Below are 58,176 nucleotides of genomic sequence, written 5' to 3'. Positions count from 1 at the left end.
TGAATTTGGAGTTACCTATCTACTTCACCGAGACCAGTACGAGGTTTTAAATAAAAAAAAGTAAGAATAGTTAGAGATATCCATTGATTTTTTCTTAAATAAAAACAAAAGAGTACACCTTTTATTTTGAATTGTTTTGATAAGAACTTTATTATATTAAAACAGTGAAAGAAGAGCGCAACTCTATAGCTACGACTAAAGAGTCAACAAAGTGACTTCTGTTAAAAAAAAGTGACTTCCTGAAACAAAGAAAGGAACCCCTTGATTTGACTTTGGTACGAAGACACTTGATTTTTTGGCATCCTCATCCCTCCGAGAAGTTCTGATTTACCTCAACGAGTGAAAATGCTTTTACAGGGAGTTCTCGTGATGATATTGGCATATTACTGGATACTATATGATCCGAAGATTAAAGAGTCATTTCTGAAGTCTTTGTCGCCGTTTAGAATCTTTTCAGGAAAGCTAAAGGACAACCAGGTCGTTGTTTACCCTCCCCGAAAACCGAATTTAGCGTGTGGTCCTCCATGACCAATATGAAATTCGGACCATATAATTTAGTGGCCGTCTTGTTCAATGTAACTACACCCACAAATGTTTAGAGCTAACTACTCCCCCGCCCCCAAATTGTTAAGTGTATTTTGATATGACAAAAGGCATGCATACTTCCTCTGTCCTAAAATATATAGTGTATTGTAACTTCTAAAGTTTGTACTAAAATATAGTGCGACATGGTGTCAATGCCTAGATTTGGAAAAATTATTAAAAAGTAAACCATAATTTGGGGAGTTAATTGAGTTTAATCTATGGGCAAACACGTCATTTGAGGATTCCCTTAAGTCTTAAAATTTTTATAATGCACTATATTTCAGGACAGAGAGGGTATTAGATTTTGAACATCAATTTATCTTGAAACATGTTGTTATTTGCCAAAAAAACAATATAACCTTAGACCTACTTTGACTACAACTATAGATACAAGTTTTTTTAAAAACTTGCATATAATTTAAATAATTATTAGTCAAATTTTATAAAATCTTACTTTTTTCATACGAGAAATATGCTTATCACCCCGATACAAAGATATGTAAAATTGTATTTTTTTCTACTAGATACTACTTCTAATGTAAAATTGTATTTTTCTACTATCTAGGAGGAAAGCTAAAACTTATTATAATTTGAAATATGAGAGTATAATAAATTTTATTTTCTTTTTTTAATAAGTTTGGTCAAATTTTATATTGTTTACCTAATATCATTATTTTAGAATTGTATTTTCTTTAGGATGGAGGGACTAGTAGTAGCCAATTTAGCCCCGGTGACGGAAATAGACATTGACAAGGCGAAGAAAGACATTGGTCACATCTCGTTTTTTCAGCTGAAATGGTATTTTTCTCTCAAAACAAATCAGCCAGAACAGTGTTTCAACTTGTTTTTTCAGCGAAGCAAACGGGCCATTAGATTAGAGATGAAAAAAAAACTCCTGATTGCATCTGTCACGTCACCTTTTAATTGGCGTAGTAGACGTTTCGATGTCATAGAATAAAGGGGATCTTATCCGAGCCCCACGAATGCAAGATCGGTTAAGTAGTTCGTTGGCTTTCACAGTCTCGTGGATCGTGGCTGCTGCTGTGCTGAGTGCGTGGATCGTGGCACGGACTCGCCCCGGTCGGTCACCACTCTCGCATGCGCCGTCGCGGTGCCTCTGCTCTCTTGTTTGCTCTGCTCGCCCGACACCGGCGCGCTCCGTGCCGCCCACGAAACCTCGCTCGCTAATCGGCGTCGTCCTCGTCCGGATAAGCCTTGTAGACTGTAGTGGACTCTTCTTCTCCAAATCATCACATTTCCCCATTCTTAGGCCTTGTTTAGTGGTAGGAATTTGGATTTTGAGACTACTGTAGCACGTTTGTTTTTATTTAGCAAATAATGTTCAAACATGGACTAATTAGGCTCAAAACGTTCGTCTCGCAATTTCCCACAAAACTGTGTAATTAGTTTTTCTTTTCGTCTACATTTAATGCTCCATACACGGGTCGTAAATATTCGATGTGACAGGTACTGTAACAACTTTTTGAAGGTTGGGGTGGAACTAAACGAGGGCTTAATTTAATGTCCACTGCCGCCGCCGTCAACTAAACCCACGCCGACGGTTGACCATGGCATCCTCGCTGCTCTCCTCCCCCGCTAAACCCTTCTGCTCCACCCCCGCTCCAAAAGCCACCCGCTTGCCATCCCAAGTCCTCTCCGCGCCACGCTCCGGCCATGTCCTCTCCGCCGCCCGCTGCCTCCGCCTCCGCGCGGTCTCCCCCCGAGCGTCGCAGCAGCCTCCTCCTCCGCGGCGGCGGCCGGAGTACGTCCCGAACCGCATCGACGACCCAAACTACGTGCGCATCTTCGACACCACGCTGCGCGACGGGGAGCAGTCGCCGGGCGCCACGATGACGAGCGCGCAGAAGCTCGTCGTCGCGCGCCAGCTGGCCCGCCTCGGCGTCGACATCATCGAGGCCGGGTTCCCGGCGTCCTCCCCCGACGACCTCGACGCCGTGCGCTCCATCGCCATCGAGGTCGGCAACCCCACCGCCGGCCCCGCCGCCGCTGCCGGGGAGGACGGCGACGCAGTCCCACACGTGCCGGTCATCTGCGGCCTCTCGCGGTGCAACAGGAAGGACATCGATGCGGCGTGGGAGGCCGTGCGCCACGCGCGCCGGCCCCGGATCCACACCTTCATCGCCACCAGCGACATCCACATGCAGCATAAGCTCAGGAAGACGCCCGAGCAGGTGGTGGCCATTGCCAGGGAGATGGTGGCGTACGCCCGCAGCCTCGGATGTACCGACGTCGAGTTCAGCCCCGAGGACGCCGGCAGGTACGTGCCACTCTTTGCAGTTGTGAAAAATCAGATTTTGGTTGATTTGTTAGCTGCATTCTCCGAATCTGAAAGCCGGTAAGCCTGTAAGTAAGGTCCAATTTTTTTTTGATTTTTTTTTTCGATACGAAGAAAAGTATAAGCTGGTTTAAGATTTCCACCTCATCTAATTGGAAGTTCACAAATCAACCAGTAATCTGGAACACACAAAAACGGTCCCAATTTAGGGCATGTTTGATTCACCCTTCCTAAAGCTTAGTGACTAAACTTTAGTCACTTTTAGTCACTAAAATGCCAAATAACCCCACTAGGGACCACTAAAGTTTAGTGGCTTTTAGTCACTAAGGGATAACTAAAAGTGACTAAAGTGTACATGGGACAACTGCTTTAGTGGTCTTTAGTCATTATAACCAAACATGGGTCACTAAACTTTAGAAAGGTCACTAAACTTTAGGGGCCACTAAACTTTAGGGGTGGAACCAAACAGGCCCTTAGAGCATCTCCAAGAGACTCTCCATATCATTCCTAAATGCTAAGAATAGAGATTTTGGTTGAAAATTACCCTCCAACAGCTTTTCTAAATGGTCATCCAAATATAACCATCTTCTATCCCGGATTTTTCGTTAGCAAAAAATAGAAGACGAGAATGGCTCTCTAGAGTGTGCATAAAATATAGAAAAACTGTTGGAGAGTGAGAAGATATAGAAAACGATTTTTATGCAAGTGGCTCTCCAAATGATAATTTAGAGAGTGAGATTTACAAAGGCTCTTGGAGATGCTCTTAGTCGAACAGGAGTTGATTTCTTGACTTTGAGGCAAAGTGATGCATGCCGTAACAATAGTTGGTGGTTACTGAAAGTTTGCTGCCATGTTTAGCCTTGTAAGCTTACTACATTTTTTTCTTTTTTTGGGCTTGGACAATTTACTCCTGCAAAAGGGATGCTGAACCTTTAGCTCATCCTGGGATACCCTCAAAAGAATTTCGTAGTATTTATTTACAAAAAAAAACGATCCTTTTTTCCTGGTGTCCATATGGCTGTGCCATGATTGGTTTCACTTTTCCATCCAGGTCAAATAGAGAGTTCTTGTATCATATTCTAGGGGAAGTCATAAATGCTGGAGCTACGACTCTCAATATCCCGGACACCGTCGGATACAATCTTCCTTATGAATTTGGGAAGTTAATTGCTGATATAAAGGCAAACACTCCTGGAATTGAAAACGCTATCATTTCCACTCATTGCCAGAATGACCTTGGTCTTGCGACTGCAAACACACTAGCGGTACTACCTTTTCCTTATTTATTTATATTTTTTATATAATTTATTATCATTGGTCTAATCTTAATGGGGCTACTACTTTGACTTAACTTTAGGGTGCTCGTGCAGGAGCACGGCAGTTAGAGGTTACTATTAATGGTATTGGTGAAAGAGCCGGAAATGCTTCTTTGGAGGAGGTGAGCTGATGCCTTAGTCATATTTATCTGCTGACTGTGCCTTACAAAGTAGTCTGATGGGTTTTGGAGAGGAATCTGAATTGGTCTGATTGGGTGTTTGTACATGCCTAATATTTTCTGATCTCCTTTACAGGTTGTCATGGCAATTAAATGCCGCAGAGAACTGTTAAATGGTCTCTATACTGGAATCGATTCTCGACATATCACTTTGACGAGCAAAATGGTACAGTAATCATTTCTTGTCTTGTTTGTTTTCCTTTTGGTCTCTTATACATTTTTCAGATGACTGATTTTCTGGCACAAATGCTCTAACTATTCTAGGTACAAGAGCATAGTGGACTGATCGTACAACCACATAAAGCTATTGTTGGTGCCAATGCATTTGCTCATGAAAGTGGAATTCATCAGGTAAACACATTCGCAGTCTCCTTACTACCATCAACTTATTGCAATTGTAGCAGTGGTGGGTTGGTTGTTTTAAATAAATAAATAAACAGCATTGCTCTTTTTCACTTCCTTGGCAGTTTGTTCTCAACTGCCAATGGAACTTATCTATATATTGTAAATAATTATTTTCACCATTGTGATGGATCAACTGTTGTTTCACCTTGCTTTGTCACTCTGAGCCTCTAAGATATTTAAATTTTGGTAACTGTTGATCTCATAGATATATGATTTAAGACCCCTTTTGGAAATTGGAATGTGTTTTTTTTTTCATGTTTCCTGTGGTTTCCTGTGAAATTGTTGCATTCCAAAGGGGCCCTAACTATTCTCATTAAACTGTGTTTTTTTAGAGTGGACTGATTCTTTATGTTCACTTTTATTCTTTTTTGTTTTGTTTTGTAGGATGGCATGCTTAAAAATAAAGGAACTTATGAAATTATATCGCCTGATGATATTGGTTTAACACGTGCAAATGAATTTGGTATTATTCTTGGGAAACTCAGGTATCATGCAACACACCTTTCCCTATTTAGTTCAGTTTCTCAAATATTCTGTTGTGATGTCTCTCCAGGAGACTTCTCTCATCAACTTCATAGTTTTGCTGATTTAGTGTTCATGCTACAACAAAGGAGCCCCAAATGCTTAAATTTGAATGCTTGTATGTTATGGCTACTAGTTAGGCATTAGTTGTTGGTGACATGTGTACAATTGTGTTACAAAACTAAAAAAGTATTGGTGGTAGTAGGGTATGAGGTAAAGCATTAGACTTCGTCACAACATAAATCCTGTAATTCTATCATTATGCTATATGTACTATATTGTTGAACTGGAAGTTTGATAGTTTTTCTTGGGAGAAATTTCTGATCAAATGCGTAGTCTTTAATTAAACTATTTATCAGGATCATGCTTCTAAAATTCTTGGTTTGCTATAGTTTCATACACTTCTAGATTAGTTGAATTGGATATTTCGTGCTCAATACAATTAGGCATGCATACAACAATAAATTAGATCAAATTTGAGAATCTCATCCATACTGATGTTTTCTGTTCTTTCTTTTCTTTCTTTTTGATCGGTTCTGTTCTTACTTTTCAGTGGAAGGCATGCTGTGAGATCTAAGCTAGTGGAGGTACAGCTTAGATGTTTTCTTTGTTTTCCTACTAACAACTAGGGCTTTCTGTTCAAGTTCTCTTTTTTCCTGTTCCAGTTCTTATTGTTACCTGATGTGATCATTTGATCTTCATTGTTCAAACTCTAGCTTGGATATGAAATCAGTGACAAGGAATTTGAGGACTTCTTTAAACGCTACAAAGAGGTTGCAGAGAAGAAAAAGGTGACTCTTTTCTAAAACATACCTACTCTATTTCTTATGTGACCTTCCTTTTTGGGCCATGTCACCTTTTTCCCCCTACATTTTTTGTTTAATCATTACATTTCCTTGGAGGGCTGCTTGCTTTCATGTTCTGTTTATATTCATCGAATCTTATATTATAACATGTACATTTTCTACACATGGAGACTAACCAATTCATTCATAATTTGTAGCGCGTAACTGATGAAGACTTAGAAGCGTTATTGTCAGATGAGATATTCCAGCCTAAGGTTATTTGGTCCCTTGCTGATGTACAGGTATAGTTGAGCTGCAGTTTACCAAACTTTGATTAGTAGAAACATGATATGCTAAGCTTGAAATGTGATTCATCCTTTTTGCAGGCAACATGTGGTACACTTAGTTTATCTACAGCAACAGTGAAATTGATAGGACCAGATGGAGAGGAGAAAATAGCATGTTCAGTTGGAACTGGTCCAGTCGATGCAGCTTACAAGGCTGTTGACCAAATAATCCAGGTTTGTTGCCACACTTTTGATCTTTCTTGATTGGTACACTACTTCTAACAATGGAATATAGATGCTGTATTTTTTTTTTGGTATTTTCTTGCACTGGTACACTACTTCAAACATGAACGAATATGAATGTGGTATCTTCTTTTAGTACTAGTACTTGTTTTTTTTTTCTTGATAAGGACTAGAAATACTTGCATCTGGGTGAACCTCTGGCTGTATTATCATCATGATAACACATAATTTTCCCAGAATTTGCATGAAATTTATCACAAGCAGATGAATTTCAAGAGATGATACACTGGCTTGATGTCAAAAACAAAATCACATCTATACAGGGACATGACTTGTGATTATTACCATGATTTATTAGAGCATTGTGTCTGAGTATGTTTTAGCAGCTTCTAAAAGAAAGAAGTGTCAGTTGTTCTGCTTGGGAAGGCACCAAGGCCTATTTCTTAAGCTGCAGTATCATACAATGTGACATGAGATAGATATTCTATTGACAGCACTTCCTGTCTGTCTTTGAAAATTGGGCATATTACTCTTTCATGGTGCCATTTTAACTAGAAAAATACTGTGGTTGTAAAAAAAGAGATGTCAAATATGTAATCATCTAACACCATATTGAGTATAACATGGGTTGTCTCCTATCAGTCTGGAGTAGAGAAGCACTAATGGACTAACTGGTGCAGGCAGGGATTGTACCTAACTCATCAGATTCATTTATTTTGTTTCATTGACTACTGAACGATCACAATGAACAGAAATCTTATTGGACTAACAATCTGCAGATTCCAACCGTTCTCCGAGAATATAGTATGACATCAGTCACAGAAGGCATTGACGCAATTGCAACAACTCGAGTCGTTGTCACTGGAGATGTGAGCATCAACGCCAAACATGCCCTGACTGGCCAATCTTTCAATCGCTCCTTCAGGTTATAACAGTCCTTTGAAATCTGTTTCCATTTCTTCCACGCTCTCTGCCATTCTGTTCTTCTCTCTGACCGCATCTCTGTGTCTGTTGACTTCAGTGGGAGCGGGGCATCCATGTGTTATCTTTCTAGAATCATCTAGCAGTCGATCTAGAGGGTAGACATCAAGAGCAGTAGACAACGGTAACGATGTAGACCTAGAATGCTATCTAGAGGAAGGAGAAGGTGTCGAACCTGAGATCCCAGAGGGAGTGGATCCAGAGGCCTCCATCAGCTTCGTCGGTGAAGTCTGCTCACGGGCAGCGATGGTTGGGGAAGACGTCGGTGTAGCGGTCGTCGGTGTAGCGTGGCGGCGCGGCTGGTGGCGCTTCCCGTCACTGGCTGCACGCCCTCTTAGATCGGTCTAGGGTTTGTCGGTGGGGTTTGCGGCTCACGGCGAACCTCGTGCTTTGAGCCGCCGGCCCCCACCTCTTTATATAGCGCAGTGCGACGGGGGCCCACCAACCATGTAGGGTTGGGCGCCCCCGATCAGGGCGCGTGACCAAGGCCCAATAGGTCGTTGGGCTTATTGGTTGGGAGATCAATCTAACATTCTCCCCCTTGATCTCACTATTACTTTTATCTTTAAACTTTAAACTTCAATCCTTTTATCCTTACTCATTTCTTCACAGATGATGCATAGAGCATGTCTCATCGTCACGGTCAATCGCCGATAGATTTAACAGCTACAATGCACGTCTCTGATCTGAAATAGTTACTTTAACTTTTGGGCCCTTTATAGTCCAGGAATCATAGGCTTTCCCTTAAACCCATGTTGGCTACATGTTCTCTGAACACGTTGGGTGGTAAGCCTTTTGTAAGCGGATCCGCGAGCATCTTTTCGGTACTTATATGCTCAAGATTTATCATTTGATCCCGGACTTTATCCTTCACAACATAATACTTTATGTCAATGTGTTTGGCAGCACCACTTGACCTATTGTTGTGAGCATACTGTACTGCTGGATTATTATCGCAGTATAACTTCAGTGGTCTATTGATGTCGTCAACCATCTTCAAACCGGGTATGAACTTCTTTAGCCAGTTCACTTGCCCCGTTGCCTCATAACATGCTACAAACTCGGCATACATTGTGGATGATGTAGTGACGGTTTGCTTTGAGCTTTTCCATGAAATAGCTCCCCCTACGAGAGTAAACACATATCCAGACGTGGATTTTCTATTATCTCCCGCATAATCAGAATCTGAATATCCCACTATATGGAGTGAATCAGATCTTCTATACGTCATCATGAGGCTTTTCGTTCCTTGCAAATAACGCAAGACTTTCTTTACCAATTTCCAATGTTCTATTCCAGGATTGCTCTGGAATCTGCCAAGTAACCCGGTAACAAATGCCAAGTCAGGGCGCGTACACACTTGAGCATATTGCAAGCTTCCGACAGCTGAAGCATATGGAACCACTTTTATTTGATCGATCTCATATTGGTTCCTAGGGCATTGAAAATCCCCATATCTGTCGCCCTTGACTATAGGAGCAGGTGAGGGACTACATTTGTGCATACTGAATTTCTTTAAGACTTTTTCTATGTATGCCTTTTGTGAAAGTCCTAATACCCCTTTACTTCTATCTCGTTGAATCTCGATCCCTAGAACGAACGAAGCTTCACCAAGATCTTTCATATCAAATTTTGAGGACAAAAACTTCTTTGTTTCCAGTAGTAGACTGACATCACTACTAGCAAGTAAGATATCATCCACATACAGGACAAGGAAGATAAACTTTCCATTCTTAAACTTTGCGTAGACATAATTATCCTCAACATTATCTTTAAATCCAAAATTCTTTATTGTCTGATCAAACTTCAAGTACCACTGTCTTGAAGCTTGTTTTAATCCATAAATGGATTTCTTTAGGCGGCATCCCAAACGTTCTTTTTCTTCCATGACAAAACCTTTCGGTTGTGCCATATAAATATTTTCTTCTAAGTCTCCGTTGAGAAATGCCGTCTTTACATCCATCTGATGTAATTCTAAATCGTAATATGCCACTAATGCCATTATGATTCTGAAGGAATCCTTACATAAGACTGGAGAAAAGGTCTCATTGTAATCAATCCCTTCTCTTTGTATAAAGCCTTTTGCCACAAGTCGGGCTTTATATCTCTCTATATTTCATTGAGAGTCAAGTTTTGTTTTGTAGACCCATTTACAGCCTACTGTTTTGGCTCCTTTAGGAATTATCTCCAAATCCCAAACTTTATTTGCATTCATTGATCTCATCTCATCTTCCATGGCCTCAAGCCACTTTGATGAATGATCACTTTTCATGGCTTCTTCAAATGAGGTGGGATCATCCTCTATTTGAAATTCTTCAGTGTTGTACACTTCATAATCAGCAGGAATAGCTGATTTTCTAACTCTTTGAGACCTTCTAGGGGCCTCCTCATTTGGCACATTTTCTGTTTGAGGCTGTTGTTGCTCCCCCTCATGTGTGGCAATAGGTTCTATAGGATCCTGAGGCACATGTTCCTCATCATCATTCATTGTTGCCACAGGCGGGATAACAATAGGTGCTGGCACCACAGTGTCTTGTACTGTCGGTGCAGCAACAGCATGTAGTGAGAAAAATGGCTCATGAATGATCGGAGTGGGTGCATACACCCGCTTCTCTTCAAGGTCAATTTCTCGAGCTACTATGCTCCCCCTAATCATTTCATCCTCTAGGAAGACAGCGTATCTCGTTTCCACAAACTTTGTATGTCTGTTAGGACAGTAGAAACGAAAACCTTTTGACTTTTCTGGGTAGCCAATGAAATGGCAACTCACTGTTTTAGGATCTAGCTTCCCAATGTTTGGGTTAAAAACTTTAGCCTCAGCAGGGCTCCCCCACACACGCAAGTGGTTAAATGAGGGTACTCTTCCTGTCCACAACTCATACGGTGTTTTGGGCACCGACTTACTTGGTACTCTATTGAGAATATGAATGGCGGTTTTAATGCCTCCATCCACAGACTCATGGGTAAAGTGGAGTAACTTATCATACTACGCACCATATCCATCAGGGTACGGTTACGCCTTTCAGCTACTCCATTCTGCTGAGGTTCGCCCGGTGTTGAATACTGGGCGACTATACCATTCTCCTGTAAGAACCTTACAAAAGGTCTAGGAACTTGTCCATATGGGGTATGCCGACCGTAGTACTCTCCCCCACGGTCAGACCTGACTATCTTAATCTTTAAATCATGCTGATTTTCAACTTCTGCTTTAAATATTTTGAATTTATCCAACGCTTCTGTTCTTTCTTTAATTGGATAAATATAGCCAAAGCGAGAGTAATCGTGTGTGAATGTTATGAATGAATCATAACCATCCACACTTTTCACAGGAAAAGGACCACATGTCTGTGTGAATAATCTGTAGAATTCCTACGCTTCGTTTGGCATCTTTCTTAATTTTCTTTACGTACTTTCCTTTTATGCAATCTCTACATTGTTCTAAATCTGAGAGCTCTAATGGAGGAAGAATATTATTCTTAACTAGTCTTTCTATTCTTCCACTCGAAATATGGCCTAAACGACAGTGCCATAATTTCGACAACGCATCGTGAGCTCTCTTTCGTTTTTTTGTTTCCATTGTTCTATGAGGATACATTTTCATTCACATCACATACGGAATTCACATTTTCACGAAGTGATAACAAATAAAGCTCGTCTTGTCGGAAGGCAAGACCAACACATTTATTATTAAACAATATCTGACATTTGCCATTTCCAAAATGGCAATCATAACCATCATGGTCCAACTTTGATATACTAATCAGGTTTCTTTGCAAAGAAGGTACATAAAGAACATCTCTAAGAAAAAGTATGAAGCCATCTGGAAGCTCTAGAGGAAGATCTCCAACGGCCTCAACATCTGCTTGTACTCTATTTGCGACTTTAATGAAACTTTCGCTTCTTTGTAAAGTTCTCATCGAACGGAATCCCTGTAATGAATTAGCAACATAAATAGTTGCACCTAAATCAATCCACCAAGTAGATTTTGAAAACTTTACATACAAGGATTCATTTACGAACGTAATAATGTTCTCACCTTTATTCTTCATTATCATCTTTAGGAAATCGGGATAATTCTTCTTATAATGTCACATCTTTCTACAATGGAGACACTGGTCTTTTTCCACTGGGAATTGCTTGTTCTGAGACTGTTGCATGGGACCTTTTCCAGATGACTTGGAGGAAGAGTTGTTATTATAGTTCTTTTTCTTATCTTTTAGGTAGTTGACAGAACCACCTTGTGAAACTTTTATTCTTTCCTCCTCTGCACACACATGGCTACGAGCTTTTCTAAATCCCATTTTTCAGGCTGTATGTTGTAATTAACAACAAAGGTGTCAAATTCTTTGGGCAAAGAAGCAAAAATCAAATGAATAAGAAACTCATCCTTGAGTGCCAAATCCATTGGTTTGAGCTTAGATGCCAGATTGCTCATTCTCAGTATGTGCTCTCTAATGCCACTGCCGCCACTAGAGTACCTTTCTGTAACCAGCTGCTTGATCAGCTGGGTTGCATGTCTTTGAAGAGCCAGTGAACTGACTCTTTATTCTATCTAGGTACTCTGTGACCGTGTCACAGTCTAGAATTGAGCCCACAATAGCAGGTTCAATCGTGTTCTTTATCACTGCCAAACACTTCTTGTTGGCAGTGACCCATTTTCTATGCTCAAGGTTATAGGACATTTTTACGGGAGCAAAATCCCGCTCTCTGTTCTGCCATGCAGCATCAGTCTCATCTGTCTCCCTCACCGGTGCCACAGGTTCTCTGGGACACGGTGTGGTGACAACCCAGTCCACCTCAGCGAGGATGAAAGCCAGGTCTATCTTTTTCTTCCACTCAATATAGTTATCACCTTTTAGAGTGGGGATCTCTTTAATACAACTCATCAAGTTGTATCCTCCTGAAAACATAATTCAAATAGTGTGAGAACACAAATAACAACAATAATTGCATGCCTTAGTTTAACGTTGGTCAAAATTAAAACATACAATTATTTTATACATTAAATCTACATCACCGTTGGGCAGAAATAGAAATAATGCATAATCATTAAAATTATAATATTGCTATTAACAACGTTGGTCAGAAAATAACAATATCATAATCAACTCATTTTTATCTCTTGGCTCTTAAAATCAAATTCTCCCGTTGGTTCGAATTTAATTAAAAGTCCATAATTACTTTAAATACGCAGCGGAAACATTAACATTCAATAATTATTTTCCTATTTTCCAGAAGCAACTTTACTATTTACTGAACAAAAAATATCGTTGGATAAATTTTGTACAGAAAATTATCATAAAAAAAATCAATTCAAATTGATCAAATTGTTTTATGGAAAATAAGAAAAACAAAAACTGTGACTGTACTTTTGTTTGGCCATTTTGGCCCGATCCAGAGCGTGCGTGGCCCAGCGAAATGCGGCCCATGGCCTGTTCACGCGCGCGCGCCAGCGCACCCGGCCCAGCTACCCGCAGCCCAGCCGCGCGCGCCAGCGCACCCCCGCGCCCAGGCCGCAACCTAGGCCTGGGCCGGGAATTCGGCCTCGTGCCCTTTCCCGCCTGGGCTGCGGCGCTGGCCCACACGCTCGTGGCCATCCGTCTCCATCCGACGGCTGCCCGCGCGCATCGCAGGATCAAAACCCCGGCGACCGCTGTGGCGCCCTTGACCTAGCGCCATTCGGCCTTCGCTCTCTCTCTCTCTTCGCCCCTCACTGCTCTCTCCTCTCCACTCAGTCCCGCCGCAGCAGACACCGAGCGAGGAGCTTCGACGGCGAGAGAGATCAGCGAGCCCCGGCGTCGTCTCTGGCCCCCTCGCCGGCGTGCGCGCTCCCCAGCGGGTGAGCGCGCCGCCGTCGAGCGGCCTGGCCACGGCGCCCTAGTGGCCGTTCCGGCGAGCAGATCACCCCCCCCGGCCGGCCCTTTCTTTTCCCTGAACCCTAGCTGCATTTCCTCTTTCTCCTCTCCTCTCCCACGGCGACGCTAGTGAAGACGAAGGGAGCGCGCGGCCACCTCGCCACCGGAGAAGAAGAGAGGACGACACCGGTGCCAAGCCCCTCGCCGGTGCGCGCGCTGGCCCATGGCTGAGCGCGCCGCCGTCGAGCGGCTTTGGACCGCTGCCCTGAGCCACGGCCGAGCCGGGCCTCTGTCCGCGCGCCAACCATGGCGGCGATGATCACCACCCGCACGGTGGTAGCTTTCCGCGCGACGGCGGTGTCGGGAGGACCGGGTAGGTTCTCCTCTTCATCCTTTTCCTTCCCCAAAACCCGATCTAGGGTTAGGGTTTCATTTTCCAGGGTTAGGGTTCTTTCAGATCCGATCCGAGATCGTGATCCTCTTCATCCTTTTCTTTCCCCAAAACCCGATCTAGGGTTAGGGTTTTTTCAGATCCGATCCGAGATCGTGATCTCATTCTTTCTCTACCCCTATCTAGATCTACGTGCTAGTAGGCTCTGATACCATTGTTATCTTTCTAGAATCATCTAGCAGTCGATCTAGAGGGTAGACATCAAGAGCAGTAGACAACAGTAACGATGTAGACCTAGAATGCTATCTAGAGGAAGGAGAAGGTGTCGAACCTGAGATCCCAGAGGGAGTGGATCCAGAGGCCTCCATCAGCTTCGTCGGTGAAGTCTGCTCACGGGCAGCGATGGTTGGGGAAGACGTCGGTGTAGCGGTCGTCGGTGTAGCGTGGCGGCGCGGCTGGTGGCGCTTCCCGTCACTGGCTGCGCGCCCTCTTAGATCGGTCTAGGGTTTGTCGGTGGGGTTTGCGGCTCACGGCGAACCTCGTGCTTTGAGCCGCCGGCCCCCACCTCTTTATATAGCGCAGTGCGACGGGGGTCCACCAACCATGTAGGGTTGGGCGCCCTCGATCAGGGCACGTGACCAAGGTCCAATAGACCGTTGGACTTATTGGTTGGGAGATCAATCTAACACCATGGACATTGTGGTGTCCAGCGTCAGAGCTTACCTGAGCGCCCTGAACAAGATTTGCAGTTTTGCTGGCGCCGTGAAAGCCAGCAGTGAGGTATCTGAGACCGCAAGCGTTCCGAGCACAAAATGAGTTTGGTGGCGTTCCTTTTGTTCAAGATTTCTGGAAGGATCGGCCCTTCAGCTTAGGACAGGCTTGTCTTGGGCCTATGTAGTGTACAATTTCTGTATCTCATATACCATACTCGTGGCCAGTTTGTACCATATATAAACCATAGAATTTGTAATTCGGAAGCACTGGCCATTTAGAACTCAGTTGCCAAAGAAAGATGAGGTCATTTATAATCCTTCATGCTTATAGCCTGTAAACATTATACATTCAGCTTGTTCGCTTGTTGGTTTCAGCCAGGGCTTATCAGCCATGGTACAGTATTTTTCTCTCACAACAAACCAGCACCAGCCGGGCTTATTAGTCTAGAAACCAACCAGCGAACAGGCTGATTGAAAACATGAGTAGTGAATAAAGGATGCTCGAGATAGATACTGTGATCCATCATCCATATGTGGGTGTAGTGATGCCAGCTTGAATATTTGTGAAGCCAGCTTGAATACGTCTCAGTTATGTTATTCATAAATTTATTATATAAATTTTGCACTAGAAAAGGCATGTTGAGAAATTGTTATACTTTTATTTTATTTTTCTTCTTTTTTCCTTTGCTTCTTCATTTTTTAATATTAATCTACACATTTTTCTTATATATACTTTGAACAATTTTTTTTGGCTAAGAAGTTTGACTGTAATAAATATTATGTAAAAAATTGTACTAAATAAGCTGTGTATACATTTTTCCAAAGACAATGAACAACAAAACTTATGTGTGTGTAAGTTTTGTCATTCATAAAATTTAGAGAGAATTCCCTCATTGCCACTAAAATCTATACCTATTCCCTCGTTGCCATAAAAAATTATGGATTTTCCTCACGGCCATCCATTTAGAATTTTTTATCCCCTCATTGCCATTACCGTTGCATGATCATGCTTTATTCCTTAGTTGCCATCCATATAGATAATTTGTTCCCTTCAATGCCAACGAGAGAACAAAACACCATTACAAGGTGTTCGTAACATAAGACTAACTCTGTAAACACTGTTGATAACTAAATTTGATCATTTTTGTATAGTCTGGGCTTGATAGTTGCTTAGGCGATTTATTTCGCTGAATTAATTAAATTGAAGTTTAATTGAGCTTAAATATTAAACTTAGTTGTGATTATTAAAACACTCATGATTTGTAATGTAATTAATAGGCTGGCCAGTATTGCCAATGACTAATTAGTCTAATTAGAAATTAATGATCAGAATATATTTTAGACATACCTATTTAATAGACAAATGAAATTGGTTATATATTAACTATGGCTGATATTAGATTAATATTGGACAAATGAGAAATGCAAACTGCAACTTTGTACGTATACTAAAATATACAATTGCTTTCGTTTATTTTGCGACCATAACTTTGATTAGCATATATATTAATAATCAATATAAGGAGAAAAGAAAGCTGCCAGTGAGAATTTATATTATAATCAACAATCTTTATGCAAATCTGCACTTGGGTGATCATTTTTTGTTGCTCGGATTACTGCTGTATTTTGTTAGCTGGCGGTTACTGCCTACTACCCCAGATTTTTAAGAGATAAAAAACAGAAAATGTGTATGTAGAGATATAACGAATTAAACTTGAATTTAATTAATTCAGTAAAATAAATCGCCTAAACAACTATCAAGCCCAGACTATAAAAAATGATCAAATTTAGTTATCAATAGTGTCTACGAAGTTAGTCCCATGTTATGAACACCTTGTAACGGTGTTCTGTTCTCTTGATGGCATTGAAGGGAACAAATTATCTATATGGATGGCAACCAAGGGAATAAAGCTTGATCATGCAACGATAATGGCAACGAGGGGATCAAAAATTCTAAATTGATGGCAGCGAGGGAAATCCATAATTTTTTTGGCAATTAGGGATTTGGCCCTTGTTTAGTTTCAAATTTTTTTCCCAAAAAGTGCTACAGTACCCTTCATATCGAATCTTACGATACGTGCATGAAGCATTAAATGTAGACGAAAAAAAAACTAATTGCACAGTTTGGTTGAAAATTGCGAGACGGACGTTTTGAGTCTAATTAGTCCATGATTGAACACTAATTGCCAAATAAAAACGAAAGTGCTACAGTAGCCCAAATTCCAAAATTCAGCCAACTAAACACGCGCTTGGTATACATTTTAGTGGCAATAAGGGAATTCTCTCTAAAATGTATTAAACAAGTTAGAAAAGTTTTGTTGAGAAATTGCTATGATGATGTTTGCACACCGAGAATTATATGAAGAAAAGTTGGGTTGTAAAAGTCACATAGAAAAGTTGTCATCATAAGTTGGCTAAAAACTACATGAAAAAGGTTATAATAAAAAGTTAGTATGCACAAAAGTTACGAACATAATATTTTAACTTTCTAGAAAGTTGTGGAAACAAATGCTATCTCCTTTTTAGATTGTACTCCAGTTGTTCTGTATTTTCTAGATGTTACCTCCGTTCTAAATAGAATGTAACTATTGGTTGTGTGCTAGTAAAGTGGTTCACGTTTACCAAGCCTCTAGTGAATGATATTCACATTTATGGTTTCAAATAAACTTATTATGAAAATACATTTTATAATTAATCTAATAATATTTATTTAGTATCTTAAATATTAATATATTTTTTTATCTATAATTAGTCAAACTTAAAGTACTAAAACGTGACACCGTGTTAGAATTGTATTCTTTCTGGATGGAGGGAGTACATAGTCTATATATATACATTATGTTTAGGTATATAGCAAAAAAATGACTCGCAATTTAAAACTTGGGAGTATTAACTTATGGAGCTGGTCAAGATGATTAGTTGGTTTTGGCGATTGTTTGCTCATCAGTGGAGCCGGGCAAGGGCAAGTATGTCCGCGCGTGAGGGAGAGCATCGATGGCAAGGCAAGGAAAAGCAAAAGTGGCAAAGGCCAGGGACGACGCGTGGATCGGAGGCAAGGCAAATATACAGGTATCGGCATGGGGCGACAGCATCGTATCGCGGCGCGCACAGGCATCGGAAATGGAAACGCCGCTTGCGGCTGCTGGGATTGGGAACAGCGCGAGCGAATCGCTGCTGCCTCTGCCTGTGCTGTGCTGGTGGGCTCGCAAGAAAGAAAGTTAAAAGTTGAAAGTCTAAAATGATATATTGAGTTAGCAATATACACATAAGTATATTGAGTTAGCAAGAGTATAAGTAATAACCAAATCAATATTTGTTTCACGATACAAAAGAAAGTTAAAAGTCTAAAATGATACTAAAAATTATAGCAAAAGAAAAAAAAATTTAAATAGCCCTAAGTCTCTAATCTCTACACAACTTATATAATTTATAGCAAAAATCATTGTAATAACTGGAATAAAAGAGAGGGGAAAAATAAAGCACTAATAATTAACGTCATAACTAGCTAATTGCAACACTAATAATGCCAATAAAGACTAACATAAAGAAGAGATGATAAATAAATACACACTAATTAGTAATTTTTTATTAGCTAATTAATGGGTTATATAGTGGGCCACTAGGAAGGTTGGGGGGGGGGGGGGGGGGGGGGGGGGTTCCCTCCGTCCCTGCTCTAGCCTACATTGAGCCTATACCGAGGTATGCTCCTAGACACGATGTCTCTTCTGCTCTCAATGTTTACACAACCAACTAAAGACAGGCTAGCCACAAAGTCTCACAAATATCACCCGACTCTCTGAGCCATGGTGTTGGACTAGGGCCAAACAAAGATGAGTGAAGTGAGCACTAAGTCTCGCTACTGTCACCGTTGCACGATTTGGTCATGGTGTTGGATTGCAAACCAAAAGCGAATGTATGAGCACTAAAGTCTCACCATCGCCACCGTACGTGACTCTTCTGGTCACCATGACATTGTGTATACTATGGAGCTTCTCGTCCATATGAGGGAGGGGTCTCCTCATCCATGCACCGACATGACACTGCTCCACACAAAAAACAGAGGATCACCACATGGAAGAAAACCACTCCTTCATCGGAAGGTTTCGAAGATCTCAAGTTGTCTGGCTCAGGATAACTGCAACATGTAAGGCTGCCTAAATGTAGGGTCGAGATGGCGGACTAGACGGGGGTGAATAGTCCTTTCTAAAATTAATCGCGTCGGCTAAACGAAACAAGTGCGGAATTAAAACAATCGGTCTAGCCAAGACTACACCCTTCTATCTATGTTCTCTAGCACCTTGCAAAGATCCTAATTAAGCAACTAAGGTGTCGGACTAGCTAGAGCTTGCCTATCCAATTCTAGGAGCAAGGTCACACAAACCTATGCCACTAGTACTTTAAGCAACGAGAGAGCTCCTACACATGCTAGTAAGCAAAAGCACAACGCTACCTAAGCTCACTAGCAATGCTCAATAACAAGGCTACACAAGCCAAATTATAGAGCGTAAATTACTTAGCTACACAAACTAAGCAATGCGACTAACAAGGTTACACAAACTAAATTAGCCATATAAGGGAGCTACTTCTATGCTTCACAAGAAAGAAGGTAACTAGTGAGCTACACAAGCTAACTAATTATAAGAGCAACTACACAAGCACAATGTATATGAAAGTAACTACAAACTTGTGTAAGGGGATTGCAAACCAACGGGAAGAATAATGTTGACATGGTGATTTTCTCCCGAGGTTCACGTGCTTGCCAACCCGCTACATCCCTGTTGTGTCGACCTCTCACTTGGTAGTTTGGCGGCTAATTGGCATCACCTGTCAAGCCCGCACGTCGGGCACCGCAAGAACCTACCCCGTAAGTGAGGGTAGCTCAATGACACACTCAACTAGAGTTGCTCTTCGTGGCTCCCGTGGGGCGAGCACAATGCTCCTCACAAAAGCTCTTCTCTGGAGCACGAACAAGCTTCTTGCAGGCTTCGACGGAGACCACCACCAAGCCGTCTAGGAGATGGCAACCTCCAAGAGTAATAAGCACCATCGGCTTGCGAGATGACCACCTAGTGCCACTCGATGCAACCTCACGATGCAATCGCACTAGAATCGTTCACTCACTCGATCAGATGAATACTATCAAGCTCAAGTGAGTTAGAGGGATCCCAAGCACTACCACATAAGCCACCAAGGCTCTAGTGTGCTCAGCTAACAGCCCAAGGCTGAGACCCCCTTCTATTTATAGCCCCCACGAAAATAGTGCCGTTGTACCCCTTCACTGGGCACAGCTTGGGGTGACCGGACACTCCGGTCATATTGACCGGATGCACCCTGCCAGCGTTTGGTCAACGGATGCACGCCACATATCCCCTCCGTTGAACCTCAGTCGCTTGATCTCAATGGTCAAGTGATGACCGGACGCAGCACAGTGCCAAGATCGGACACAGGACCCCAGCGTCCGGTCACTTCCAGTAAGGTTCCAGTCACGACCGGACGCGTCAGTTTGATCACGACCGGATGCAGGACCCTAGCGTTTGGTCACTTCCAGAGAGCTCCCAGAGCAGCTCAACTACGACCGGACGTGTCCGGTCAGTCACGATCGGACGCAGCATCAACATCCGGTCCTTCTCCTCTTCTTTTGCGTTGCCACATCAGCGAGACCAGACGCACCCACCCAACGTCCGGTCATGAAGTGACCCAGCGTCCGGTCGAAGACCGATGCCTGCGCCTTCACTGCTGCCACTGACTGAACGCAGGACCCCAGTGTCCGGTGCACTCTGTGAAACCCTATCTTTTCTATACAGGGCACCGGTGGCACCGTCGGACTATCCGCACTCTACAGGCGGACACTCCGCCAGTAAAGTTTTGAACCCTTCTCGCCTCCATTTCATCGCCGAGTTGATCCACATCAACTCTAACTTTATCTCCTTTGTAAATGTGCCAACACCACCAAGTGTACACCACCATGTGTGTGTGTGTGTTAGTATTTTCACAATCATTTTTCAAAGGATTAGCCACTCAACTTGCCAAGCCACTCGATCCTAGCGACGATGCAAAGTTAGATCATACGAGTGGCACTAGATGACCAATATGCAAACAAGTTTGCCCCTCTTGATAGTACGGCCATCTATCCTAAACCCGGTCATCAACTTCTCTACACACCTATGACTGGTGAAATGAAATGCCCTAAGTTATACCTTTGCCTTGCGCATTCCATTCAATCTCCTCCATTGTTGATGCAACACATGCACCAACATGATCAACAATGATATGATCCACTTCATATCATCATGTGATCATATTGGTTTATCGATCTTGACTTCACTTGCTTTTCACCATTGCCTTCATCCATCGGCCCCAAGTCTTGCTTAAGCTTCACCGCCACGTGGTCCATCGCTCCAAAGCCTCCGACTTGCCCTTCACGCTTGCAAACGGTCCATCAAGCCAAGTCTTGTCTTGATCTTCTCCACCTTGATCACATGACTCAATGTCATGTCTCATGTGCAATGAGCTCCTTCATCATCACATGTGTGAGCTCTGCAACATCTTTGAGCTATTTTTACCTTCATGGCATATGTTGCTCACACACATGTACCTATGGACTAATCACCTGTGTATCTCACATAAACACAATTAGTTCACCTAGGTTGTCACTCAATTACCAAAACCAAATAAGGACCTTTCACTAAACACTCACAACAAACATGATGACTCACATGTGTGCCTCTTGCCAAACAAAGGCCCTACAACACTACATGTCACTCTATTCGACTATCCCACCAGATTTTTCATATGGTCAAAAGACACAAGAAGAACCCATGAAGAATTTATACCCATTTATAGGCCACAACCTCAGAGAGAGCCATTGTCAATCATTAGAAAAAGTGCTCCAATGGCTACCCGAAAAATACACGGACCGAACAATCCTTTGCTCCTGGTCAGACAGTCTGATGCGTAGAAATGCACAACAACCCTCCAACGGCTAGATGATGCTATTGTTCGACGATTTTCCGGTGACTCCAAATCTCCTATGGACGACAGACTACCCTATCCGTTCATCAGCACAATGGCACTTCCAATGGTCACATTTTCAAACACTAATAATCGTCCAACTGCGCCAGACAATCCTTTGTATTCACTTGAACGATGCCTTTAACTTGAGCAAACACCATAGTGTATGTCTACTATTCGTTAAATCCTTTGCACGCGTGAGGCCACCGGCGATTGTTAGAGGTGCGGAAGCGCGGGTCACCGGAGCGAACCGCTCACTTTGATAATACCATGAAAGCAAGAGATAATTCATGCGATAATTGATTGATTTACCAAAGGTTACATATATAGGGCACTACGCTAGATTTGCACATCACTGCCGGCCTCATCACTGCCGGATTTGTGAGAACCGGCAGTGATGTACCTTCACTGCCGGTTATGAGCTTGAAAATAAAAAAATGATTGGTGATGGGCTAAAACCGTTAGTGAAGGACCACATCACTATCGGTTTTTGGCTTGAACCGACAGTGTTTTGGCAAGCACTCATCACTGCTGGTTTAAGCCAAGAGCCGATAGTGATTGGGCACTATCACTGTCGGTTCTAGCGAAGAACCGACGGTGATAAGCCTACAACACAAAAAGGCTACAGCCGTCCTCTCCTTCCTCCTCTCTTCCATCCCAAGAACAGAGGCGCGCCTTTGGACCCTTCCCTCCATTGTTGCGGCTGCTCTTCACCATGAAGCTAGTGCTTGGATTTTGAAGAATGGCTTGATCTTTTTGCTTTATGGTTAGTAACAAACATCCACTCCTTTGATTTTGTTGCTTAATTAGCTTTGTTTTGGGGATGGCTATATTGCTTGATTCTCATTCTAGTTCTTTCTCCATTCTAGAGAGCATTTTTCCAATTGGACATTTGTACAAGGCTCAAATTGTGGTGAATCCATTATCCAAAAGGTTGGTGTCTATGAACACATTTAAATTCCTAGCTGATTATTCCATGGTGGTCAAGATCATCATTGTTAGTATGTGATGCTATAATTAGTTCTTAGAAGTAGAGTAGAATAGTTGTTCTTCAATATTGTGCAATAATTGTTTTTACTACGATTTTCAATTTACAGGGCCGGGGCTATCAATTTCAAATTTTCAATAATTAGTGTACAATAATGTTTTCCAAAAATGGTACTTTCGAGCTACAATTGTTGTTCATGAAGCTTGATTTCTTATTAATTCTTTGTAATTACTGTCTCAGTATTTTTTGTGTGCAGAGATGGATCGAGAGTGGATGCATCTGTCCTAAACAGACAAGCGGTACATACATAGCGTCAGCTAGTTTATCACCGATGCCAAAGCCCATGCTGGGAATGGGAACCCTGTCTTCTGCCCATGCAAAGATTGCAAGAATCATAGGAACTTTCGTCAAATTGAGTCTATACGATCGCACTTGATTACCAGGGGTTCATGCCGAACTATACGATATGGACTATGCATGGCGAGGTTGGTGTGAATGTTCTGTAGGGAAACGATGATGATGTGGACATGCCTGATGTAGCCATCCACGATGCTGACGAGGTACAACAAGAGATGGAGAAATACACAATAAAGATTTAAGGAACATACAAAAGTACGTCGAAGACAACCCAGGATTAACCATGGAAGAGGCCGCGACCATCTATTATGATATACAAGGGACGACAACACCGACAATGAAGTATGAAAGGGGCAATCTTTTGGTTCCCGATGAGGAGTATAAAAATATGACAACATATATGCGCCAGTTACATGAATATTACATGGCTCAAGCAACAGAGACAGACGACTTTAGTTTTGAGGTTATTATCCGTTCGCCACATGTTTTCCATTATCCTAAAGAAGAGAAGTTCGATGTCGAGTGGGAGTGCTTATTTCAGCTATATCAGAAATGCTCTCTCGATGTTCAAATGTTGACGCTATGGATTATGTAAGTACCCTACACGCACGATATTACAATTAACTACTCTCTCGAGATAAATTGTTAACTTTTGAGCACTTCCCATGATTTTATGTAGGTGTATAGAAAAATTTTGCATTCTAAAAGGCAAATGGGATTACATAGGCTTCTTGGACCCCTTGCGAGTCAATGAGAGGACATGTCTAGGCCTCTATAGATGTGACGTGAAGACCTAAAACAGAGATTGATTGCTGTTTTTGATGAATTCACGATGAAGAAGAAAACCCACATACTTCTAGCCTACAACTGCGAGTATGTGTTCTTGGCTTTTAATTTTATGCTTCTTTTTTCGTTAAGATTATTCGATAATTAGGATTCTGTGATTGTAGCAACCATTTCATCTTCATTTGTGTCAATCTTGCCAAAAATCTGATCGAGGTGTGGGACTCGAAGAAAAAACCATTTCATCATCTGGATGCACTGGTGGCAGTGCTGAATTAGTAAGTGATTCTAATAACATATTATTTTCTAATCACACATACCGTTTTGTAATGTTTCTCCCTTTAATGTTGCTCAGTGTCTGAAGAAGACATATCGGTGGGACGCCGGTCCCATTCAAGGTTGTCGAAATATAGAGGAAGTACCTGTCACAGCCGGCGGGAAACAATGAATACGTGTTTTATGTAATGTGGGCAATGCTTCGCTACATCGGCGGGAAATCGGAAGAAGCCGATAAGTTGGTGTGTATAATCCTCATTTCATTTATGTCTGTTAATAATTCAACAAAATGATTTAATGTTCCTCTTTGGATATCATCTTTTTGAACGACAGCGCAAGAAATATAACCACCAAAGGCTGTTAGACATGGAGATCGTCGCACTGCAATTGGAGCTCGCAAAATTCATCTTAGCCGAGGTATTGGAAAAGATGGAGTATTTTCCATTGCACAATCCGTGAGGTACAAGGACCAGTATGGCCCAGAGTGGCTCATCAGATTATTGTAAGAAGTCCGAGAAGCATTGCACAATCTGTGAAGTCCGAGAATAAATTTTTTTGAGGGATCGAGATCTGGATAAGAACATTTGAATTGTAACCGTAACATTTGTAATGTTTAATATTGATGGACCTATCGTCTACGTAGCGTATATAAAGCGAAACCCGATTCCACGAAAAAATATAAATTAAAATCAATTATAAAACAATAAAATGCGAATTGACCATCACTGCCGGTTAGCAACGAACCGACAGTGTTATCTTGCAAAACACCACCGGTTATCAACAAACCGACAGTGTTGTCTTGCAAAACACTACCGGCTTGAGCCATGAACCGACAATGTTGTCTTGTTCAACACTGCCGGCTTGAGCCATCAACCGACAGTGTTGTCTAGATCAACACTGTTGGCTTGAGCCATGAACCGACAGTGTAGGCTTGCTCAACACTGTTGGCTTGAGCAAAAAACCGACACTCTTGAAGCGACCATCACTACACCACAACACCATATCACCGTCAGACATCTGACGCTAAAACTTTTTTTATCGATGGATAATCTGACGCTAAAGATAGCTCACAGACAATCTGACGCTAAATCCTCATTTAACGATTTGCTGTCTGTCGCCATAGGTACTCATATTTAACGTTTAACTGTCCGATGCTAAAATGAAGTATACTGTCAATCTGTCTGTCGCTAAAAATAAATGGGCCCCACCCTCACACGTATATTCAGCTCGCGCCCATTTACATTCATCTCCCGGGCAAATATTGGCCTTGCCCACGAGTACGCAAACCCTAACCCAAATCCCAAATCCAGAAGCGCCCAAACTGCCGGGCGCCGCCGCCCTCTCCCTCTCCCAAATGGTGCCCGCCCGGCCAGCCCCAAATCTCGCCGGATCTTCCCCCTCGCCCTCACCAACGGCGTCGAGCTCTCCTCCCCTCACCGACGGTGACCTCCTCTCCCCCTCGTGCTCCTCCGCATCTGGGGCGTCGTGCTGGGGCTCCCTGACGACACCGAGGAGGGGCGCACGATGGAGCTCGCGAAGTCTCCTACCAGGCCGTCACCGGCAAGGACCGGCCGTGCGCGCCCCCGTCCCCGGCGCCCACCCCACCGGTGGCGCAGGCCGCGGCCGAGGGCGTGGTGGCCATGAGCCGCGTGCTGTGCCATCTGCAGAGCAGGCCGTGCTGCGAGGAAGAGAGCAGTGACGCCGTACCTGCCTATCTCCTTCGATTCGAAGCTCGTCGTCGCGGGGGACGACTGCTGCCTACCGTTCGACGCGTCGTCCATCGACACCAAGCGCCCGGCCGACCTTGCCACCGAGACCACGCAGATCCTGAAGCCCGAGGACCATCTCGTCGTGCTCACGTCCAGCGCCACCGACTGTAAAGTTTACATAAATATGCTTGGTAATTTATTGCTAATTGCTCCCAAAACACAAGCCAGTAGACTGTAAAGTGTTTTTTTTTTTTGCATTTTGAACTCCCTGCATGAAGTTGCAGCATATGGATAAAAAAAAGCTTGTTTGCCAGCTTATGAACTCAGAGTAGCTGGTACAATCTAAAGAGAAGATGCTTAATGCATGTTTCTGAACAAAAAAGCTACAAGTTATTTTGAATTAAAGAAGCTGAATATATAGGAGCAACCTTAGTGAGTCACTTTTAAATTAGCATTCTGATAACTAACTAGGTGTCAGATCCCAATTTTTATTTAAACCATTGATATTGTTTCATGATAGCACATAGGAAAACTGAAAGTGCAATGCACTAGCAATCCTGTTTCTGAATCAAAACATTTCTATTTCTATGCAGCTGTTGTGAGAACTAAAATAAGCACATAATCTGTTTACTGTATGTATGATTACAGATTAGACTAAATTCAGTGTATACTGTATCTATGGTCTATGCTCATATGCTGCTGTGTTTTTTTTTTTGCAATATAAGTTAAGCCACTAACATTCTGATTTTTTTCCATATATAGGAAAGCTTAAGTTTATGTCTATAAGGGCATTCATTAAAATTAACAACCAAGTACATGGGTGAGATACAGTTGAGAGAAAGTACATTTGTTAGCACCTCCAGAATTGGGTAGCTGAAAAAATGATTTAGTTCAGTACAAGAGAAAATGGCTGTTGGAGGACTAGGGTCTTGCCTAGCCAAATTAGCCGGTCTGTGCTAGACCATTGCACTACCTGTTGATCTTGTTGAACTTGTACTAAGTGTTGTCAAATCTTCTCTTTAGGCTTGACCCTCCATGGGAGTCCTCTTTCCCCCTCCCCCCCCCCCCCCCCCCCCCCCCCCCCCCCCCCCCCCGAAAGATCGATTGGGAGGCCTCTCAAGGATCTGTAATGACTTGTGGTATCTCAATATCATTGTGTCACTAAGAGGCCTTTATGATGCTGTCAGGAATTTGCACTCTCTCAGAAGTACCACAAGGAACTCCTCAAGTTGCAACAGAAAGACTGCACAGAAGCTCATGAACTTCTCGAGGATGTATTGACGGACCAACAAATATAAAACATTTAGACAATTTCACTTTCAACAGGTTGATAATTTCACACCAGATTTAACTCCCTTCTATTTGTTTACATTTAGCTTCCTACAGGCACAATGAAAAATAGCTTGCTCCAACTACTGTGCTTGAGATCTGAGAACACTTAAGTAAATCTTATCATCTAATTCCTTTTAGTGAAACAAATGGATTTGCAAATGTTGGCTGCACACCAAGTACTTGAGAAAAAAGCTATGAATTAAATGGCACATGGAACATCACTGCATCTCTACATCAAAGCCTTCTATTTACATGATCACATCAGTAAAATGCCTTCTATTCATGGCTGCATCCTTTGCACAGCAACACGTTTGCATCGCTGGCACCAGCAGTGCCCACCGAGCTCCCCCAGGCGAGTGGCATCTCCTCCAACTGATGTGTGGCAGGTACTTCATTTGATCCAATTTCACATTCAAATTCTTTAGATTGAAAACAGGGACGGAGGATGCGTTGTTGTGGTTTGTAGACCAGGGGTAACCTGGCATATTTTATTACAGGTTGAGAAATTGGCATGAGTAAAAAATCTGAGTCCTGAAGAACAATAGCTTTTCAAATCAACTATATGAAATTAGGTATTTTGGAAAACCTGACTTACATGTGCCATTTTTGCTTTGTGATTTTTCAGATCTCATAGCTGCAAGGCAATTCAACTAATATATCGAGCACTAATATTTGCAGTTAAATTAAACTATGCAGTGCGTCCATTCATTATGTCTGCTGTGGGTTGGCACTAATATTCGCAGTTAACTTTGACTCGTAGGTTGGCATTGGATGTGATTGAGTCTGATCCTGAATCTCTTCTCTCTCAGCATCCTTGTTTAGGAAGAACGTGGCTATGAATTCCAAAGGAAGTTATCCCCAGATTGGTTGAGGTATGTGAAGTTATCCCTAGATTGATTGATTGACGATGGGTTGATTAGTAAATAGTCCTAAAGATGATCCTAAACAAGGATGATCCTATATAACTTAGAAACAAGACTGAGCTTCACCGAAGTCGTACCTATACATGTGATATGCTCTCAGGTCGTAGTTTATAGGTAATAGCTATACTAAATATGATGGAGAAAAAAGGCATTTGTTTAGAGATGAAAATTGTAACTGTAACTTTACTTGCACATGTATCCAACCACTATGAACTGTGCTAAAATATGTAAACTGAAGTTCACAACTGTTATCTGTACGTTTCAAATAAATCAAAGTAGGAAAATTACATAGGTTAGCTACTCAGTTACTGTTGATTTGGAGTGCCTACCCTGAATAAAGAACAAACTGGATGTTTTGTATGCATATGTCATGAACTTTGTACTTACAGTTTCCTTGAAACAGTCAATTGCCACGGGTGAAGCACCATCCTTTGACGCAAATTCTTCGAGAGTCTTGGAAATATGAAAAATTAAATACCAGTAGCAGTCCCCAATCTGTTTAGCAGCTTCTTCGTTCCAACTATTTGTTGAAAACCACAACAATAGTAAGTGACATAGCCACAATTAAATATGAAAGACTGTAGTCCATTCGATGCAATCCAGCTCTTATTAAAACAAAATGGGTAGGAATTTAAGACTCACTCACTCAAATTAAGGTCTTCTGTTGTATATGGGAAGAGGCACTATCTTCTTATTCCCCATGCTTTTGATTTCATGGTATCATGGATCTGGTTCACTTGGTAGATTGAAATAGGGGTTTCAGATATCTTCTTATTTGCCAAATAAACTGCAAATACAGCTGGCACCTCTGCTGAGGTTACTTCGCATATGACTTGTGATGTTGCACATCTTGTTTAGAAAATAGGAAAGTGAATATATAGTTTGTTTATTCTTATAATCAATTACGGCTTTCTTATACCATTTGATGAGGACCCGTACATCTACTTTGCCGTCTCACCTACAATATTAATCCATCATCTCTTTATTTCTGGTAGTTATATTGTCAATAGACACGTACTGTCCACGTTCATATGCATCGTCATATTCTGTGATTGAATCAGCTTATGAGAAAATTGCTTGTGTGAGTGCAGCTGCGACAGATTTCTGTGGTATCTATATTCAGCTAGCAGTGGCTGAAATCCTGTTTATTCATAGGTTGAGGTTCTGGCTCAGTTACATTGATGAATTGTGACAGCTTTTCCTTGTTTTTCAGTCAGTCAGTCACCTGTTACATAGAGCTATTTGTATGAAAACAAAGAACCAATTCAATCTATTGGATAATCTTCTCCAAATGCTGTCCATGTTTACTATCTTAGTCCTCCAAAGTGACATGTAAATGTGTGCACATTTTCTTGTTTATTTGTGTTTTGCTTTAATCTTTGAGAAACATTTGATGGTAGTGTGGGTTCATTTGTCATGCATACATGTGAAACTTCTTTATTCTCCACATTTATGTCATTCTTGTTTCACTTGGCAAGAACAGGTTCCTGTACAAGTCCATAGAAGTCTTGCATACAGTTATGGCATCAGACCAGTCGAGCCAGCAAGAATGGCAGTAGCAGCTGGCTTATCCGATGGGTTGTTATTTACAGAGCTTGACAGGTATTCTAGAAGGTGAGTAAGAATTATACAATACTTGTAAGATTTCTTTTTAATATTTTTTGTTGATCTGCCCCCAACTTTGCTTGGGTCTAAGAAGCTTTGCTGTTGTTTATCTGCCCTGCAACTTATTGTTTCTACCTTGTTATCTGCCCTGCAACTTATTGCCCTCAATTGATGAATCGATGTGTTCCTTAGACCTTTCACTGATATATCTGACAAAGTGGTTTCTTATATTCGAGTATATTCTGTGCATTTAAGATCCAGAATGCCAATCTATGAATCTGTATGTTAATTTTTCTTACACTTGCATTTTTGTTAGACCTGATGGACAGCCATGTGTGGAGGCTCAAGAGTTTGGATTGGTAAGGAACATGCTCATTGCTGCCGTCGAAGAGAGATACAAGGATGCTGGTAATGATCCATTCGTCTTATGTATTCATTCAATTCATCGAGGACTCCACATTGAGCGTCTGACAATGATTCCACCCAGTGACCATGTGTAATATAAATATCATAAGCTCTTTGGAAACATCAGCATGTGTAATATACATATATATGTGTAGGCGCGCGATGGCGTGCGCCATTCACTAGTGTATGTTTGTTCTTAGTTGTGTAGTGACATTTGTATTATTGTGGACAATTGTTGATGGATTAATTTTTATTTTTTTAACCATTTAAAATTGTCTCGTTGGACTGTCTGTCGCTAAAACCATATGTACCATCGCACAGTCTGTCGCTAAAAAGTAGTAATGGACTATCTGTCGCTAAAAAGTAGCAATGAACTATCTGTCGCTATAAATATTCTGGGCAGTAGACTGTCTGACGCTAAAAGTACTATCTGACGCTAAAGATTTTTAGCGACAGGACTTACAGCGTCTGCAGAAGTCTGACGCTATAACTTTTTAGCGTCAGATTGTCTGTCGCTGTAGCCGCTTTTAGCGTTAGATCGTCCATCGCTAATCTTGGTGTTGTGGTGTAGTGCATCACTGTTGGTTGGGACTACAAACCGGCAGTGTTGTTCAACTAGACACTGTCGGGTGGAGCCAGAAACCGACACTGTTTCCTGCAGATCAGTGTCGGTTTTTAAGAACCGACAGTGATGTCAATCCCTTATCACTGTCGGTATGCCACTGTCGGTTCAAAATCCGATAGTGAAGGGGTTTTTTTGAACCGACAGTGATGTCTAGATCTGGGGTAGTGGGGCAAACCCTTCCATATCTTAACAACCGGCTTATGGAAACAATGACCAGAGAGATTAGGGGAGTCGAAACATGATCAACGCCGTGACTCTGCAGGTCACGTCTAACTATAATCTAACATACACATATATATACTTCTCTTATACATAGCACATGAGGCAGTCACGCGAAACAGGCCGACAAGATCATGCAATCGATACCGCGGCTTTTACAACAGAACTTGTCTCTTGTTACAGATCTCCAAGATTTCGAGGTTGGTGCGGCGGCCACTGGTATCGCCTCCCCAAATCCGGCGATTTTCCTGGCGATCAAGAAAAGCTACACGCATCCCATCCCAATCCCATCCATGAGCCGGACGACACCAGAATCGGAGACATGCATGATCCACGTAGCCTAGCCTCACGCGAACAAGATACCTATATTATATTCTAGTATAGACACTGACCGCTTGATCATTTTTGTGACTTATAAGCCAACTGATTCTATTTTGTTGTGAGAGAAAAATACTATATCATAGCTGATAAGCCTGACTTATAATCCGTAACAAACCAGCTCTGTCCCTGCCCTTGGATTGATTACAAGCAAGTGGTCAGACAGACCGTCAGAGGGCAGCAAAATCCCAGTTCTTTACTAGCAGAAAATCGCTGCAGCTCGCCAACTTTGAGGTCAGCATAGCGCAACTGATGAAGATTAGTACAAATCTGCATACTTTACCAGATCGCCACAACGATCCGTATCTTTCATCCTTTCAGCAGGCCAGGGTCAGCACTATCACACAGCAAGCTACTCCTACCAGTAGAGGACAAAAAAAAAAAAACCCACCCCAAGAACTAAAAAACTAAGGGCATGTTTGGTTCCACCCCTAAAGTTTGGTGGCTCCTCTAAAGTTTAGTAACCCCTGTTTGGTTATAGTTGATAAAGTGTGTAATTTGTGTTACTTCGGATAGGCTAGCTGAGGTTTTCCCCGCTCTGTCGCCACCACCAGCACCTGCCCCTGCCTCTTCTTCCTCTGGTGTGTGGAATCAGCAGGCGCTCCTCGCTGCTCTGGCCACAGCCAATGTGCTAGCCGCTGGACCTCAAGCATCCGAGTGGTTCCTGGACACAGGCACCACGAGTACATTTTCTTCTGCCCGCCCCCTTCTTCATTCTGCACCCATCACCGTTGGCAATGGGACTTCCATGCCTGTCACCCACACCGCCAACTCTGCAATTCCTGGCACTCCCTTTCATCTGAACAATGTTCATATTTTCCCTCATCTTGTTAAAAATCTCATATCCGTTCGTTCTTTCACTCGCGATAACAACATTTCTGTCGAATTTGATCCCTTCGGTTTTTCTATCAAGGATCTACCTACTCGGACGGAGATGCTCCGATGCAACAGCGACGGCGAGCTCTATCCTCTTCGGCCTCCGTCTGCACTGGTGCTGCTGTCCAGCTCTACCTCCGCTGATCTGTGGCATCAACGTCTCGGGCATCCTGGCCAGGACTCCCTCCAATGTACTCTTCGTCAGTTCGAGTTTACCTGTACAAAGGTAGTAGCTCATACTTGCCAGTCCTGTCAGCTCGGCAAGCATGTCCGTCTTCCTTTATCTCCCTCTTCTTCAGTTTGTTATGTTCCTTTCCGGCTTGTACACGGTGATGTTTGGACCTTACCTGTTCCGAGCAACTCTGGCTTCAAATACTATTTGGTTTTAATTGATGCTTGTACTCACTTCGTTTGGACATTTCCTTTACGTGCCAAATCTGAAGTTGCTCAATGTCTGATTTCATTCCATGCCTATGTCCTGACACAATTTCAGTTGCCACTCATTTCCTTCCAAACCGACAATGGCAAGGAATTTGACAACACTGTAGTCCGTCAGCATTTTGCCGCACACGGCATCAGCTTCCGCCTTTCTTGCCCATACAGTTCAGCGCAAAACGGCAAAGCCGAGCGGATCATACGCACACTTAACAACTGCGTGCACAGTCTTCTTCTTCACGCTGGCCTGCCTTTTCCTTTCTGGGCAGAAGCTCTCGCTACTGCCACTCATCTACTCAATCGGCGTCCGTGCCACGCCACAGTACCGATCACACCCTTCGAGCGTCTTCTGGGTGCTCCACCATCATACAGCCACCTTTGGGTCTTCGGTTGTTTATGCTTTCCCAACGCCACCGCACCGCACAAGCTGAGTGCTCGCTCCCGCGCGTGTGTTCTTCTAGGCTAACCCTCTGACCACCGCGGCTATCGGTGCTTCGACCTTGCCAGCCGTCGCATCATTACTTCTCGTCATGTGGTGTTCAACGAAACTGTGTTTCCATTCCGAGTGCCATCCGTGCCCACGACGTCGCACACGTCGCCTTCCTCGGTCGCCTTGGACAACGGTCCAGTGCATCTGCCGGACGCCCCGCCGAAACGCCGTCGTGTCTCTACGCCCAGCATCGCCTCGTCCCCTGTGGTAAGCTCAGCGCCCACGCAGCCTCCACCTTCACCTGGCATGGCCGATGTGCAGCCCGACCCTGGATCTGCCAGCTCCGGTTCGCCCCAGAGTTCCACCACACCAGCACCACAGCCCACACCACCTCCACCTCCCACACATCCTATGGTCACTCGTGCTCATGCCGGTGTTTTCAAGCCCAATCCTCGATACGCCATGGCTGCAACCACTGCGCCTATCTCACCAATCCCTTCATCCGCTCGGGAAGCTCTGCGCGACCCCAATTGGCGCGGTGCCATGGAGGCTGAGTTCTCCGCCTTGCAAGCAAACCGGACATGGCGTCTGGTTGACAAGCCACCTGGTGCGCACATCATCTCGGGTAAATGGGTTTTCAAGCACAAACTGAATCTAGACGGCTCTCTCGAGTGGTACAAGCCGAGATGGGTGGTACGCGGCTTTACACAGCGCGCCGGGGTCGATTTCAAGGAGACCTTCACGCCGGTCGTCAAACCGGCCACCGTGCGCACAGTGCTCACCATCGCCGCCTCCAAGCAGTGGCCGACTCGGTAACTCGATGTCTCGAATGCTTTTCTCCATGGACATCTCGATGAATTCGTGTTGTGCCAGCAACCCATTGGCTTCGTGGATGCTGAGTGTCCTCAGGCCGTCTGTCGCCTCGACGAATCCTTGTATGGTCTTCGCCAGGCGCCACAGGCATGGTTCACTCGGTTCGCGACATATGTCGTTCGTCTCGGCTTCCAGGCGACTCGATCCGATTCCTCCCTTTTCGTTCTTCGCCGAGGATCCGACGTTGCCTACCTCCTCCTCTACGTCGATGCCATGGTCATCACTGCATCGAGCTCTTCGCTGCTGCACCAGATCGTCCATGCCCTCCGCTCTGAGTTCGCTGTGAAAGACATGGGCGACCTGTGCTTCTTCCTCGGCATTGACGCCCAGTGCATGGCGGCCGGCTTCTACCTCTTTCCAGAGCCGGTATGTCGAGGATATTCTTCAGCGCGCGGGCATGTCCAACTGCAAGGCCACCATGACGCTGATCGACGTGAAAGGCAAGCTTTCCTCCGATGGACCCTCTGTGCCAGACGTGACGTTGTACCGCAGCATCGCCGGCTCCCTGCAGTACCTGACAGTGACACGGCCGGACCTCGCCTTCGCCGTGCAACAAGCATGCCTCTACATGCATGATCCGCGCCAACAACATTGGGCACAGCTGAAGCGGATCTTGCGCTATGTCCGCGGCACGACGTCGCACGGCCTCCTGCTCCGCGCCTCCCTGAGCCTCGACGTCACGGCGTACTCCGACGCGGATTGGGCTGGGTGCACCGACACTCGACGCTCAACGTCTGGCTTCTGCGTGTTCCTTGGTGACTCCTTGGTGTCGTCGTCCAAGCGACAGCCCACCGTGTTGTGATCCAGCACGGAGACGGAATACCGCGCGGTGGCCAATGCCGCCGCCGAGTGCATTTGGCTACGACAACTTCTTGGCGAACTTCACTGCCCCATTCTGAAGGCTACAGTCACGTTCTGTGACAATGTATCGGTTGTCTACATGTCTGCGAATCCAGTGCATCACAAGAGAACGAAGCACATCGAACTCGACATCTATTTCGTGCGCGAACGGGTGGAGGCCGGTGAGCTACGCGTTCTACATGTGCCAACGGGCGAGCAGTATGCCGACATCATGACGAAAGGACTCACGACGAAGACCTTCGAGGCTTTCAGGGATAGTCTTTGTGTCACGCCTATGACTCATCAGACTGCGGTGGGTGATAAAGTGTGTAATTTGTATTACTTCGGATAGGCTAGCTCAGGTTTTTCCCGCTCTGCTGTTGCCACGGTTACGCACTAGTCAGCCACGACGTCGCCCACGCCGCGGCTCCGCGTCCGTGCGCTCGGCCCGCAGACGACTCGCGCCGGCAGTTCTGCTCTGTACTTGTATAAAACATACAGAGATCAATACATCAAAGCTTGTTGGCTCCATCCTAAACTCTTTCAATAGTGACTAAAGACCACTAAAGCAGCTGTCCCATGTATATTTTAAGCGCTTTTGGCTATCCGTGGTGACTAAAAGTCACTAAACTTTAGTGGCCCCTAAATTTTAGTGGGGGTGTTTGGCATTTTAGTGACTAAAAGTGACTAAGAGGGGTGGCCCTAACACAGCAATATGCCCATATGATATGGTAGGGTAGCAGCACTAGCAGCAGTATGAAAAGGCAGAGGGAAGGGAACAAAAGAAAATGGTGGTGGTGGATCCTTTCTGTGCATGTTGTCTGTCTCATGATACTCTGTCGTGGATGGATGAAGTCAATTCGTGGCAAATTTGGAGCAAATCTGCTCCAGGATCTTGCTTTCCATGCGCTGAGACGACTTTCTTAGTCATCACACCTTCTTTTCCGCTCCTCCTTCGCTTTACTTTCCATGATTCCATCACATCACATCTCCTCGAATCCTTTCATGTGCTTGTGTGTGTATATAAGTATGTACTCAACCACACCCACATCCTTCATCATTCAGAAAGCACAGCAAAAGCCTCTGCCCTCTGATGCCAAGACCAAGCACACAGACCTCTAGCCTTTCTTCTTCTACAACTCTTGCTTCCTGCAGCTCTTCTCTCTTGTTTCGATCGGCCATGGCAGCGGCGGTGACCACAGAGACTCCGTTCCATGTCCTGGCGGTGGACGACAGCCTCCCGGACAGGAAGCTCATCGAGAGGCTCCTCAAGACCTCTTCCTTCCAAGGTAATTCAGTCACCGGATTCTCATCTCCTTTGCAGCATCAGGCTCTACTCTGAAACTCATGAAAGATGGTTCCTTTGGCTCTAATTTGTTTCTGAATACATGCAGTGACCACTGTCGACTCAGGGAGCAAGGCGCTGCAGTTCCTGGGGCTCCATGACGACCACAGCCCTGTTCCTGTCCACACAGACCAGCTGGTAAGAAGAAGATGGCTTCCTCTTCCTATGTGTTTTCGTGGCTAGCTAGTCTGAAGAAAAGATTTCTGATGTACGGTACAGTATTTGGTTTTGCTCATGCTCTGTATGTATGTGGATGACAATCAGGATGTGGCGGTGAACCTGATCATCACAGACTACTGCATGCCTGGCATGACAGGATATGATCTGCTCAAGAAGATCAAGGTAACTAATTTATATCCTATCTATCTATGGTGCTTTATTGGTATGATCCACTGAAGATAACAAGGCCTAAATAAGATGCATGTTTGGTTTGCTCAATCAGGAATCGTCGTCTCTCAGAGATGTCCCAGTGGTCATCATGTCCTCTGAGAACATTCCTTCAAGGATCAATAGGTGAGCAGTGAGCTACCTCTCTCTGTGTCTTGTGGATCTAAACAACAGTGTTTAAGAAAAATCAAAGTTAAAAAAATGCAAAAAAAAAAAAAACATTAGTGAGGAGTTGAGTAGAGTTAAAGCAAGAATTGGCTGACGGCCTGTTCTTGCTCAGAAAATCACTTCATGTTCAGAAAACCTTTTAGAGAGTTATAAAGTTCCTTTTTTTTTCTTCCATGTATGGAGACATATATAAATAAATAAATGAATAAGTTTAGGACCAAATTGGATATGGAAATCTCAACGAATCCTTAATAATATGTTGCCACATGTGTTGTGCTATAATAGAGGAACGAACCACCACATACATGACAGCTCACACCGTCCTTGTATTATATCTCGGCCTGGTCGGTGTAAAATAAACAACAAAAGGAAAGATATGAAATGATAGTCAATTCGATCTTGTAGATCTTTCATATTGCCGTATCCATGAAACAGGTCTGTTGATGCAGACAGGTCACTAGCACCACTAACCACTCGCTGCGCGATACTCCACCAATGGGAGGGCACTAAAGTCAAAGAAAGAATCAAAAGATATTTCTGCCCTTTCGGGAAAAAAAAGAATCAAAAGATATGACATATCCATAAAAACAAAATTTAAAGATTTAAGAAAAAAACACAAGTTGCAAGAGTTGTTTTCTAAAAGCATATCATGCTTTATATATGATCAAAGGGGAAAAAACTGACAGTTCTGGTTTTTGAAATTCTGAATCAGGTGCCTGGAGGAAGGAGCTGATGAGTTCTTCCTGAAACCAGTACGGCTATCCGACATGAACAAGCTCAAGCCCCACATACTGAAAAGCAGATGCAGAGATCACTATCACCAGGAACAGCATCAGCAAAGTGACAGCAACAGTGACGAATGCAGTAACCCCACAAACACCAGCAGCAACCGTAAGAGAAAGGCAGCAGACAACGAAGAAATCTTGCCCCAGGCAAATAGATCAAGGCATAGTTAGCTGCAAACTGACTAGTACAGCTAACCTTTTTTTTCCTCTTTCCCTTGGTCATTTGCCTTATACTCAGTTTTTGGTCTACTGATTTGTAACATAGATGTTAGCACTAGCTTGGCAAAAATATAATGGAATGTGTAAACGGATACTGCTTGAGTCGAATCATGTGATTCTGCAACACATTTGCCTGTTTCATTTATCAGAAAAACAGCTGAGATAACAACCTAACAGAGTCACAGTAACAGGCCATTGGGACAGCGTGTGCCGAAGCCAAGAAATAATATCTGAAACTGATTGTCAGATAACTAACGATTTTTTACTGTTTCTAAGCTTCAGTCTGGATACAAGTACTCACTATAGTAGTCAGTAGGGCAGTAACTTAGCTGGGATACGATTTTTACCAACAGCAACAGCTAACAGCAAACGTCATCCCTACAGTAGGGTGCTTACACTGGCTTACAAGGGCATCATCATCTGCTGGGAGGTGATTGTTACTAACTGCTTATGAGAAACTTCATTCACAGAAACCCTCAGAAAATACACCGGTATGTCACATGGTTCCCTGTAAGCTCGCTATCATATGTAACTTTAACAACAGTTCCTTTGCCAAATCCGTGGTAGTGAGCAACTGCATCACTCTCCAGCATGCGAGGCAGCTGAAAGATACAAGCACCAATTTCAGAAAAACTGGAATGAAATTACTTTGAAACAATTTGAGCTAGCTTTACCAAAAGAAATTTCCAAGGGAAACAACCAAGCCAATAACAAGCAGGAATTTGCAATGCAGGGATGTTAAGGATCCACTACCCAAATTAAATGAAATGAAACAACTAATAAACATATGGTTCGACTTATGTTTTAATTTCTGGTTTGCATATCAACATCGTTATGTAAGGAGCCTGCATTATTATATAATAGGAACCCCACATAAATAGAAAGTGACAAATTTTTCATTAGCAGTTTTCTTTCTATATAAATGATGCAGTTCACCAAATTATTATCAATATTTCCATTTGTCGAGGGCTACAGCCTGGTAAACTTCATAATTTATTGACAATCTCAATCATCACATGCAGAAAGCATAATAAGATATTGCAGTCTCCCTTATGGCCATGATCATGTTGCACAAAAAATCAAGTGCTGAAATTATGGTGTTATATACAGCAACTCATCATGCGTCATGAAAAGCAACAGCCGACAGCCAGCACCAGGCTGCATTATTGCATAGCACCATGACTCCAAGTGGCAGTATAACAAACCAGTAGGAAATTTAAAAGTAACTTCAACAAATTATAAGAGCAACATACATGTGAGTCCACCACATTGTACTCCTTCAGAAGCTTGACCTTCTCCTCTGCAGTCAACACTTCATGCTTGGGCTTCAGGACATGCTTAGTGATGTTCACCAGTAATTCCGTGATCTAACATTGAACAGAAGGTCAATAGAAGTTACTTGCTGTAATTCTTAGGGGATGGGCATTGTAGTTAGCAAGAACCAAAAGATTCAATGCTGTTTCTATTAGAGATATGTATAGTCTAGAGATACCTTACTTGGTTTCCAAGTGGTACCCTAGCTATATATATGAAAGTCACCCCTCCCTTAATGGGTGTGAGGTATTTCCTAATTCTCTACATGGTATCAATCGCCTGGGTTTCCTTCCAGTTCCCTCTTCTGCCCTAGCTCTCCCAGCGCCGCCGATTCCCGTCCGCGCGTCCACCTCCCGATCCTCTGCACCCACCTCGCGACGCCCCTTCACCCTGCCACACGCGATCTCCACTTCCACGTGACACACTAGCCTCTGTTTTGTGACACCCCTTCGCCAGTCCCGCGCATAGGCTCCCAGTGCCGCCACCTATTCCCTCACATGCGTGTCCCCGCGTGACGCGTGCCCCTCTACCACGCACCCTCTTCCTCCTCCATGCGTCCTTTGCGGCCCCTCTACCACCCACCCCGCGTTGATGAGCTTGGCTCGACTACACACACAGTGGATTTACCTACAAAACAACTTAACGGCAGCACGGTGAGTACATTTCGTACTCGCAGGGCTTCCAACATATAGATATTTGGTGGATGCAAGGGATAATATCAGGCGTTTGTGAGTTTTGCAGAAAAGCAGTGGCATATGTTAAAGAGTAAGATGCTCATGATGCATAGTCAAAGTAGTTCAACCAAGATAGATGTAAAACAAGTGGTGAGTACCATAGGTCAGGTGATCAACAATGGAATTCACCTCAACCCAAAAGTGAGGTCTCCCACACTACAATGGGTCTAGAAGTAGGAACAACCAGTTCCGTCCTGAGGGACTTCAGGCTTTCAATAGACTCTGTGCAGAGGGTACAACTGTACCCACACGGAGAACGGGACTAACCACCATACCTCATGCACTAGAGGTAAGGGTTGCCTCACATCTCCAACCTTTCCCTAATCTAGCCAAGAATGTCCACGGAGGGGTTGATTGGTTCACGGGTAATGCTACCATGATCTACCTGGTGCCACCTTCATGCCAGCTCAATGGACAAACCGGTCGCAATCAGCTACTCGGCTTACCACCCCCATATGTGATATGTGGTATGCACGGGTGGTTACTCGGACTCACTGTCCCAATGAACGGTCCTTAATCCTCCGCGAACTACATCACTTGAGATCCCACACTTACAGTGACCTACCCCTCGCTTGAGTGAAAAGATCAAACTGACCACCAAGGCAAGCTATCAGATTGGAGTGTGCTCTTAGTCCAGATTAGAGAGCTAGGTAAGTTGTCATCCTTCCAAGTTTTAGTAGTTAATTACCCCCGTGTAACATCCTACACGCTCGAGAGTGAGTTCCCTTCTCAAACTCGTCTTCTACCGCAGCTAACAACTAAGCATAGCATTAGCGCATTCCCAACCCAGTGGTTGATATAAAAAGGCTTCTAGTTGTGTAGTGTGTGAGTCTAAGAGTTAGTTGAGTCACAAAACAAGGTTTTGATGCAATGCATGACTCTTAATGAGACAAATAGTTCGTATCCAAAATAAGGCTTATAGTAGTGGGGTGCCTGCCTGATTATGCTGTCGTCAATCAAAACTGACGAGGATGGCCTATACTCGATCCTCACGCATCGATGGAACCTAAAAGACACAAGACTAAGATTGAAGATAACCAGTCGATGAATCGAGAGATATTGATAAAGATTGAGATCGAATTGAGAGCTCAGAAGGAGATACTAAGATGACTCTACTATTGTACTATTTTGTACATAGGTCTCTAGGGTTCTCACAAGTAGAAGATAGGGTTCTAGACTTCCTAGGCTCTCTCTGTTATTCAGCGGACACTCCAGTATACCTGGCGAACACTCAGCTGCAACAACTCTAGGGTTTACAGACTTTGCACCAACTATGATTAGGATTTACGGATAGTCTGTACCAATTGACGGACAATCCGTGGATACCAGGGATGTTCGGGTTGATTCTTAATTCGTCTCTATAAATCAACGGACACTCCGTGAGGACTCACGAACACTCTGGTAGGGACTGGGTTCTTCTGGTTACTCTGGGGGTTTGGTTTATAATTCAACGGACACTCTGTTGGTTCTGACGGATGATCCGTGGAATTATAGCGAAGCAGGTTAGGTCGCTGGCTGTTGGGTTTTTGGGTTGACGGACTACCTGTTGGTTTTGACGCATGATCTGTCAGTTGGGCGATGGAACCAATGTTCTTGCTTTCTTGGATAAGCTTAGGTGATACAACTCTAGATGTGGGGATATAGGTTCTATGCATGTACAAGATATTCCTAGAAAGGTTTAGGTAGCTTGCTAGGCTTAAGATACCTAGGGCTTTGGCTTTGGTTAACAAGTGCAACTAATGATTCACTAAATAACCTTGTAAACCTAGAAAATAGAGGTAGAGAGATTAAGATTGAGCATGGCAACTTAGCTTGGGATTTTTGGTGAGTTCCTTGCCACCAAGATCAGAGAATAACAATTAAGGATTCATTCTTCCAAACCTTTGGGATAAAATACAAAGTTTCTTGCCAAAAATATCCATAAACCAAATGATAGATTCTTGAAGAAGAACTTGAGAAGATTGGGTTGTAGCAACACTTCAATCTTACCTTTGAGATGATGAAGTATCATCCAACACTCATGATTCATCCATGCAAAGAGGAGGGCTTAGGTTAGGGTTTGAAGATTGAGCTTAAGATATGAGAAGAGAGGGTTCTTGAGCTAACCATGAGATAGGAGATGGATGAGGTCCTTGATCTTGATCCATAGCTGATCTTGTTGCTCTTGGTAAGCTTGATCCATCTTCTCTTCTTCATCCTTTTCCACTTTCTCACTCTAGTTCATCTTTTCTTCTTCTTGTTCTTCATTCTAGAGAGAGAGGGAGTGAAAGAAATGAAATGGGAAATGGGGAGAGCTGGGGTTCAACTGATGGAAAATATTCGACTTCGAGCTGACATGTGGGCCATGCCTCATAAGTGAAGGACAACTCATTCCTACTCAATCTGATGTCTCTACAGTTCTGACAGACTATACATTAGTCTCGGCGGACGATCCAGTGAATCACTGTCTAGCCCAATTGACTTAGGGATTGGGGGTTATGGCATCGGGTCAATCATTAGTCCAAATAGTGCTTCCCTTTACTTAAGAGAGATAAGGGTCCTTTGTCAAACTACTCGAGAGATACATTGTCGATAAAGATGATGAGTTGACTTGGTTTGACCATACATTGACTGGCTTGTAACCTTGGCCATGCCAACTCATGAATTGAGGCAATGCTTTGTCCAAAACTTCTTGTTGATGCAAAAGTGGATCTGCAAACACAAAGGGCTAATACCCGAATCGATATCCAAAGCGTGCCAGTCAATTTGACCTGTTAATCGACAAGGATGAAGATACGAGCACTTTGGTCCTGACAACAGCGGTACGCCCGGAAGTCACGGCCAAGAGGTACTCACGCGGAACTCGAGAATTGCCGAAGGTCGCACTGAAGCAATGCAACTCGCCGAATCAATGAGAACTCGTAAAAAGAAAAATATGCGAATTGACGAAGTCGCCGAAAAGTAAGTAGATGCAAATAGGAGTAAAAATTGGTTTTGATATTGATTGATTTCTATTACATTGCCCCTCAATCTATATTTATACCCTGATCTAAAGAGACATAACCAAATACGACTAGGACACCAAGTCCATATATAAGGAAACACGTGACTCTTACATGAATCATACTCTAACAAATATAGAAAAGGAAATCAACTCCTATCTATTTCCCTGTCCGCCTCAATTACGATGGAATTCTCACCGACCTCCTTTCCATCGGCATACTTCCTGTTTCATCGGCAGTAGTTTTCAAGCCTTCCTTCATCGGCATCGACAATAACATCTCCAACCTTATCGGCAACACCCGAGTCTAAATCAACCTTTCCATCGATCATCACCATTCATCGGCAACCATCTTTACAAGCTGATTTTCATCGGCTGTCAGCGTATACAGTAACTTTCCTCCTGCCGATTAGCCCACTCTGATCATTTTGACACGTGCAAAAAACGGTGTCAACACATGCCCCCCAATTTCGGAGTATAAAACCATTAATGCTCCAAAATTTACTCCAGATAATGTTTGCCTTCGCCCAATTACTGTAACTCATCCTCCAAGCCAAAACTTGATCTGTTATCAAATCTAATCAAATCTAGTCCTGATTCACGCACCTTAGTAAATATCACACAATTTCCAACCACTCTTGCCCTGATTATGGTTAGGATACCGAAACAATAATCCATCGGCAAGATCCTAACATAATAATGCCGCCATTTTCAGAATTAAAATATCCTGTACCGAGATCTCTTCCAAGTCATGATTACTTGCCATCAAATCATCGGTACAATACCTTGATTATCGTGCGAACAGTTACCATATCCATCTGAACCACCTCGACCCACATGCGCGCGGCATAGAGATAAGTCCAGAATACCCCTACTCCAAGCGGCTTATAAATAGATTTCTCTGGAACGCTCGTCTTCTACCCTCAGACTCCAATCTTTGGCATTCTCTCTTTCCGGCGGCGACTCCGACGAACAACTGCGCGACCTCAACCAACAAGAACTTTTCTCCAGCGTCAACCTCGAGTCTCCAGCTCGTGCCCCCATCTACCTCAAGATAATGGCAATCAACTTCGACGTCCTTGCGGTTCATTCCACTTCCATTACTTTTTACATCGATTCCTCTGGTCTTTGCGAGTTCATACAGTTGGTAATTTTTCTCTTTTTCTTTGTTTTTCGGATCCTCTAAACTTAGGAACTTCGCAACAAATTAGTTATTCCAACCGATCAGCCGCATTTCCAATGCCTAGGACCAATGGGCAACCCAGATCTAACTGATCTGATTAATGCAGAGATTAACAGAATCCCTTTTAGAGCCCAAAATTTCTCTCTGAATTTATGGAAAGATACATTCCGATCTTGGCCCAAAACCACCAAAGGGTGGAAAGATTGGTACTTGAGGGTCAACAGGTCGATGCAAGTACACTGGGCAGAACGGAAGCTAGACCAATGCATTAGGCTATCCATTGCCGATATGCAAAAGAACGAGTCAATGATGATTGCAGCTGCTTACTTCTGGTCAGACACAACAAACACTTTTATGTTTGGACATGGCCCAGCTACTCCCACACTTGCCGATGTCTACATGCTCACTGGCTTGGACATTTCAACTGCCGATGAAGGCTCCATCTATGGCAGAAAATCTGAATATAGGGTGAATACCCGCAACATCAGCGGTTGGACGGGATATATTCAAGAATGCCAGAGGACCGGGACAGTTAACCAGAGGGAACATGCCACATTCTTGAATATGTAGTTAGAAAAATTTATCTTCTGTGGTCGATCAGTAGGACCAACCAACGCCTTCCTCCCCGCGGCTGAACTCTTGGCCAATGGTGTAAGGTTCCCTCTTGGCCGATACCTTCTGAGCTCCACTTATCATCTTCTTCATCAAGTGTCTCAGAAACTTTTGCTTGGCAAACCCATCGGCAACTTAGGAGGCCCGTGGTGGTTTATCAACATGTGGCTGAATGCCCATATGCACAAACGTTTGCAATGGGACTTCTTTGCCCAACAATTCCCACGAGAAATTGCTGAAGACCACGTGCTTGGGGATGAGGAATCGGCAACACGCTCACCCCTCAATTTTGGTGAAGCCATAATTGTCCTCCCTAGAACAGAGGCCAATGAAGACCAGATCGGCAGATTCTTCCAAAGCTTCTACAATGGTCTTTCTCGTGATCATAGGGCCTGGGTACCTTATATTGATGAAGAAAACAGATTCCCCCTTCTTTTCAACTTTGTCGATGACACTCTGAATCAAGATAATGAACTCATGATGGCCATCATTACTCCTAGGGCAATCCCAGTAAACACATTCGGTAGCGGGAAAAACACCAATATCACGTATGAATTTTACAATCCATTGGCAGTATCCCGTCAATTGGCTTTTGGGCAACTGCCAATCAAACTTTGTTTTGCCGATGTGATCAAACCCAGAGAAACAATCACCTGCGGAACAGATTGGAGCAGGGTAGTGCGACTCTCCCCCGATGCCGATACTACAGATGTCGATATATCCATCTGGACACCAGCATCTTTCATCACTGAATCATATAAGCAATGGTGGCGAGAGTGGAGGGAACAACTGTTTGCAACATCTGCTCACACATATCGGCACATGATCGACCCTGAATACACCATTCCAGATGACGCAGTAAGTTTCTTTTAACTCCCTTCTGCTTTTTCCTTTCATATATCGGTAACTAACTTTCTCGTGACAGGTTAACAACCTAGCACCATCTATGAGCAAAAGTGGGAAACCCTTCGATCTTCGGCCTGTTTCCCCGATATCACCGATCGGCTACAACGCCCCCACCTTAGCTGCTTTGACTCACCAGAAGACCCGTGCCAAGACCATCACCTCCAAGTCCAAATTGGCTACAGCTAGGGCCACTCCATTGGCTGCTGCTACAACCTTGATCAAGGCATTCAAGGTAACAACCTTGTTTATTTCTACTCATGCCGATCACAAACTGTATTAACATTAATCATCAGGGTGTAAGAGCCGCTACTGGATCGTCATCGGCAATTCCTCCGACATCAAGCACCACTACCTCTGACAAACCTTCAGAGGTATTCCTTTGATTTTACATTTTATCTGTTAAATATCATACCTTACACTTGTTTTGCAGCAACAAATGGGTACATTGGCAAGTGTACCAGATGTTCAAGCTCCACAACCAACAAGTGCCGATGCCCCCCAGCCAACCGTTGCTGAGGCCCAAGCAAAGCGCAAAGCCTTAACAGATGCCGAGGCACAGCCAAAACGACAGAAGTCCATGCTGATCCCCACATCTGCCCCAACGTCTGCAAGCCGGCCAGAATCAGTCGATGCAACTGAGCAAGCAGTTAATCCTCCTATACAGGACATACCATCGGTCATCATACCCCAAGGACCAACCACCGATGAGGCCACAGAGGATATCCCATCGGCAAGCTCAGCCGATCCTCCACACGGCATACTCCAGGCTGCTTCCTCCAGCCAAGTACAGGAAATTGCCTTGAAACAGGTAAGCCGATTGACCTAGTCGATTTATAATATTCATACTTATCCTTAACTGACCTCTTTTTCTTTTTCTCAGGAACAAGACTCCCCAAACAGCCTATTTTCCTTTGCCATTGACGTTTCTGACGATGATGGAGAGGAAACAAGTTCTTCCCTTGCACTAGGAACAATATCGGCAGAAATTAAGTCCAAGTTGGAAGCCCTCCTGGACTTGTTACAACAGGATACCGCCCAACTGGTAGATGACTCGGACCCCGCAAATGCAATTTTCAAAACAATCCATGGCTAGGTCCCTGCCGATGTTGAAGAAGCACTCTTCCCAGCAGCCCATTTAGAAAGCCGCCAACTGCAATATCAACAGGCTGCTCAACGGATTGCCGATAGAGCAGCTCAGGCTCAACTCAAAGAAGAGATGCTACAACTGAAACAGATTGCCGATGAGAAGCACAAGGGCATCGGCAACTTGCAGACTTCGGGCGCTGAACTTAAGCAGAAAATCTTAGATTTATCGGCAAATAGGATGGCTCTATTGGCTGAATTGAAAGAAGTCGAGGCAGCCTTAACTCATGCCCAACAAGAAGAAAGCCAGCTACCCGATGCCATCAAGGCCCTTCAGCAAGAAAGAGACATCCAGGCTCGCAAAGCCTTGGCCATGAAGAAAAAACTTAAGCCTGTGGAGGGTGCTGCCGATGAAGACATCAAAGAAATGAAGGAAGCCGACCAGATTCGCCTGTGTGCGATATTGGCTATCCAATCCTTGTTAAACTTGTAAATCTTGTCTATTGCATCGGCACTTTATGAGACATTGACATCCTTGTATAATTTTAGCCGATAGGACCGTTATCGGCACTTATACTTTTATGCATCCATCCAGATACTAGGGTAATATTTCTTTAAATATTTTCCATTTAATGCTCTGGGAAACACAACCCCTTCGAGGGTTTCTAGAATATATGCGTTACCAGGAACAGACTGATTTATCCGATATGGACCTTCCCAATTACGAGACCACTTTCCAAACTTTGAACTTTTAGTCCCAATCGGTAAAATCAATTTCCAGACCAGATCTCCATCGGCAAACTCCTTTACCTTCATCTTCTTGTCATACCATCTGGCTACTCTTTTCTTATTTTCTTCGATGCTAACTAAAGCCCTTAACCGATGACCCGCCACATCTTCCAACTCATCCTTCATAAGAGTATCATAATCATCGGCTGTCAGCTGATTTTGAGAACGTATTCACCTAGAGCCAGTTTTAATTTCCCAAGGCAATACTACGCCGTGTCCATATACTAACTGATAAGGCGTTACTTTGGTTGTACCATGACATGACATCTGATATGACCACAAGGCTTCATTTAATACTGTATGCCACCTCTTAGGATTTTCTTTAATTTTGCGCTTAATGAGTTTGATGATCCCTTTATTAGAAGCCTCAGCCTGACCATTAGCTTGAGCATAATATGGAGAAGAATTTAAAACTTTAATTCCCATACCTACAACAAACTCATCAAATTCTCCCGATGTAAACATAGTACCCTGATCGGTAGTGATAGTTTGAGGAATACCAAATCGGTAAACAATATGCTCTTTCACAAAATCGATCATATTAGCCGATGTCACCTTTTTTAAAGGAATTGCCTCAACCCATTTTGTGAAATAATCGGTAGCAACCAGAATAAATTTATGTCCTTTGCTCGATGGCGGATAAATTTGACCGATGAGATCGATAGCCCATCCCCGGAACGGCCAAGGTTTAATTATAGGGTTCATAGCCGATGCAGGCGCTCTTTGAATATTACCAAACTTTTGACACCCCTGACATCCTTTATAATATTTAAAACAATCTTCAAGAATAGTTGGCCAATAGTATTCATTCCTTCTGATCATCCACTTCATCTTGAAAGCCGATTGATGCGCTCCACACACTCCTTCATGAATTTCACCCATCAAACCTTTCGATTCATCACTGCTAACACATCTGAGTAAAACTCCATCTATAGTTCGATAATATAATTCATCATCGAGGAGCACATACTTGGTAGCTTGGAACCTTATACGTCTTTCAACCTTTTTATATGGATCCTTTAAATAATCGACAATCTCCTTTCTCCAGTCATCAGTATCGACTGCCGATGTTAGCACTTCCTGAATAGGCTGATACCCTGAAGCATGCTGAGCTAGTCGATTAGCCTCCTCATTATGCAGTCGAGAAATATGTTCAAGACGAAAATCTCTAAACCCTTTCAACAATTGCAAACATCTTTCATAATACGAAATTAAAACTTCACTTCGGCATTTATAAATCCCAGCCAATTGATTTATAACTAGCATAGATTCACCAAAGATTTCAACAGCATCGGCACATATCTCCTTCAGCAATTCTAACCCTTTTATCAAGGCTTGGTATTCAGCCTGATTGTTTGTCGATGTAGCAACAATCAGCAATGAAAACTCATACTTCCTTCCTTGAGGTGAAATCAACACAATGCCGATACCTGCTCCTTCACCACATGTGGACCCATCGAAGAAAAGTGTCTAAGGAGCAATCTCCAGAGAGTCCACTGTATTACAATGCTGAGTGACAAAATCAGCCATAACTTGCCCCTTAACTGCCTTAGTCGATTCGTAACGTAGTTCAAATTCTGATAATGCTAAAATCCACTTGCCGATTCTACCACTTAATATCGGCATCGACAGCATATACTTGACTACGTCGTCTTTGAATATGACCGTACATTCGGCAGATAACAAATAATGTCTTAATTTGACACAGGAAAAGTATAAACACAGACATAATTTTTTGATGGCCGAATACCTTGTCTCAGCATCCACTAATCTTCTGCTCAAATAATAAATAACATGTTCTTTCCCTTCAAATTCTTGAATAAGAGCTGAACCGATAACGGTATCATTAGTTGATAAATACAACCTGAAAGGTTTCCCGTGTTGAGGTGGAACTAGCACTGGAGGATTTGTTAAATATTTCTTAATTTCATCTAGGGCTAACTGCTGCTCAGCTCCCCATACAAATTCCTGATTGGCTTTCAATTTAAGTAATGGACTGAAAGCCTTGATCTTACCCGACAGATTAGATATGAATCTTCTAATGAAATTAATCTTACCGATCAAAGATTGCAATTCAGTTTTATTGGCAGGAGCAACCACCTTGTTAATTGCATCAATAGACTTCCTACTGATTTCGATGCCCCGCTGATGCACCATAAAACCCAAGAATTGACCTGCCGATACACCAAATGCACATTTATTAGGATTCATCTTCAATCCATGCTTCCTTGTGCACTCCAGTATCTTTCGTAGATCGGCTAGATGTTTTGTGATATCTCCAGACTTAATCACTACATCATCAATGTAGATCTCCACTAATGTGCCGATGTATTCATGAAAAATAAAGTTCATAGCTCTTTGATAAGTAGCGCCGGCATTTTTCAAACCAAACGTCATGACTATCCACTCAAACAACCCTACATGACCTGGACATCTGAAAGCAGTCTTTGGAATATCTTCTTCAGCCATGAATATTTGATTGTAACCTGCATTACCATCCATGAAGCTGATAATTTGATGTCCGGCTGCAGCATCAATCAACAAATCAGCAATCGGCATTGGATAGCCATCCATCGGTGTGGCTTTGTTGAGATTCCTGAAATCAATACAAACACAAAGTTTTCCATTTTTCTTATAAACAGGAACCACATTAGAGATCCATTCTGCATATCGACACTGCCGAATAAACTTTGCCTCAATTAATTTAGTTATTTCGGCCTTAATGTCAGGAAGTATATTAGGGTTGCATCGGCGCGCTGGCTGCTGATGTGGCCGAAATCCAGATTTGATAGGTAACCGATGTTCAACTATCGATCGGTCTAATCCAGGCATCTCAGTATAATCCCAAGCAAAACAATCTTTATACTCTTTTAACAAATCAGTTATTTGCTGCTTACGCTTGGAATCTAACTTAGCACTAATAAAAGTAGGTCTTGGCCCATCGCCATCACCAATATCTACTTCTACTAAATCATCTGCCGATGTGAACCCTTGACCTAATTTTCCATCATCGGCAAACCTATCCATTAAAACTCTTCTTCAGAACCGACTGCTTGGATCGGTGGAATTTCATAATCAGCAACTCTAAGGAACTCTTTTTCCCAAACTTCTCCTGATATGCATTTAGTTCGCTCATAAGTATCTGATTCTGCCGATGCGATGATATAAGAAGAATCACCAGGGACAAACTCAATCTTATCCCCAATCCACTGTATGAGGCATTGATGCATTGTAGAAGGAACACAACAATTAGCATGAATCCAATCCCTCCCTAGAAGCAGATTATATGCACCCTTGCCATTAATAACAAAGAACGTCGTCGGCAAGGTTTTGCTGCCGATGGTCAATTCAACGCATACTGCCCCTTTAGCCGGTGACACATTGCCTTTAAAATCCTTCAGCATCATATCGGTTTTGGTCAAGTCTTGATCTCCCTTACCAAGTTTCCGATACATCACATAAGGCATAATATTAATCGCAGCCCCTCCGTCGATAAGTATCTTAGATACAGGCTGCCCATCAACTCTGCCTTTCACAAACAAAGCCTTAAGATGCTGTCTCTCGTCATCGGTAGGTTTCTCAAAAACAGCCATCATTGGATCTAGTGTCAACTGAGCTACTTGATCAGAGAGAACAACTTCTTCCTCATTATCAGATAGTGCCAAAAACTCCATCGGCAACATGAATACCATATTAACATCTGCCGATGGACCCTTATTTTTGTGTTTTACCTGCCACTGCTGATGACCAGACCTCTCATTGGAGGAATTTTCCTCTCGGTATAAATCCTCCTGATGCTCACGTTGCATCCTCCTTTTCTGTGTCTTTGTCAGACCCTCCGGGCACCATCGAGGAAACTTGGTTTTCCAAACCGGCTGATAACAGGTCCCAGTTGATTCTACACGGCGTATATTAGGGTCCCTGTAGAATATTTCTTCATCAGGAACTCCTGCGTTTGCCATCTCCTCAAGCTCCTCTTGATTCCTTGGAAAATATCCAGCGCGTTTACCAAGCCTCTCATGTACACTAAGTCTGCCCCCCAGCCGATCATACACTGATGCTCTGCCTCTGATCGGCTCATTGATAAATAAACCCTGATTGCCAGGTTGAAACCTCCTTTCTGACCGATTGACCCCATAATAACCATTGCACTCAGGGCAATTTTCAACAGTTGGCAATTTAATACCTTCTTCCCAGCAATGGATGAAAAACGGGCACCTCCAATGATCTTTATGCCGATACCATTCTTCCTGACGTCTCTCTTCTTGCTGTTGTCGATATCGGTCCTTACGCTGACGCCAACCCTCCTGCTGCCTTCGATGGGTAATCACAATGCCAGGTCGAGGAGGGTTTTTGGAACTACTGCTTTCTCCCAGCAAACCCTTACTTTTTGCATCATCGGTAGTTATTCGATGTTGGTGATCCACTGATGCGTTTTTCTCAGCAGCCTCTGACGTCAATACCTTGGTCTTCCCTTTGGCCTCCAACATATTTGCTGGAAAAGGGTGTTGATCAATTTTCATCGGCTTCTGGGCCTTGGAAGTACCAAACTTAATTCTCCTAGATTCAATAGCTGACTGTAACTGTTGCCTGAACACCTTGCACTCATTTGTACTGTGTGAAGTTGCATTGTGCCATTTGCAGTACAAGATCTTCTTCAACTCTTCTGCCGATGGAATCACATGATTAGGTGACAGCTTAATTTGGCCCTCTTGAAGCAGAAGATCAAATATCTTGTCGGCCTTGGTGATATCAAAGGTAAACTTTTCTGGCTCTTTCTGACCAAAGGGACAAGATATCGGCTTTTTATTCTTAACCCACTCAGCTAAGCCGATAACTGGTTCTTCATCAGAATCAGAATCTCCTACTTCTTCAACAAATGATACTTTTTTACTCCAATTCTTTTTAGGTTCAAAAACCCTAGTATCTTGATCAGAGATCCTTTGTACAAGATGACTGAGGCTTTCAAACTCCTGAGAAGCATATCTGTCTTTAAGATGTAGCAATAACCCTTGGAAAGCCAGATCGGCAAGCTGCCGATCATCCAGCACCAGGCTGTAGCACTTATTTTTTACATCTCGTAGCCTTTGCACAAAGCTTTCTACCGATTCATCATTACGCTGTCTCAATTTTACTAAATCGGTAAGCTTCTTTTCATGGATTCCAGCAAAGAAATACTTATGAAATTGTTTTTCTAGATCAGCCCAAGTAATAATAGAATTTGGTGGTAATGAAATGAACCATGTAAATGCTGATCCAGACAAAGATGATGAAAATAATCGAACTCTTAATTCATCTCTGCTAGCTGCCTCTCCACATTAAATAATGAAGCGATTGACGTGTTCCATTGTTGATGTATCATCTTGCCCACAATGGCCGAGGGAGCCGATAGAGTATTGACAGATGCCGGCTCTGGTTGGTGATAGGTAGGCCCAACGTAATGCGGTGACACTTGTCCTTCTTTGAGAGTTCGAACCACAGCATTATGAACAGTATTGGATAGCACATTGGAATGATTAATCAAAGCATGATTTACTGCAGAATTAACCATCTCTTGAAGTTTACCAGGATTGGAGTCAAAGGTAACCTGCCGAGGCAACGGCAAATCTTGCTTCTAGATGACTTGTCCACTCTTGTTCAGGCTAAACGATCTCAGACAAAGCTGCCTGTATTCTTCTATAGCCTTTTCCATGGCCTGCCTCTGCTCTTCCTTAAGATCTTCTTCTGATACCGCGATAATGTTCCCTGAATCGATCTCGGGATTGAACATATTGATCGGATTGATTTGTCCCACCGAGCGTGCCAAAAGATGTGTTGATGCAAAAGTGGATCTGCAAACACAAAGGGCTAATACCCGAATCGATATCCAAAGCGTGCTAGTCGATTTGACCTGTTAATCGACAAGGATGAAGATACGAGCACTTTGGTCCTGACAACAGCGATACGCCCGGAAGTCACGGCCAAGAGGTACTCACGCGGAACTCGAGAATCGCCGAAGGTCGCACTGAAGCGATGCAACTCGCCGAATCAATGAGAACTCATAAAAAGAAAAATATGCGAATTGACGAAGTTGCCGAAAAGTAAGTAGATGCAAATAGGAGTAAAAATTGGTTTTGATATTGATTGATTTCTATTACATTGCCCCTCAATCTATATTTATACCCTGATCTAAAGAGACATAACCAAATACGACTAGGACACCAAGTCCATATCTAAGGAAATACGTGACTCTTACATGAATCATACTCTAACAAATATAGAAAAGGAAATCAACTCCTATCTATTTCCCTGTCCGCCTCAATTACAATGGAATTCTCACCGACCTCCTTTCCATCGGCATACTTCCTGTTTCATCGGCAGTAGTTTTCAAGCCTTCCTTCATCGGCACCGACAATAACATCTCCAACCTTATCGGCAACACCCGAGTCTAAATCAACCTTTCCATCGATCACCACCATTCATCGGCAACCATCTTTACAAGCTGATTTTCATCGGCTGTCAGCGTATACAGTAACTTTCCTCCTGCCGATTAGCCCACTCTGATCATTTTGACACGTGCAAAAAATGGTGTCAACACTTCTCTTGCTTGAAGTGTCATCAGTCAAGGTTCTCGAGAAACAAGGTTGAGGTTACATTCGGGAGGAGTCGGTTTAAGGTCACAGATTAGAACGACGTTGGGTTACAGGCTCTATCCCCGCCAGCCCGATCATTGCCCCTACGCCATGATTGCCAACCACTCTCACGTCCCTGTCGCCCTCGAGCTGAAGTATCCCACAAGTGGGCGCCCTTATTCAAGTCTGTTGGGGAAGTTCGGCCCTCACGGCCACATCGATTGGACTATCCCCATCCACCTCGCTAATCCTCAGTGGGTCATGGATGATGCCCGTGTCCATAGTTGGCTCCTTGGGTTCATCTCCCCCGACATCCAGGGCCTCGCCATTGATGGTGAACAGTCGACACGCTAGCTCTGGGTCGCCATCGAGGGCCTCTTCTGGCCCAACAAGGAGCCCCATGTCGTCTTCCTGCACGAGGAGTTCTCATCTATGAGGCATGGGGACCTCTCCATCAATGACTACTACCAATGCATGAAGACCGTCACCTATGCCCTAAGCGATGTTGGCCACGCTGTCTCACAATCTCAACTGGTCCTCAACCTCCTTCGGGTCTCAACCCGCACTTCTCCAGCATGGCAGACAACATCGCGGCCACCACGCCACTGCCTAACTTTAACACCACGCGCCAGAATCTTGTCCTCAAGGAACTTCACCTAGCTAATGAAGGCAAGGTTTCCACTGAGACCGCCCTTCATGCCTCTGGCTCCTCTTCCTATGGCTTTGTGTGCTGCTCTGCTTCTGTGTGCTTTGGCGCAGCATAGGGACAACGTGGCCGTGGCCCTACCAACGGTGGTGGCGGCAACACTTCTAACTGCAACAAGAAGAAGAAGGGCGACCACGGCGGTGGCAGTAGTGGTGGCAGATGGCAGTAGCAACAAGGCGGATGGCAGCAATAGCAAGGTGGATGGCAGTAGCAGCTAGGTTGTCAGTGCACGCCTCCTCAGTTTGGTCCATGGGTCTATTTTGGCCCACTGCTCGGTAGCAGCAATAGCCCTGGTTGCTTCCATCATTGCTGCAGCCAGCGTGGCATGGGCATAGGCTGCTTGAACCTCCTCTCCACAAGCCCATATAGCCTTCGCTCCTACTGAGTTTTCCTCTTCCCATGCCATCCAACAGTACGCCCCTCCACATCCTTTGGCTAGTGCATGGAACCAGGTGGGTCTCATCGCTGCCTTGAACCAGATGGTCCTCTAGGGCAGCAGCCCTTGGGTCCTCGACACTGGCGCTACCTCCCATATGACTTTGTCGGATGGTATATTACTCACCCGCCTATCCCATCTTTCTTCATCCGTTACAATGGGCAATGGTCAATCTATTCCTGTTGTTAGTCTTGGCACATCCATCCTTCCTACCTTCGATACTTTCTTTTACGTTAACAACATTCTTGTTGCACCTGCTCTTATGCGTAATCTCCTTTTTGTTCGTCAGTTTACACATGATAATCACTGCTCTAATGAATTTGACACCTTTGGTTTTTCTATTAAGGATCCATGGATAGGACACATGATTCTTCGCTGCAATAGCAGTGGGGATCTCTACAACATTTCATCAGCCTCGCCACCCACCGCTACTAGTTACAGTCTCGTCGTCATGTCCACCTTATGGCATCAGTATCTTGGGCATCCTACTGACTCCGTCGTCGCTTCCTTGAGAAACATGTCAGTTATCACGTGTAATAATGCAACACACTCCTTGTGTCATGCCTGACAGCTAGGCAAACACACGCGCCTACCTTTTCCTAGCTTAGTTTCCATTACATGAGAACCATTTGCTCTAGTTCATTGTGATGCATGGACCTACCCTATTCCCAGTACTTGGGGTTATAAATATTACTTGGTCATGCTTGATGATTTCACTCATTATTACTAGTTTTTTCGCTACACCAAAAACCTTAGGTATATGGTCTTTTTGTTGATTTCATTGCTGACTCAATTTTGTTGTGTACCTAAATGCTTTCAAGCTGACAATGGCACAAAATTTGTTAACTATGCCATGTCCACCATCCTGTCGAGTTGCGGTGTCCTGCTTCGCCTATGCTGTCCCTATACATCTCTCCAATTAATGGCAAAGCCGAGAGTATGCTTCAAACTATCAACAACACCATCCACACACTGTTGATCCACGCCTCCATGCCACCATCTTACTAGGCTGAAGCACTTGCAATAGCTACTTACTTGCTAAACCGAAGGCCCTCCTCTTCTATCGGACACCAACTCCCATACCAGCTTCTCCATCGCTCCATACCGAATTATTCTTAGCTTTGCATGTTCAGCTATTTCTGTTATCCCAACCTTAGTGCCATGACTCTCCACAAACTTGCACCTTGCTCCATGCCATGTGTCTTCATCGGTTACCCCACCTCTTTGTACGTGCCAAAATTTTAGAGCCTCACTAAATGTGACAATGGAATGCACCTTAGCCCTCCACGGTTGCTGATCAGGTTCCCCACCCTCATAGTTAGCAAATGTCTCCCAATGTCTACCAAGGATACAATGCCACATATGGTAGTGATGGTCCTGCATAGTAGACAAAAAGATTATTTTTGTACTATTGGGGATCCCATATAGAATATCGGCCAAGACTCCCCTTTGAAGAGGCCCGAATAGGTACTAGTGTAGTGTCATGTGTATATATGGGCCAAGCCTCCCCTCTAGAATGGGCCCAACTAGCTGGGCTAGAGTAGTGTCATGTAAAATTGAACCTCACCAAGGGGCCACTTGTAAATAATCATTGTCTATATATAGTGCCCAAAGGCATGAGGGCAAGGGGTTATCTCACCAACTATCATTTGGTTGCTCCCAAACCCTAATGTTGTCCCCTCTCCATCGCCGGGCTCCCTTCTCTCCTCTTTAACCTGTTTGGAACCGCTAGTTCCAACACGTACTTTTAACACCCTAAAAAAATTTGACTTCATTTAAAAATCACTAAAAATTTGAACTTTTTAAAACATTGCATAGAAACTCACACATACAACTAGTTAATCTAGAAAATAATATAAATAAATCAACATAGGAATAGAATATTAGGAAACCTTGGTTGGTTGAGTGTTTGTTTGCTTGTTCAACTTATGGTGGCATCACTAAATTCAAACTGCATTTGAATTTGCATTCAAACCATTTCAAAATAGCTAAATAGGAAAAGAAGGAAAATAGAAAAGGAAAGGAAATAGAAAAGGGGCAACATGCCTCCTCTCCCTTCCCCTCTCCATTCGACCCATAGCACAACCCACTTCCCCCTCCCCTTCTTCCCCTTCCCGCATGGACAGGCCGTGGCCCAGTACCGCAGCGCCAGCAGCCCGCGGCCCTTCTCCCACTCTCTCTTCGACAAGTGGGACCCATTTATCAGCTCCTTCATCTCCCACACGCTGACCACGCCTACACCACCGTACCAGCCCCGCCGTGGACTAGCTCGGCACCAGGGACGATGGGTGCACAGTTGCCAAGTTGACGACACCCTGAGCTGTCCCATCTCCCCTCTCCCTCCCTCTCTTCTCTCTCAACGCCCATAGTGCATCAATGCCGGCATGGCAGCCGACAAGGGAAGACCTCACCGATGTGACCAAGCACGGCGACGACCTTGCTAGAGTACGAATGGATGTGGAGATGTCTAGGTCACCGCCACCGAGCTCGAGCACGTGCGTGAGGTGGAAAATATCCACCGACAGGCAGGGAAATATCCCACCGCCACCGTCCAGCTTGCCCGCCTATAAAAGGGGCTGGCCGGTGAGCCTCTACCTCACCCACCATTGCTCTAAGCTCTACAGTGAGCTAGAACACACCACCCCCCTCCATTTCCTCTTTCCCCCTTCCGGTAAGAGTGCTAGGTCAATTTTCCCCAATCCAATTTCTATCGACGCCATTGGATCTTTCTCCCTCTTCTTCCCCTCTCACTGCGTCCCCGGCCAATTGGAGCAGCAGGTGAGTTTCCCCATAGCCTCCTCTATCTAATGGCATAGCTATTTACTTCTCTTCCCCTCTGTGTTGCCTAGTCCACGTGCACCATGCACCACCGAGCCACCATGGCTGCCGGCTCGCCGTTGGTAGGGCTCGGTTGGTCCTCACGTCACCCCCATAGCGTTTCTCACACTCCCGTGCACCCACACATGTAGTTGGTTAGGTAGTTTAGGCTAGTTAGGAGCACCTTCACCTCTTGCCACTGCCGCACTGGCTATGGCGAGCCACCACAACCATCTTGGACGCCCGTAGCCGCCGTGGAACCCACCACCGGCTGTGGCGGGCCACCTCGAGCGCCGTCCACCTACCACACATCCTTCTCGAGGCACGACGCCACCGACGAAGCTTTTCTTGGCAAGCCCATGGCCACCTTCCCTATTACGGCCGGCGCCGACGGCCACCGTCCCGTCACCGTTCCCCTCTTCCCTTCCTTCTCTCACTCACGGATGGGACCGGGGCATAACGGTGTCCCCGTTACCGC

The 58,176-nt window shown here is 43.9% G+C and overlaps 2 protein-coding genes and 2 long non-coding RNA genes across 6 annotated transcripts; all 4 read left to right on the top strand.

Moving 5' to 3' along the window:
- Positions 1-2,103: 2,103 nt before the first annotated feature.
- LOC136506789 (2-isopropylmalate synthase A-like) lies at positions 2,104-14,886 on the top strand. Its single transcript, XM_066501679.1, has 13 exons — positions 2,104-2,863; positions 3,933-4,146; positions 4,239-4,319; positions 4,453-4,542; positions 4,641-4,727; positions 5,166-5,266; positions 5,857-5,890; positions 6,020-6,094; positions 6,307-6,390; positions 6,475-6,609; positions 7,398-7,543; positions 7,640-7,658; positions 14,539-14,886. The coding sequence occupies exons 1-13, from the start codon at positions 2,154-2,156 to the stop codon at positions 14,659-14,661; spliced, it is 1,899 nt and encodes a 632-aa protein (XP_066357776.1). The 5' UTR covers positions 2,104-2,153; the 3' UTR covers positions 14,662-14,886.
- A 10,266-nt stretch (positions 14,887-25,152) lies between these two features.
- Positions 25,153-27,338, top strand: LOC136508396 (uncharacterized). Of its 2 annotated transcripts, none has more exons than XR_010771962.1 (3): positions 25,153-25,873; positions 26,870-27,008; positions 27,318-27,338. It is a non-coding gene; the product is annotated as an uncharacterized lncRNA (long non-coding RNA). The 2 variants fall into 2 exon arrangements; XR_010771963.1 differs by lacking the exon at positions 27,318-27,338 and adding an exon at positions 27,153-27,246.
- A 45-nt stretch (positions 27,339-27,383) lies between these two features.
- On the top strand, positions 27,384-30,207 carry LOC136508395 (uncharacterized). 2 transcript variants are annotated; one of them, XR_010771961.1, is made up of 4 exons: positions 27,384-27,400; positions 27,512-27,886; positions 29,421-29,551; positions 29,859-30,207. It is a non-coding gene; the product is annotated as an uncharacterized lncRNA (long non-coding RNA). The 2 variants fall into 2 exon arrangements; XR_010771960.1 differs by lacking the exon at positions 27,384-27,400 and having other exon boundaries at positions 27,407-27,886.
- A 5,293-nt stretch (positions 30,208-35,500) lies between these two features.
- LOC136508369 (two-component response regulator ORR9-like) lies at positions 35,501-37,653 on the top strand. Its single transcript, XM_066503027.1, has 5 exons — positions 35,501-35,912; positions 36,018-36,106; positions 36,233-36,310; positions 36,411-36,481; positions 37,236-37,653. The coding sequence occupies exons 1-5, from the start codon at positions 35,717-35,719 to the stop codon at positions 37,477-37,479; spliced, it is 678 nt and encodes a 225-aa protein (XP_066359124.1). The 5' UTR covers positions 35,501-35,716; the 3' UTR covers positions 37,480-37,653.
- Positions 37,654-58,176: the final 20,523 nt, after the last annotated feature.

Source organism: Miscanthus floridulus, chromosome 15, assembly GCF_019320115.1.
Source record: "Miscanthus floridulus cultivar M001 chromosome 15, ASM1932011v1, whole genome shotgun sequence".
Lineage (NCBI taxonomy): Eukaryota > Viridiplantae > Streptophyta > Magnoliopsida > Poales > Poaceae > Miscanthus > Miscanthus floridulus.
Note: the sequence above shows the minus strand (reverse complement) of the source record. Positions and strands in the feature narration are given on the sequence as shown.

Coding starts and splice junctions, on each gene's coding strand:
- LOC136506789 (XM_066501679.1), top strand. CDS start 2,154: ATGGCATCCTCGCTGCTCTCCTCCCCCGCTAAACCCTTCTGCTCCACC. Junction 2,864..3,932: donor AGCCCCGAGGACGCCGGCAG/GTACGTGCCACT, acceptor TTTTCCATCCAG/GTCAAATAGAGAGTTCTTGT. Junction 6,391..6,474: donor GGTCCCTTGCTGATGTACAG/GTATAGTTGAGC, acceptor TCCTTTTTGCAG/GCAACATGTGGTACACTTAG.
- LOC136508369 (XM_066503027.1), top strand. CDS start 35,717: ATGCCAAGACCAAGCACACAGACCTCTAGCCTTTCTTCTTCTACAACT. Junction 35,913..36,017: donor CAAGACCTCTTCCTTCCAAG/GTAATTCAGTCA, acceptor GAATACATGCAG/TGACCACTGTCGACTCAGGG. Junction 36,482..37,235: donor ATTCCTTCAAGGATCAATAG/GTGAGCAGTGAG, acceptor ATTCTGAATCAG/GTGCCTGGAGGAAGGAGCTG.